Raw genomic sequence first — 51,845 nt, forward strand, 5'->3', positions numbered from 1 at the left:
TTTTAGTTCCAATTGATAGTTGTTTGTTTATGGAAAATATAAAAAAAATTTTTAAATCTTTTGAATTGGTGTATGCTATTTATAAAAACCCACAATGACTATTATTATTAATAACAGTTTAAATCAAAAATGAAAACACATTATTTTAGATCTAATGGGGAAAATATTTTAATGGGTTTCTTACACAAATAATTTTAAAAATATTACATCATCTTAACTGTTTTGAAAATGTTGTGGGGAAACGAGATATTTAGCAAAATCTATCACCAAAATAAAATTTGATCATAGTGTAAAATAAATATTGCTTTTTCAACAGGTGTAATTAAGAAAGAACTAACAGCAAACAGCTCAACTTATTATGCTTTGTGGCAAAATAAGTCTAATTTAGAAATTAGTAGTAAAATGAAAATTCAGGATGATGACGAGATAACCTACCAAAATCCAAAAGCTCAGCAAATTTTACAGACTGCACAGCTTGCATAGATATTTTGTTGATGCAATATTTTACTACTGGCCTGGGTCTTAATGTGTTAAAAAATTGTGACATAATGGCTTTTTACAAGGATTTAGTTAAATAATTTGACTGGTCTATTTATTGGTCAGTACGTTTTATAAGCGTTTTTACAGCACATACATGGATACTGTACAACTTCATATTGAAACAGGATGTCCTAATATTATTTTCCTACACCATGCAACAGTTATAATAACATAATTCATAACTTAGGAAGTCATGTCAGGCCATAGAGATGGCACAACTATTATATATGTTTAAAACATATATTTACAGTCATAGCTTACCTAAATTCAATTCACATTTGAAATCCGTTCTTCTACAACCTTGTCTAAGAATTCTTACAAAAATACTAATAATGGCAACATCTTTATTAAATTTATGAAAATCCAGTAAATTGTAAAGATATTTAATAAACTATTATTTATAGTAACACATGAAATTATTTAAATTGAAAATAATCTTAATAGTATTAATAAATTCAAAATGTAAAATAATCAAGGCTAGAAAATTATTTGAAACAATAATTTACAATTGACAAAATAAACCATTCCACAATCCAAGGAAACATTGTTAAAGGAAAATATCACAAGCCATAGTTTCAGTCATTGACTCATTGAAGGAATAACTTTGTCAGTGAATTAGCTCATGTCACCTTTACTTCTAGTATGGAACTTCTCCTGATCTTCTAGCTCTTTCCATGTACAGGTTATAGAGCAGCCTGTTGTTCTCATAGTAGAATGGATTTTCTGCTGGACCCAGATCTGGGGAGTAGTTTGGGTGTTGTGTCTGAGTAACCAGCTGCCGTAGGACAGCAGTCCCTTCTCCCTGCAATAAAAGTTTGTAGAACTTCTTTTAATAAAAAACAGATTCTCTGCTGATCCTATTTCTGGGTAGTAGTTCGGGGGTCAGAGTAACCAATTGCTGCAGGACAGCACACGGCAATCTTGGCAACTTATTTATCTGGATCTCTGGGTTATCTAAATTAATTTTAGTAAGTGGACAGGGTCCAATTTTTTTTTAACAACAAACGATTTTTGTAGAATTTACACGTGATTTATTTTTCATTGACATATATTCAGAGGTTATTTAGGTATTTAATAATACATAATGTGATTTATTCAGTGAAGACGTACAAGACACTGTTTTGTAAGCAACATAATTTTTATTGGCTGAGCTTTAGCAAAGCCTATCACTCAGGGGGCTAAAAAATGCCTATCCACATAATGTATTTAAACTATTCTATAGATTATTTTGTATGAAGCTTCATTTCTGTATAAGTAACTTTGAGTTTGATGATGGTACATGCACTCCATAGGATTTGGCTGAGCTTAGTGAACTTTGTTACATTAGTCTTATGGATAACTACGATGGCAACGTGAATATTGAAGAATACATAAATTTGTACATAAACTGAGTTTGCAATCATATGATGTTTGAATATGTGACGGTTACACATATAACCTATATGACCTGAAATTTTGCATGCAACATCAGTGAAGTCTATTATATGACTTGTGATGTGACGTACTCCTATCTTGTATCTTGTACATAAAGGGCAATACTCTGATTGATTGACTCTCTCATAATGAGTTACCCTACTTGGCCACTAAACAGATAAAGTTAGGTATTACAATTTTTAATAATTCTGTTTAGGTGTTTAAAAACCAAATCTAGGTTTTAAACAAAGATTTTATTAGTTACTAAATAGACTATGAAATAATAAATTAAGGACACCTAATAACCGTTTGACTGATGGGTTTTTTTACAGTAGTTGTCCACAAAAAGTATTGTGTGTTAAATTGTTATAACCGTTTACTAAAGTAGATACCTATAGTTTAGAAAGGAAAATGCAGTTTTTTTACACTATATTTTTTTTATCAAACAAATTAAAAAATGTACAAACAATAATGTTCAGAAGCAAGATTACAAGTTAGAGTGAATAAGTTAGTAATTATAACTCAAAAGGAACAGAGAAAATAAGCCACTGCAATCTATATTAGGTAGAACCGACACTGTATGAAAGCGTTTCTACACTTGTCTGTGTCTGCTAGATCGCATGGGTTCAGGTAATAGGTAAAACAATAACTGTATGAAAGCATTTCTATATTTGTCTGTGTCTGCTAGATTGCATGGGTTCAGGTTAACAATTATAACTCACAAAATATTACAGGAAATATTGTTTGGTGATGTAGCAGATCCCACAATACTACTGAATGGCATAAGTCCAACATAACAGATGGACTATTGGTTAAAAGGCTATTATCCTAGTAATTGTTGGAGTAGACAAATACAATATTTACAATTATGTAAGTAACAGCCGACAAGAAAGAGTTGTGACAATTAATTATATAAACAGTAGTATATTTTTCATAAATAATTAAAGCAAGTGCCTAATCTAAAGTATCAAACAGATTACAGATTTGTAATAAACCAATGTAGAGTCACAGTATGGTTTTGAGAAGTTCATCTAGAATGAACCAATAATAAAAAAGGTCCACTGCCATTTCTCCCTTTTTTGTCACCTTCTTGTTTCTGTTGTGACAATCGTCATTTACTATTGTTTTTTACTAAACTGCCTCTGGTCAGCTGGCTTCGCACAAATAAATGACTGGCTTCGTTTTTAGGATGATAAAACGGACACAGATAGTGACGTAGTAAAATACTTAGGGAATGACTTAGTGGATAATATAATAAAATTTGAAAAGATACTAAAAATATATTTTTTGCATAATGTGTGTGTTTAAACTCTAAAAACCTGCCTCTGTAAAAATACAGCTAAAACATTCAGCATAACAATATAATTTTAGACACAAAAGTAAAACCATTCAGGGGTTAAATTATTGAAATGGACAAAAAACATATACATATAAAAATACATATTGTAATAATAGTCAACACTGACACTTTAAGCAGTTTTATACAGTTGACTCGCCTTCGGCTCGCTGGGGGCTACGCCCCCCAGGCCCCCAAAGTAAACGCTTGCAAATTCGGGGATAAGCGGAATTCGGTGACTGGTTAAGTCCGGACATTAAGTAAATGACAAGGGATTTTTAAAAATTGACCTTTTTCATAGATTTTTTTCCGGATTCGTAAAAACTTTTGACTTTGAGGGCATTTTGCGGTTAAAAAACCGTTAGAGATACGACAAAAAGTGACTGGACCTTTCTTGTTGGAAATTTAATTTTGTTGGAAATTCGATTGTGCCCTCAGATCTGATCTACGACCTATGGGTTTAGCCAGAAATGAGCTCGGGAGAAAAGTCTGCACGGGTCAGCTATCTTGAATTGTTTAGTATAAAACATAATAAAAACCGACCTCAAGGCAGTATTTTAAGTCGAACAGGGGGTTTAATATCACCAGGAGACTATCTAGTCAAGGCGAGAAATTCCCTGGGTGGGTGATTAATGTTAAGGAGGTTAAGACAAGAGGGGGTTTAATTTCGTCAGGATATTGTCTGGTCATATGAACAAATTCCCAGGGGGGGTTAACGTTACCCGGGGGATAAGTCTCCAGGGGGTTATCTGGTCATACCAGGATCTTCCCAGGGGGGGGGGGGGTTAAGAGATTTGGTGACTGGTAAAATTCGGACATGAGGTCATGGCAGGAAATTCCCTGGGGGGGTTTAATGTTTACCAGGGGGGTTAACACATCAGGGGGTTGAATGTACAGGAGGTTATCAGGTCATACCAGGAAATCCCCGGGGGGGGGGGTTAATATTACCGGGGGTTAATGACACACTTGGGCCTTTTTTAGAGGGTATTGTGTCTGTGAACATAATAAATATTCCTCTGTCCCCTATCTACTATTGACGCTTAGCTAACGCTCAGCCAACTCCCGAAGTCACTGAACCTTTTCTGTAGATCACGTGATTTCCTAAATCCCGTTTAAAATTTGTTTTGAGTTACGACCAACCGTTTAGCCGCTATCAAGCCCGGAATGTAAATTTTTAGGCGAAAATGTCCAATATTTTCACTTAATCGCGTTTTGCGGTCAAACTAAAGGAAATATAGTAAAAAGTCACTGGACCTTTTTTGTAGGTCATCTTATTTCCTAAATAAAACGTTAGTCTTATTTTGACCTCCGACCAATGGTTTCGCCGCTATCGACCCCAAAAAACAAAAGTTTCGCGTAAAAGTTACAACAAAATTGTACATAATCACGTTTTTTCGGCCAAACCAATCGAGATAGGGCAAAAGATTACTGGACCTTTTCTGTAGATCGCGCAATTTGCTAATTTGATGGGTCAATCAGATTTGAGCTACGACCAACGGTTCGGCCGCTATCGGGCTTGAAAACATTATTTTTATCGAAAAAATCTCTGGAATTTCAAATGTTCGAGCGTTTTGTCGCTTAACCATGGAAGATAGAGCAAAAGTCATTAGACCTTTTTTGTAGTTCACTTCATTCCTGACCATGAATTTTCCGTCAGATCCGAGCTAGCTCCAACGGTTCGCCCGCTATCGGGCTTACAAAAAATGCCTGCAGGGGTGAAGAATGCGCGGATTTTTTGGGAATTTTTTTGAGGGGTTGAAAATGAAAAATTCTCACTTTTTGGGATTTTCCTGGTGGTTACACGTGGAAAGCTATCTGTGTACCAAATTTCAAGTCTCTAACTCATCTGGAAGTAGGTTAGAATTAGTATACGTGAGTCAGTCAGTCAGTCAGTTACACATGCGGTTGTATATATATTAGATACACATGCGGTTGTATATATATTAGGATACCATGGCACTCAAATGGTTAGAATGGTAAGAGAATGATTAAAGAGCAACGTTTTGGATCAAACCCTTATATGGCTTGTGGTTTTACACGATGCTAATACGATTGGTAAAGTTATCAAATAGAAGATAAAGTTTTGTGTATGTTACCTGTCTAACATATTTCAACACGCCATTATTGATGTGGAGGTTGTTTATCCTTTTGGACAGTGGAGTAAACTCGCTGCCCTCATCTTCTGTGCTACTGCGACTCCTCTTCCTGTAATATAAGTTTGCTGCATCATACAGATATATAGGAATGAAAAAAAAAATCTCCCTCTGTCATCTACCTTATTTCTTCCATAATAATTTTAAAACTTAAGTTAACCAAATTTTTTGAAGGTATGATTCTGGAAATAACGTGACTATAAGGCATACAAAACCTCTTTAAACTACAATAAAAGCACTTCTATTTTTATTTCCAGTGATATTTTAAAACGTACTTCTAGTTTTATATAGTGAACACTGTTTATAACTGCGAATTTATACATGTGCCTCCAGAAAAATGTTATCCAGCTGTCTATTAAAAATGTAATTGCTTTGGACACACACACACACGCACGCACACACACACATGCACACACGCACGCGCGCACGCACACACAACATTACACACTATATCCACACACACAAATATATATATATATATATATACACAGAGTGTACCGTAACACACAGAGGTGTACCATGTTATTGCTCAGGTAAAGATAAAAATATTTTGCCATAATATTTTCAACATGGATCTCCAAAGGTTATTTTTCCCATCTATCTGTCTGTTTGTGTTTTTTATTAAAACATTAAAACCTCAAAAACCCATAAATTAAATTACACCAAATTTGGCTGAAATGTTTATGATAACAAGGCCAGCTACTAAAATAAAAACATGAAATTATCTTTAGTATTTTCAAAATGGCGGCCATAAGAACTTTTAAATATGAATATATTAAAAACCAGCAGTTTTTCTCAAGAACTATGAGAATAATAATTTTTAAAGGATATTATCACAAATCTAATGACACCAAAATTATTTAAATTGAATAATAAATCATTGATTTAGAGTAGATTTACTATGACAAGATATGGCCCACATTGAGAGCTGCTGTTTGTTCAGTTTTAGTATTGTTGGCTATTCGCCAAGAACCTCAAAAAATTGTGATTCAAAAATTCTACAATCAATAGCTTTAAAATCCCAATATATTCCTATTAATAAAAAATAAAACAATGGTGGAAAATTTCAGAATTAGTCTGACAAGCTAAAAATTATAAATTTTAAGACTTGAAGTGGAAAACATATCTTGGATTCACTTTTCAACAAAACTAAATACTAAATTGGATTGTTTACAAATAGGCTACTAGTAAAATGTTTAAAAGATTTAAATTTGGGGTTAGAACAATAAGATCTCTTATTATGAAAGGTCTTGATTAAGGATATTCTGCAAATGCTGTTGGGGAAAAATTGGAGTGTTTTTGATCTTGTAAAATCCATTTGAGAATGATTTGAAGAATTACATTCAATATGATTTAAAAGTGAACTAAGGATGTATTTTAAACTGGATTACAGAGCTTCACAATATTCAACTGTTCATATTCCTACAGGATGATTCACAAAGATATCCAGAAACAGTGGGAGCTCATTCTAACTAACAGTTCTGGGATCTGTTTTAATCAATTTATCAGGTCAAAATCACAAGAAATAATGGAATTTGTCCCTTAGTATACCCTACCAGAATTTCAGGAAGACCTCGGGGTAGGGTACGATTAGCAGACCCTTTTTTTATATTGAAATTGGCAAACGATATTACTTAATCATAATTATTGATATAACCAATCGATACTGATTAATTATTTTGTACAATTAACTTAATCTATATCAACAGCTGAAAACACTTTCAAATAGTAACCGCATTATTATTATTATATATATAAAACAATAATAATTATTATTATACATACACGTAATAATATATAATTATGTGTGTATAATTATAAAAAATTCAATAATTATGACTTAACCCATATGAATTGTGGCTCATAATTATTTATGAGTTTTCCTGTTTGACCAATCTCGTTCTGGTTAGTTTATTATTTATGTAATTTATTAATTATTTATGAGTTTTCCTATATTCCTATATACTCATATTTTAATTTAAAACATGTGATTATTATTTAGGACTATTGATACTTTTATATCAATTGATAGTCTAGGGTTCGAAATGTGAATATTATCGACGGTTATATTCTTCAATATAAAAAAAAACGGGTCCGCTTATCGTACCCTACCCAGACCTCTACCCTACCCAGACCTCGTTTTACATGGTGAGATCAAACCCATGAGAAATATTTCACTAGCCGTATCTCGCTAACAAAGCATTTCTGGTCCTATATTTATATAAACTTTATCATTATTTTTACATGTAGAATGAGCTCCCACATTTTCTGCACATCTTATTTCTATGTTATAGGTATTTAAAATTACAGTAAACTATAATGTACAACTATCTTTATATAAAAAAAGAAATAACTTGATGATGAATAAATAACTATCTAGGCTTTTTGTATTAAAAATATAAAAAAACAGTGGGTACTTTGGGATTATACCGACCACACCAGTATGAAGAACACAAAAATAGAAATTTATAGAAACAAACATGATAGAACGAAAAAACAACTCTTCAATTACAAAATTACAAACTTACAAGCATTTCCAGGTATTGTGATCGGTATTGTTGTCGCTGTTATCTTATTATCTTTCTCGAGAATCCTGATTACGGCAGGCCGCGCGGCATCACGTGATTTGCACGGTACATCATTGCCTTTCCATTACAATTCAATTTATATTTCTGATTAGCCCCTCTAGAATTTGATATTTTACTGATAGGTACTATCTCGAGGGATGTTTTTCTTTCGTCGACATCAGCGCGGGGCAGCACCGAAGGTGCTGCCGAAGCCCGCGCTGATGGCCGGAGGCACTCGCATTTTGGGTGGCGGAATGTGATCAAGAATAAAAACAAGTTTTGAGTGTTTTTTTAATATAAAAAGTTTAGTTTGGTAAATGTTTGTTTTTGTTGAATTTTTGTGTTTGGAGAAATGTAGAGGTAAAACACGGAAGTACAACAAAGCGATGCACCAGCTGAACGGGCGGCGAGACTCTGCAATCACGTTATCTACTAGACGCTCGACTTTGACCTCTGTCTGAGGATGGGGAGGTGTTTGCGATAAGACAATTCCTGTTTTATATTGACGAAATATTGTTCTACGCTAATCTAGTAATCAGTAGTAGAAACGAAATGTGAAATAACGATTCATGTCTGGGTGTGGTCGGTATAATCCCAAAGTACCAAACAGTGTAACATTTAGTTACTTTGTACTATTTTGAAGGGTAAACGTGGCTGATAGTTTGTAACACATATACATCACAATTGTATTTGTGGCCATTGCTCAAATACTAATATAACTGTTTTTACTTTGTTTGAATTAATTTAGAACAATATTGTTATTCAATACATTAAAAAGAGCTGGCAATAATTGATTGTACAAAACTATAGTTAGAATGTTTTGGTATTCAATAGTTTATGTATTTCTAATTGATAATTTGATACCCTGTTCGATTTCATTTGAGGCTGCTTACTTCACTAGAGCCAAAAGAAGAAATATGATTACTTTAAGCTTACTCTATGCTATATTCAATACTATAAAATGTAAAGTAAAAATTATATTTAACCTCCAAGTGCTACTATCGCACTGAGCGATATGTTCGAACCACTTTAAAGTGCTACTATTGCACTGAGCAATATGTTCGTGTTTGTTAAATTGCCCTAAAACGGTTTATTTAATTATTCCGTGATTTTCATAGTACAACGTAGGAGAGATTTCTCTACGCACTGGCTGTGTGTAGTTTTTGTTCAAAAGGCTTTGAAGTGACATTTTTATTGTTCACAATGAAATTTGAAACAATTTGTATATTTTGAAATATTTATAACCATGTTTTAAAACGCACTTATAACCTCACCATGTAAAACAAACAAAAAGAAAAAGGTTTTACTATTCATCAAGACTTTTTTTTAAGAGAAAAGTGGTAATTGTTTTGAATTATTTTTATTTCCTAAAGTATGTTTTTCTTAAAAGAATTATATATAGCACATGATCTTTGAATGTATATTTGTATCTAAAAAGTGGCTTTTAAGAAACCATGTATTTTGCTTCAAAACAGTCCAGCACTTTAAAGTGATTTAGTTACCACTTGGAGGGTTAAATGAATTAGGCCTAACCATATGATTGTGTTGTCAAATCATAGCCTAATATTTAGGCTAGTTGATCATAAAAACACATTTGCTACCACCTGGTTAAGCAAAAAACCAGTAGGGCATAGCCCTGAGAAATTTAAGAACCCTGGGAATTTGTATGAAAAAATTCAATACAATTAGTCAAGTAGTTTTTATGTGATTGAGCAATACACACGTGAATACACCGACAGACACCATTAATATTTATATATTAGTATTGATGACACAAAATTTACAACTAGGCTACTGTAAAAGTAGTATTCTAAACTTGGGACTGTTTACTTATAGGCTAGGTTTACTTACCTGTTGTAGAACATTAGGTTATTGGTACTGGCCATTTCGTAATGAGGTTATAGCCTATATCTTCACTTATATGACCACATCAAAAATTTGAAAGTAGTTTATGAGAAACAGGCTTTAGCAAGCCCGATGTAAACATAGTGATAAAAGAATTTAATGAGAAGTTTTGCTTCTGATCCCATCCAATCAATAGCAATATCAACAGAATTGACAATACATTTTTATTTTTGGTTTTTTTTTAATTACCATCACCAGGATAAATCAGCTGAGAGTTTGAAAAGATTTCTATATATAATATTTTTGGAGTACAAAATGTTCCCCCAAAGAGTAAAAAATACGAAATGGTGTGATGTTGTCTACCACCACTAAACTATGAGAAAATATGATATCCAATGCTAAAATCTGTTCCACTTCAAACGTTGTGATTGTGCGATACCTGGTGGCAAACGAGTGAAAACAGCAGTATTAAAAAACTATTAAAATATTCATACTGAGTAAATTTGGACAATAAAAAAGAAATACTCAAAATGTTAATTTTAATTGATAAAAAATAGGTAATTAGTATAAGATTGAAATTGATTAAATCTCTGAAAAGATTGGTATAGTACTGCTATGTATGTTTATGAATAAAACTAGTTTTACTTAACAAACCTTTTGCCACGCAATCCCCATATTGATCAAGGTCTATTTTTCTGGAAAGTTAAAGATAATACCAAGTACTAATAAAGCTTTAGAAAATAAAAGTAGTTTGGGATGGAAAATTTCAATTTATTGCTTTGTGCATGTATGGCTCTCTAATATACGCACATCTTAACTTCGATAGAAAGATTAAAAATAAATATCTGCATATGTGCGCTTGAGATATTTGTTTTATTAAGTTCAAAATTCAGACATAATTATAATTACTATAATGGGGTTTCCATAAACAAGGAAAACATGCGAAACTATTTTCAATGTTCCAGTGAGTCGTCGTTATTGTACCGCCCCTGGAACTATACCCTAAGAGGCTGCGACTGGTTACATTTTAGGGCCATATGTAGCTAATGTCAGCAAGTGTAGGCTGGAACTACACCTTCTGGAAGCATTAGTCAGGATTTGTACGAGTGCAATTATACTGGAACTACATTCTTCAAGGTTAGTTATAATACTTGTACATAGCCAGGCTTTGACATTTATCCCCTGGGGAGCTTAGTTCCAGCCTGATGGTTCTTCAGTGAATCGCGAATGGTATTTCACGAATGCTCAGTAAAAATTGTACCCTTGACACCACTGTTGTATTGCAAATAAGCAGAGCATTTGGGTAGATATATGGATAAAGGCCTGTCGTAAGGTATATTTGCTTTAGTACTTCTTAGCTGTAAAACCCATATATTGTATATGAGTCAATTTAGTATTGCAAAATATTACCAAACACCAAATTTTATTCCGATTCTGCAATATTTCCATGAGCAATGGTTTAGCGAATTTTAATTCTTAGCCCGATGTAGGTACTAACCAATTTCATAAAAATAATTTGTATCCCTGCTCTGAGAGAGCTGGAAAATACTTGCGTAAAGCAATTTTCTATAAGCATTTATCATGTTATTAAATTAAATCGTAATTTAAAAATCGTTCAGGCATGTACTACTATAGTTTAATACAATTCGATTTCATGTATGATTATACATAAGAAGTTGAATGTTCCTTTAAAAGCTTTAACATTACTTCCTCAGCTCAAGTAAAAAGATTTAAATATGTTCAAGAAACGTCAAAATTGTCGGGCTGGCATGTTGTTTCGCTTGACTAATTTACTGGAGAAAAAAATACCGCAATAAATTTTTATCCTAAGCACAAATTAGTATAGAGTAGGGGGACTTTAATAGAGTAGGTGGTCTTTGAAATCTCTCTTTTTTATCTATTTATGCACTCCCTTTATAAAAAAAAAAAAACACACCAGCAAAATCTATATAGCTCCGATTACCAGCTGTTGTTAGTGTCTTAGGTCATTTCCAAACCAAAGTAAGCTCAACTATGATTTCTGCATTTTATTTGATAACAAAGTTAGTTTGTCACAGTACGGGCTATTTACTTTTTGAACAAACAAATGGCTTTAGTTGATGGGAGTAATGTCACTGTGTTATAATGTGCTCTCTTTCAAATCCTTATTGTTTATAAGCTGCAACTTTGTGAACATTCGGTTGCAATGATATTCTACTCCTTCAAAAGTGATCACTGCGTATTGGCAGCCTATAGAGACCACTGTAGATCAAGTTCGTTTCTGGATTGCGGTCATTACCATCCTTTATTACTGCGTTCTTTGTAGCCGACTCTATATTAGGGAAAACTTGGCAACGTTCAACACAAGAATGAATCAGTTCTGTTACATTACAACATTAATATACCACATATTCCATTCTGTTAGTTGAGCAACACGTTTCCTCTTTCCTCCATCCTCATGTTCAAAATCTTTATCTTTCTACTATTGAAAGTGAGGAATTTAGAGATCAGGGTACTCTAAAGCAAAGTGAAGGCCCTTTAATTCGACAGTGGTGTTCGTTGAGGCTGACGTATATTATTGCCTGGCCCACCACGAAGTTTTGTAAAGTAGCTTTGATTGTAATTGTTCACATATTTATGAGAAGATTGAGTGAATATCTAGAAAAGAGCCTTGTAACTCAGATGAATCATGGAAAAGATTTATTTTGGCGATAAGGGTCAAATAAGGATAAGGAATTTTATAAGCAAACAAAAAATACAGCCGATTTATAAAAAGAATAAAACTTTATTCAAATATACAAAAGGTAACGTGAAATGCTTGTTTTATAATAACCGGTGTTTCAATCACCGGTAAGCTGATGAGGTGAACCGTCAACCAATATAACTAGCCGGCAGCTGTTTTATATGTTGAAATTTACAAAAAAAGATATACTCCTACATTGTTTTGAGTGTGTTATGATTATGTTCATTATATTATTTTTATTGCTAAACTCTTAATTAAAGCTTCTGGTAAATCTGTGTGATGCATTGTCAAAAAATTATTTACTGTGTAGTTATTGTATCTATTTAGGTAATTTACTATGCCCATATACCATTGGTTTGTTTAATTTTGAATTTATAACAGTAGAATAGGCTTATAATATTTTGTAAACAACATAGTTATAAAGCCGACGTGAAACTGGCCATAGATTCCATCCATAAAAAGAACGAGTACCAGGAATTAGTTCCTAAATGAATCCTAACCTAGTTCATAAACTCAAACCATACAAAATATATATTTAATTAATAACGTGAAGATAAATACTACAAATAAAGATTTTAAATGAACAAACAGTACTTTTATGATAATAATCCCCTTTTATAGACTATACTCAATTTTCAAGACTATACTCAATTAAAAGGCAAGTTTTGAGAAACCCTATAAAAGGGCCCATACCTTAAAAACGTACAAACCAATTTTGATAAAACTTTCTGTACACATTCACTACATGGTCTACTATATTAAAATACTAATTAAACTAAAATAAAATATTAATTAAATATATATTTTGATTGGTTTGAGTTGATGAACTAGGTTAGGATTCATTTAGGAACTAGTTCCCGGTACTCGTTCTTTTTATGGATGGAATCTATGGCCAGTTTCACGTCGGCGGCGCGGCCTAAGAATGAGGCTTGTATTTTAGTATAGTTGACCATGTAGTGAATGTATACAGAAAGTTTTATCAAAATTGGCTCGTACGTTTTTGAGATATGGCTGTCCATAGATTGGTTTTTGTCAGCACTTGGCCTATAAAGTTATTGTGGCTCCGGAAATAGGCGTGGCCTAAGAATGAGGCTTGTATTTTAGTATAGTAGACCATGTAGTGAATGTGTACAGAAAGTTTTATCAAAATTTGCTCGTACGTTTTTGAGATATGGCTGTCCATAGATTGGTTTTTGTCAGCACTTGGCCTATAAAGTTATTGTGGCTCCGGAAATAGGCGTGGGCCTAAGAATGAGGCTTGAATTTTATTATAGTAGACCATGTAGTGAATGTGTACAGAAAGTTTTATCAAAATTGGCTCGTACGTTTTTGAGATATGGCTGTCCATAGATTGGTTTTTGTCAGCACTTGGCCTATAAAGTTATTGTGGCTCCGGAAATAGGCGTGGCCTAAGAATGAGGCTTGTATTTTAGTATAGTAGATCATGTAGTGAATGTGTACAGAAACTTTTATCAAAATTGGCTCGTACGTTTTTGAGATATGGCTGTCCATAGATTGGTTTTTGTCAGCACTTGGCCTGTAAAGTTATTGTGGCTCCGGAAATAGGCGTGGCCTAAGAATGAGGCTTGTATTTTAGTATAGTAGACCATGTAGTGAATGTGTATAGAAAGTTTTATCAAAATTGGCTCGTACGTTTTTGAGATATGGCCATCTATAGATTGGTATTTGTCCAAAAATAGGAGAGGTCTAAAATGAGTATAGTAATATAATACAGTAGACCATGTATTCAAAGTAATGTATTAAGTATAATCTATAGATATTTTTGTATTTGTTCTTTTTTTTAATTATAAAATTTAATTTTAATAATATAATTTAATCCTGAATTGATTGAACTGGTTCAGGAATTAGGTCAGGAGTACTTCTTGAACCAGGTTAGGATTCAAGTCAGCGGATTAGTTCTTTTTATGGATGGAATCTATGGCCAGTTTCACACTGCAGTTATAAACTTCTGCATTATAGCATTGGGTTATTTTTTATTGTCTTACTATGACATTGACAGTTAACATATTGTATTTTACATATTTTCTTGCATCTCTGTATCATAAAGATCCACCTTATTTTTGACTCACTAATCAAGTACTAAAACAGAACATTAGAATAAGTAGGTAGGCTTATCTAATCAAACTGTCATAATTTGAATAACGTTTAACTTCAACCCTAGATTGGAAAGTCTCTAATTTCATAAGGCTTCATTAAGCTGGATTTTTACGAAGATTACTTCCTGAAACTGTCAGCACGTTACTTTTTAGTAACACCTAGATTAATTTTAACACTTTGTATTGTTTTAAGATTTCAAGGGTAGATTTTAATAAGTGGTCAATACTTGTTTTTTGGTTGTTTTGTGTAGGGTACAATACCATCTAGAACAGGACATATATTGTAAATGTTTCAAACTTTAAATGCACTAACTTCAGCCTCCAAAAGTCCACTTTCGTCAGCATCATACAGCTGGTCCGGACTAAGTTTCAAATCACTGGCAACTTTTAGAAAGTTTTGTTCATAAGGCTCAACTGCTGATTCATAAAAAAATAGTAATAAAATGCCAATTCAAATATCAGATAATATTTCAAACCACAAATAAAGTCACAATACAGTACAACCTCACTGTGTTGCTGTCATTAAATATACAATACAACATTTATCAACTTAACACACTACAAATATTAACCACCAATAAATTATGAACGATACAATAAGCAAAAAAATAAAATCACCAAAATATCTCACAAACCTTCTCTATTATATATATATATATATATATATATATATATATATATATATATATATATATATATATACCTAATCAAAAACAAAAACAATGCTGTTAAATGCACTGTCATTAAGAGCTGGGATTGCAAATTGACGGATATGATGACACCCTGCCTTTGTCTACTGGCTGGATTACTGGGGGATCTGGTGCAGGGCCGAACTGTAGAGGGACTACTGAATTTGACAGTTTCATTTTTTAAACATATGGTCGTCCAATAATACAAGATACATTTAAATTTATTGTTAAACCATTTTATTAACTTTTAAATAATTGATTTATAGTTCATAAAATATTAATAATTCGATGAGTAACCTTGATTTAAGAATACTCATTTTATAATGTTGGCCTACATGAAATCATTTTCAGTAACAATAATCTGTACCAATACTAACTTGTCGGTACAGTATCAGAATCATACTTCCTCCCATTAGTAATTATTTTAATTGACAGGTGATTAACAATAACCCAGCTGACTCAATTTATTCTCTAAGTTTTGATTATATAAGGATCAACATGCATCACTTTTTGACCCTGATTAATTCATTTAATTTATATCCTAAAATTTATCTTTCCTTTATTTTGCATATTTTAAAACTTTGTTAGAAATTGATTGAATTTTGCATAATTTAGTCAACTACCTATTTGTACTGTCCTTTTGTTCAAAAACTGACTAATTAAATTAAAATTATAATCGAACAGACCTTCCATGTCATTGTAGCAGATCCCAATTGACCCTTTGATCATCCCACTGTATCTACACAGCATTTTATACATCACACATTAATCCGTATTAGACACAACCATCTGAGGAATTGGATACATCATAGTCTTCCACATCATCAGCATTTGTGAGCTCATTCATTTAGTAATATTTAGTCTGTTAATGATTATTCCAAATTTAATAATATATGATTACTTTCCATTCTTTAAAATTAAATATTGGTTCTTCTGCCTAAAAGCCCAAAACCCACGTTTCTGATATTGGAGTCATACATTATTACACTTTGTTCTGTTTTGTTATATTTCCATTGTTAGACTAAATATAAATATAACTATATGCTAATACATTTCAACAGTTTGTTTATATATATTTTTTTATTTTGAAGATATTTAAAATATAGAAAGAAAGGTTACTCAGAGAAAGGACCAATGCTAATTTATTAAAAAAATGTTCATGGTTGCACAGCTAATTGTAAAAGAATAAATGTATATTTTCATACAAATCTGAGATAATAGCTGTTAAGATAACTTAGTTGTTGATTTTATTTTGAGCACAGTCGGTTCCCATAGGCATATCCGGTAGGGAGGGGTTTGGGGGTTGTATCAAGGTATATTTTAACTTGCGATAAACAAAATATACTTGTAGTCGAACAATGTAACATAGTTCAGTTTTGTTTGAACTATTACTATATTTTAACTATAACATGACCTGTGGGCGTTGAGAAACATAATACAAACTTCTGATAAATAACGATCATATGAGATTTTAACAAGTGCCACTTTTATTCGCAGAGTAACAGGACAATATAATAGACTGGAGTCAATGTTAAAAGTCTGGGACATTATTTGTCTGAAGTGTACTCTTACAATGTAGTACTCTTGCTAACTTACCGGAACTTTTAAATCAACATTGCTATTAAACATAACTTACTAAACAAAAATGTGAATCCATCATGTGGTAAGATATCTTAAAAAAGATTTCATCTGTACACTTTGAATTTTGCATGATATTTCTTTTCTATGTAGACAAGATTGAGTTCCATAACAGTGCATGTCCAACCATAGAATTAGACTGGGCGTCATTAATACCTATCACTTAGTAGGCTAACACAATTTTTTCCTTTGTCTGCCGGGAGATTCTAAACGTTTCTTTTCTGTATGGTTGTATGTCTGTTTGCATGACATCTAGAGAATCAAATGAACAATATAGATTTGAAATTTTCCACACAACCTTTATGATGCCTCTTATAGGATACATGGAGTGGCATACTCTTATCTTATTGTAATTTAAAGGGAATCAAGGCAAAAAATATTCTGAACCTTTTGGAATGGATTACCTTTGTATTCCAATCCAGTATTACATTAAAATTAATCCTTTGAGAATGATGGCTATTTTTTAAGGTGGACTATACTTTTTTATGTACTTAAAAAATAATTATGTTTATTTGATTTTTTATTTAATGTACTTGGAAGCATAAAATGTATAACTTTGGAAAGAAAATTATTTTTAGTAGCCTATTAATTCATTTTCTTAAACAATTTAAATACATTAATGAAATTGGAAAGATTTTTTTTGTTTTTATTCATTAGGCTTAGATCATAAGCAGTAATAAAGACATTTTATTTATCCTTCAGCATGTTACATACATGGCAATGGATATTGTCATGTTGTTTAACAGTCATTTTCAAAGTTTTTATCTTTAGATATATATTCAGATATATACACATATTAAACAAAAAAATACAAATACCAACTTTTCAGATTCAATTTTGCTGTATAAAACAATATCACATCTTTAATACATTTATAATATTCGTCCATTTTACAGAATGGATTTCTAGATAGTCAGTCGCATAACACTATCGTGTTGTGCTGGTTGAAGAAATATTCCCTGCTGCTTTGATAATGACGATACATGCAGCTTTACATTTGTTTGAAGAACTTTTAATTATTTCCTTATGTTTTACCCTCTTGGCTTCCTTCAAAGCTTATCTGTAATGGCTCCTCAAATTCTTCAACAGAGTTGATCATTCTCTTGTTTACGGTTCATATATTTACACAATAAAATAAGTTCTTCACAAAAGCAAGCTATGGTGTATACCAATTCAAAAGTGGCTTACCCTTTTTTTAAGCTCCATATTAGATGTACACACCTTTTTTTTAAAGATTTCTAAAAAAAAACAAAAAATCTATTTAATAATGTTTCCAAACAAATACTAGCTTACTCATTTTGTTCCAAAGTTGTCATAAAATCTTTATCAGCCCATTTTTTTGAACTTCACTATTTTAGTTTCTATTACATTGGCCTGAACAGATCCTGCATTTAATTTTTTAGCAAAGCATTAGTGGACATACATAAACTATCTAAATATATTTCCAAATATAGAGCATCATGATCAGATAAATCTGGTCTCAGAACCTCACTCTTATAATTTTGTTAATTTATATTGGTAATTATGTTGTCTAAACAGGATTCACCTGTGTGGCTTTGTTATTTGGGCAAGACATATTATATTGTCTCAGTATATTTAGAAAAAGTATTAACACTATTTTTTAGTTAATATATCAAATTCTGCATTTATATCTCAACCTATAACAGTTTTTACATTATAGGCCTGTTAAGTATCTCAAAAGCACTTCTAGGATTTGCAGAAAAATATCAGTCTTTCCCATTGGTGATCTATAAAGTGAAATTATTAATACATTTTTATTAAAGAGTTCTATACTAGTCAATTCAAAATGGACTTTTTGACAATAAATTTTGATCAACACTTCCATTTTGCTCTTAATTCCTTGTATATTTATAAATACCAACTTAATGTATGCAGAATTCTTTACAACAGTACGCTCCACAAAAGTATCTGTGTTATTAGACAACACTATTTTATTAGCTCTACTTTCTTGTCTTTCAAGTTTAAAGTAATTTCACTGTCTGTGGTTTCTTCTGCAGAATTACTAACTATTTGCCTATTTATCACATTGATAATCTACTGTACCAGCCATCTTTTACCCCTGATGTTAAAGTGCATGCCATGACGAGTTAGCAGATTATAGTGCCTACCACTGACATATTTTTATCTAGCCTATCTGAGTTGTTTGTTGAAGCTTAGACACACCAAAGATACTTGTTCTGGAACATTCAATTACTGTATATTATCATATGAGGGTTATTTGGAAAGTAAGTCCAATTTGTTATAAAAAATGTTCTGTAATTTGTAACTTTGCCACTGAGACATTCCTTTAATTAGTAAAACAAATAAAAATTGCTTGATGATGTAAAGAAGTCGTTGAAGACTGCTTATTTTCAAAGGCTACACACAGAATTATAAATCTTTAGCATACAAAACTTGTAGAATGTTATAATAAATATTTTTTTTAATAGGAACTCCGAAAGGGTCATTCAGTAAGTACGAGACAAATTATTAATTATGCCTCAAAAACGGTTTATTCAATCCATACAAAACTTTGGTTACTTTTCAGCATAGTTCTCAGTAACACTTAAACACGTTTCCCATCTTTCTGCTGATTTATAAATGCCCTTGGGTTGATATCAAGGCCACTTTTTCAACTGAATTTTGACCTCTTCTTAGGATTGAAAATATTTTTCTCGTAGACCCTTTTTTAGGGGTCCAAATGGATGGATGTTTGCTGGGGAGAAGTCAGGGTTGAAGGGGGATGTGGAAGGATCAAGGCTTTGTTGCTATAACTATGGCTCATAGTAGTGGATTCATGTTTCATCACGTGTAACAATTCTTTAAAAAAAAACTTTCTCCTTCAGTCGAATATGGATTTTTCAATTATTGAATGATTTGGAGCCGGGTTTCTTTGTGAGAGTCCGTGAGTTGTCTAGGCACCCAATCTAGCATAGGTTTTGTTGTACTACAGCTTGTTGTGAATAATTGTATGGACAGCTCCAACACTTCTGTTTATTTTTACACTTATCAGTTCAACAGTGATAAGCCTATTGTTCCGAATTAACACGTTAATCCAAGATTTGAGAGAGGACGTCCCAACTTCGACCTGTCATCCAATGCATTGCTCGTCAGAAACCTTTTACGGCCACTTACCTAACCATTTGTTTAAAAACTTTCTAACCATTGTTAAACATCCGATCAATTCAAAAAATTGTCTCCATACACTTTTAACACTTTCGTGAATTTGACAACTTTTCTCACTTCCCATGACTAAAAATCTGATCACAGCACTTTGCTCTTCCACAGTTCAGTTCTCGAGCAGACTCGCCATTGTTAACTGAGTAAATTTGAGACTATATTTACAAAATATGATTAAAAAGCTGATCAGATGTCATTGCAAGGGTGCCAAATTTATGTCCTAAAAGTTTCAAATGGATCAATTCAGGCGTTTTTGAGCATTATTAATTTGTCTCGTTACTTATTCAATGACCTTCATATATACAAAAATAGAGTAAGATGTACAGGAAATATTTCAATCAAAAAGTCTGTTATAGATTTTTAATTTATGAGTAGTTGGACATTACTCTCTGAATTAACCTCATTTAATCATATCAACTACTGGGATCACATAATTATTACTAATGTTATGATTTATTTAGTAGCTTACAACAAACAAGTCATGACTGGAAGGCTGTAAAACGACAAAACATTGCTGCCAAAAAGGATGCCTTTGTTTTCAAGCAATAAATTCTCCCCAAAGAAGATACCTCAGCGGAAGGCCAACAGTTTCTCCAGGCAAAAGCTAGTTGAAGAAGAAGGAGAGAGTAGATTGGACATTGGCAATGTGAAGTTAAATATTGGAGAGCAACAGTTTGTGTTTGAAGATGGAGAATGGACTCCTGGTGAGAAAAAATTTTGAACTGATCTAAAAGAACATGTTTTATGTTTAACTCTTCTGTTTCTAAAATATATAGTTTACTGCAAGTCAATTTTTAAGTATTTTTCAGACATGTTTGTATTCTATTATTTTCTTTTAGACTATAAACAGGACCTAATCATGTAGGCCTTCTAAAACTTGAATGTCAAAATAGCAAATGATCATAGTAAAATATTCGCAATAAAATTAATCAAGATCAAAATGTGAGCTGTAATATGGTACAATGTTTTGTTTACAAAGTCAATTTATTAGATGTTTCTAGCAAAACTCAAAATTCAGTTATACTTTTAAAGATATAGCTTATATAGGCCTAGCTATTCAATTTGTAAATGTTACTAAATTTAAAAATGCCAACCAAACTCACAAATACATTATCTGACTGGAAACAAAATTTAAAACTCTTATTAGAAACCCAAAATCAGTACTAATTTTGTATTATGAATTTTTACTAGAAGTATTTAGATACAAATCTATTTTTTCCTCTCAGAGAGTGGAGTAGTTGGAGATAAACATAAGGAGAACCAAAGGCTTCTGCAGCGAATAAAACAACTTGAATCAGAAAAAAACTTGTTGCAGCTGAAGACTGAGGTACTTTTAGACATGGTAAGTGGATGCAGAGCATATTATATAACTTCTTAAATATAAAATATACATATTCAAAAAGAGTATATTTCAACTTATTGAAAGAATATAACATAAAATTTAATGTAAATCACATTAACAGAAGAAAGAAGGGAGTTGTAAATAGCCATCGATCATATTTAATCAGATTCTATTGTCCTGAAATTGGTCTCTGACCAGCTTTCTTGGCTTAGTATAACATAAATAGAGAATGTGAGAGTTGCTCTCACCAACTTTGAGCTTTGACTATGATTTTTCCACAGTGAAACTCATCAGATTGAACAACTATGCCACAGCCCCTGTCATTTATAGTTATAGCATCACGATGTTAGCATGACCATCATGCATTGTGTGGTGGGTTTTGGATCAAATCAGCGACAGTCAGTACTTGGAATTATCACCAGAGGCAGTTGATTAGAACTGAACATAATCCCAAATGAGCAGAGTCTGACCTTTCTGTTGACATTAATTGGTGTAATTGCTCTGTTCCATCACTCTTCCTGCAGGTATTTTAATAAATAGTCAATTGTTATTAAGTGAGAGCTTTCTGATCATACTTGGATCAAGACACAGCTGTTACAGTTGATGGGCAAACCAGGAATGATAAAAGACATAGACAGATTTCTTAGTTCACTGTTGCAAATGATAGTTTAGAAAACACCAAGAGCCTAAACTGCTAAACTGTACTTCAAAATAATTGATAAATCGGCTCATTTTTCCTAAGCTGTTTTACCAATTAAAAACTATTTACTGGCAAGCCAGTACAGAATGATAGTTTTACCATTTTATTAAAACGGTATGTGTTAAAATCCATAAATTAATTTTCATACAAGAAGTTTGATTGAAAAGTGTCAAAAACCTGTACCTTTTTTTGCTATCAACATAAAAATTAGAAGTTATTGTTTGTAAATTATTTGCTTTATGTGTATAAACGCAGTAACAAACAAGCTAATTTCAAATTATTTAATTATAGCTTTACTACAAGGGCTATCCAGAAAGTAACATATGTTTTGAAATAAAAATTAATCAACTGAAATAGGAACATTTTATTATATACATTTAAAGGCTACACTCTTAGGCTACTTTTCAATGCAATCCTCGTTCAAATTGAGACATTTATCATAACGTGACACAAGTTTTTCAATTCCAGCTTTGTAGAAATCTGCCGTATGAAATCCTATCCACTGAGTAACGCCAGCATGAAGTTCAGCATCACTATCGAAGCGCTGCTTTGCGACCCAGGTCTTCATCACTGGAAAGTAGTGGTAGTTGCTTGATACCAGATCTGGGCTATATGGCGGTTGAACACTTCCGGATCAAAATCATCCAAGACTTGTCGTATACGATTGGCTGTATGTGAACGTGCATTGCCGTGAAAACCAAAATTTTTTAGCTCAATTTTCTTCTACACTTGTTTTGTATTGCTCGCTGTAGCTTCTGCAATGTTTCACAGCACCTCTCTGCGTTGATTGTTGATCCTCGTTCAAGGAAATCAATCAGAATCACACCCTTAGCATCTCAAAAAACAGTTGCCATAATCTTTCTCGCTGACAGAGTTTGGAGATATTTTCTTTTTTTTAATGTGTGTGCCCCCATTCCATAGATTGCATTTTTGTTTCACAATTGACATGCTTCACCCATGTTTCATCACCTGAACGATATGATCGAGAAGTTTGTTTCTATAGTTGTCATATTCATCAAGAAAAGCGAACTATGCAGCAAGTCTTTTGTTTTTTGTGATCTTCCATAAGGATTGTGGGAACCCACCTGGCACAAAATTTGTGGTATCCAAGCTTTCCTAAAACAATTTCATGAAGTAAACTTCATCTATAAAGCTTTATCATACTTTATAGATAGCCCTCGTAATTAGTCCGTGGTTAAACTGGTATAGTTTAAACTCAGGGTTTTATACTTTTTGATGGCATTTTGCCATCTAGGCAGTTATATCAGCAAGTTATGTGTGGTGATCCCCACTTTCAAACTCAATTTTCTCAAAAACAGTATATATTAGTAAAACAATGTTAGTTACTTTACCACGTAGCATGATGTGCACAACTGTTTATTTTTCTCTTACCTGGGCAGTATTACGTGGATACTTAATGTAGAATATTGTAGCAAAACAATTTTATATATATATATATACAGGGTGATTCATGAAGTTCTCCCCCCACTTCTACAGCACATTGTACTAGTAAAAATAATGAAAAAATGTTATATAAACATAGGTCCGAAAACGCTTCGTTAGCTAGTTACTGCTAGCGAAAGATTTCACCTGAATTCCTGGGTAAAGAGTAAAATAAAGCCATACTGAACTTTTGGAAAGGTTAATTAAGTAAGAAATATCGTGGATTCTTATGTATTTTTACCTGATAAAGCTAATAAAATAGGTTTCAGAACTGTACCTGTAGTAGTTTTTGAGGGATTCAGGGTTAAATGCAAAAATTTGGGACACGAAACAATGTTCTTTTAATTTTGATGTACAATAACTTTGTTAAATTGGTAATAAATACATAAAATCAACAAACATTAATTGTAGAGAATTTAATTCTGAGAAAATTGATATAATCAAAGTCTAAAATAAAACAGAAATAAGTACCAAAAAATCGATTTTATTCAGTATAATACATTACTAGCTGTAAAGAAATACCGTACGGTATTTAGTTAAAATAAAAAAAAAACAAAATGTTCCTTAATGATGAGATAAATTGAGAAAACAAGATTAACTGTTAAATAAATTTGTTTGTAAATAAAAATATCATGTTTTATTACGTTGTATTTTTTTAATAAAAATTTACATCAAATGTTCGAAAATAAATGAAGCAAACATTTTCCCATTATTGTTTACTAATCATCGAAATGCAGTTTTTTGTTTTATTAATTTCTAAGTTGGTAACGCACGAATAACAGCTGATCAACAATGGTATTCTGTACTGTTACGTTAGAACTGTGTATTAGTGGTGTTTTGCAAGCTACAGCAGGAGATCGGGTTCTGTGAATCGTGTTATTAAATGCAATTTTTCTGTGAGTTATAATTCGATTGTTTATTCAGCGAAAAAATGCCTTACTTATTTTACATCAGAGGAATACGCTGATATGGTTTTTTATTTTGTGTTACTGTAATGGTAATGCTAGAGCTGCTGTAGAAGAATATGAACTACGTTACCCTAATAGGAGGATTCCAGATACCAAAACAATTTCAGGAACTTTTCGTACTCTTCGGGAAACAGGATCACTACCAAGTACTAGAACCAATTATGAACGAGCTGTCCAACTTGATGATGATGATATTGTTATTAATGCTGTTCATCGCAGTCCAGGTGTAAGTACACGACGTATTTCTAGGCGGATAGGAGTTTCGCAGTCAACGGTGTGGAGGTCACTTAATCGAAACAAATTTTATCCGTTTCATAAACAAAAGGTTCAACATCTACAGTTAGGGGATGGTCCGCTTCGCTTGGAGTTTTGCAACTTTTTGAATATTAATAATCAACTCTACAAGCGTATTTTGTTTACGGATGAGGCACGATTCACTCGGGATGGTGTCAATAACTTGCACAATGAGCACTCATGGGCAGAAGAAAATCCACATGAGGTAGTGGATCAGAACTTTCAACACCGATTTAGCGTCAATGTCTGGTGTGGCCTTTTGCACAATCGGCTGATTGGACCTTTCATATTACCTGGACGCCTAAATGCTGAGTTCTATTTGCATTTCCTTCAAGAAGAGTTGCCGCAGCTGTTAGAGAATGTTCCTTTACATCTCAGACAAAATTTGTACTTCCAGCATGACGGAGCACCTCCCCACTTTTCACGTGCCGTTTCTGCTTACTTAAATCATCAATTTCCTGGACACTGGATTGGTCGTGGAGGGCCTCACCCTTGGCCACCAAGATCACCAAATCTATCTCCATTGGATTATTGCATCTGGGGATGGATGAAAGACATTGTATACAAGACAAAAGTGAATTCTCGTGATGAATTAATTGCCCGTATTATGGATTCGGCTGTGCAGATACAGGGAAGTCCTGAAAAATTAAGAAACGCAACAAAAGCAATACACAAACGTGCTGCAAAATGTATTGATAATGATGGCCTCATTTTCGAACATCTATTATAAAGAGGTGCGTACGGTTGGCCCAACCTGATTAATTTTGCTTAAAACTAGTAATGTATTATACTGAATAAAATCGATTTTTGGTACTTATTTCTGTTTTATTTTAGACTTTGATTATATCAATTTTCTCAGAATTAAATTCTCTACAATTAATGTTTGTTGATTTTATGTATTTATTACCAATTTAACAAAGTTATTGTACATCAAACTTAAAAAAACATTGTTTCGTGCCCCAATATTTTGCATTTAACCCTGAATCCCTCAAAAGCTACTACAGGTACAGTTCTGAAACCTATTTTATTAGCTTTATCAGGTAAAAATACATAAGAATCCACGATATTTCTTACTTAATTAACCTTTCCAAAAGTTCAGTATGGCTTTATTTTACTCTTTACCCAGGAATTCAAGCGAAATCTTTCGCTAGCTGTAACTCGCTAACGAAGCGTTTTCGGACCTATGTTTATATAACATTTTTTCATTATTTTTACTAGTACAATGTGCTGTAGAAGTGGGGGAGAACTTCATGAATCACCCTGTGTATATATATATATATATATATATATATATATATATATATGAAGGAATAATTTTATCTCCTTTATATATATATTTATATATATATATATATATATATATATATATATATATATATTTATATATATATATATATATATATATATATAATATATAAAGTGATTATATAGATAGATAATAAGATTATTTACATTTTTTGTTAGTAAAGCACAGTCAACTTTTGAAAACCCTCATCTTTTGTTCCATTTCTCTGGATTATTTATACGTGTTTAGTTGTTAATAAATTGTGTACATGTATCTACAGTAACTATCGACATTATGTTAGTCTTTTAATGTAGAAACATGCTTGTAAATTTAAGGTATTTATTGTGAAGTATTAAGTATATTTTTTTAATTATATTGTAACATTAAGCCTTCTTTAAGTTGACAATAAGGTGTCTTGTAAAAATATATTTTGTATTGTGTAACATAATGTGTTCTTTTATTCATTGTTTTATTTCTAAATATAAAGTTAATTTCAGTTTCAAAAATATTGCATATGTAGCTATTTGCCAAAAATAATATTTAATTTTCAAACTTGTAGGGTTGTACATTTTTATTGATTCTTTCATTAAAAAACTCTTTTTACTTTTAGAATACGCCTTAGAAGTTTTCTATTGATTGAACATTGTCTCTTAATAGCTTGAATAAGCATTAAAACAAGGATGGATAACTGAATTTGTGATAGACTACTAATGCATCATGTCCTGTACTTCTCGTCTACCCTGAAAGTGACATGTCACAGCCATCAATATATAAAACGTATGGATTGCTTGCAGAATGAGAGTGCCACCTCACTAACCCACATGTGTAATAAAGAATATTATGTTTGTAATAAGAATGTTGATCATTTGTTAACATGTTTCTTATATCTAATATTTCTTCCTTATCGTTTTCTAGCGTATTTTTGTGTTGTAGCCTTCTATTCACTAAAACCCATTATAGCATTTTGTATTGTAGAGTCCATATTTAAACAGTTGATTTTTTCCGAGGATTGCACTCTCTTCCTGAACATAAGATTTCTCAAAGGCAGTTGAAACTGTTTTACATAATTTGGGTTGTTATTGTGTCCTCCCCAAGACCTTATGCATGAAAACAACAGTTCCAAATGGTCTTGAAAAAACTTACATGTTAAAATTTATTTAAATTGTAAATCGTCTAACAGGTATTTTTGTTAAGATTCTTATTGAGCAACTGTTTTTTCTAACTATTGTATATATGATACTTACCAATTAAATGTTAACTCACTTCCTTTCAGTCTTATATTCGTACAGTTGAAAGCTGAAAATCTGTCCAGCATTATATTTAACCTCCAAAATCAAGGATGGGTGTAAACAAACCAACTCTCGTCAGTTACAGCATGAATCAAAAAGCGTAAACAGTGTGTAACAGAGCACCAGGCAGGGCGTGCGCCCATTGAGTGGGGTGGGAAGCGGACCCATATTGAGGCATTGCTCTAGTACTGGTGCGAGCAATCCATATCGTTTATATTGATGGTCACAGATGGTTAATGCTGCTTTCTGTTTATATGTGTAGTTGGGGTTTTAAATCGAAATTAAGACTCAGTGATTTTAATTTTTTATGAATTTATAAACATAATTACTACAATCAGCCATTGAATCACATGATTTAACATTATAATTTTAACACATAACTATTTGACAGAGAATTGAGTTTCTAAATGATTAATTCAACTGTTTTGCAGCTGACAGAAACAACAGCTGAAGCCCACATCCAAGACAAGGAGATTACAAGGTTACGCCATGAACTAACAAAGGCAACTTTATAAGGCTGAAATATTCAATATACTCATCCAATATTTAATATTTAATTTCTTTGATTAAATATACTAAAAGATTTCAATGTTGTATAATTTTCCCTTATAAATCTATGTCTATTAATTTTAGTAGCAGGTGAGAGGAAACTTCCTTTTAAAAGTTAGTAAAACTATTTGGGCTTTTTGAAGTTATTTTCAAATATTTGTTGTTAAGAGACATTTGTTTAATTTATAAAGAAGAAACGTGATTTCAGTCACAGAACCATGGGATTGTGTGTGGTATTCATTGTACCATCTAGTTGTTTACTTTGTAAAAGTAGGTAGTAACATTCATGTGGTCATATGGAAAAAGACAGAGAAATCATGCACTACAGACAGACATTTAAAGAAACCATTTTTACTCAGATAGTTCAAAAAACCTAATTCAATTCTTTGAGCAAAAGCAAGAGTTTTTCCTTCGTTGAGCAATTCGTTGAAACGCCCCCCTCCCTTTGATACAAATATTCAATGTATAGTTGAACTTATGTTAAACTGAAAGTATACTCATAGTCAAACTATGTATCATTGTTCAGTTTTGTTTTGATTAATTATGATATTTTAACCATAACTGACATATACTAAAACACAAGACTTGTGCAGTAATTTCTCAGAATGACGAGTCTGTCTGTAACCCACAGGGGTTGACAAATATAATACAACCACTGTTGCTTCCACACTTCCCGCGCTTCGGGGCGAGAGAGACAGCAAGTGTTGACCATGAACGCCTACCGATCATCTCTTTAATGGATAACTTGTAATAGTCTTAAAATTCTCGTTGCTTTTGTTCTTGGTGCTAGTCATGTATTAGTGACTTTTGTTAATATTGAATACCATTAATGGTAGTAGTAAAAAAACTACAAGAATACAAAATCTTTAGCTTGTTTATTTTACTATTTTAAAATACTTTATTAATTAAAAGTGATTAAATTTCATTCACTGATATTATTACACACATTTCAGTATTGTTTCAATCAAAATTGATTAAGACACACAAAATCAGATGCACAACATAACATTTTACGTTTTACAGTTGACCTACCTATGAAAGTAAAATAATGAACTTTCAATCCTCTGGCGGTGAACTCCTGACATATTGGAAGTTATTCAATAGCCCATTTAGTTTATTTTCACAAAAATTGTAAGTCCTCAACCAAAGTAAAAAAACATTAATTTTAAATAATATTTTACTAACAGTTTGTATTTTTTAAGTGTTTTATATAAACACTAGAACATGTTTTGTTCATATGCATTCCATGAATAAGTAAATAAAACAAAATATTTAGAAAGTAAATGTTAAGCTCAAATTAAAATAAACTCGAGAACTGCAAACAGTTAAATGCCTTTCCGACTAGGTAACAACTTATCTCTGAAGAGTTTAGACTAAAGTAAAGAATTGAATTTTCATAAGTGCATTTCTTATATTTCTCTATATTTTAATTAATTTTAGTTTCTGTTGCTGGAGTTATGTTCCGGAGTATTCCAGCACGAACTCTAGAGTACATATGAATTTGAACTATCAGAAATATTTATCTTGGCGAAGAAGATTGTCACTTTGGGTTCTTCTTAGTGTTGTGTAGTTTGAACACATTTGGTCAACCAAATCAACGCCACCCTTTGTTCTATTATAATCTGCAGTCATTTGAGGTTTTATCGATAAGTTATCTATAGAAGTATTCTATATATTTTTTGAAGTAACTCTTCTTGCAGTGTTTCCTCCACTAACAATTTCCAAATCTCGATCAAATCCTTGAGATGTAGCTTGTAGAAAATGTCTCGCTGGAGGCCGATTAATTCTTCTTGTGTTAGTAGGTACATTTCATAATCCTGGCTTCGCATCCATGACACAAACATTAAAATAATCTCAATAAATATATATCAGTAATAAATAAAATAGAAAATTACACCATTATCATTTGAAAAATAACAAAACGGTTACTAAAAAAGTCTGTTAGACCACTATGTTTTGTAACGCAACTACTACATTACGTCTGGGAGACTGCTATATCACCAGTGTTAGAACTACGCACAATGCATCAAGATCAACTCTGTCCTCAAACTGATGTGCAGCAGAATCTAGGAAGGACTGAGTTAAAACGATGTACAGCTAGGGAGGAAACAATTCTGAATTTTTCTCACAGTCTTTCAAACTAATTGTTCAGTGTTAAATAATTTGTTGAATTATTGAGAGTATGAATATGTACAGAAGTTGAATAGGTAAATATGTGACTGTAAAAATTCCCCTTTTATTGTGATGGAAGATTATCAGCATATATATGTTGGCCAACCATCACACCCTCTTCTATCAGAATTACTAGTGCCTTGCAAACATAGTTTATCCTTTTTCATGGGATACAGTGACCTTTGATGATGCTCTTGTCACTTAGACCCATCTTTTTTCTGCTCCTGGAATATATTGTGTTTGTCTATATGCAGTTCCAGCATTATTGTAGTCTTATAGCAGGTAATAAGTATAAAGTTGAAGGTTTATTTGATTTATGGCTTGCTGTCATGTGGATTTTAAAACTGAGCTGGCTCTTTTCAGCTGTTGTCAAAGTCTTCTTGTTTGCTGAGGCAAAGTGGATCTGTTTGCATGAGTTCATCAATGCTCTCTTACTGGAAGTGATCAGATGAATAATTGATAAATTTGTCATATTGTAGTTAATGAGTATCGCTAATATGTAATTTTTGGTCTAACAATCTTTTATTACTTGTACACACAGTTCAAGCGGCACAGTATGCAATATTGTGAGCAGTTCCACAACTTGTTACTCTCAGCTATCAACACTATTATATAGTATGAAATGTGAAACTCCAGAAGGATTCGTTCCTGACAGATTTATAACTATCTATCCTGTTGACTATCTGGGAATCCCATTTTTATATTTTTTCGTCAAAAGTAAACTTAAAAAAAAAAAAAAAAACAAAAAAAACAAAGTAACTCATTTTGAAATGCTTCCATTTACTACCCTTTAGTTTTATGGATCTTGTGGTAAAATAAAACTTCATTAGAATAAATATGAAAATATATATTATCTTCCGAACTACAAGACTTCTTGGTAAAAGAACATTAGAATAAAGGAAAAATACTTTTATCAATATTTTTAAATATACTAATACTGTTTAAATTTAAAACTAATTTATGTATTTTCTAACAAATTTCAAATATGAATATTGGAATCTAATTATGTAATTAAATTAATATATATTTTTTTGACTGTAGCTATAACTTATAATTTATTACTAAATTACAACACTTTCAGATTTCTTAATACTTTTGATAGTTTGTGTTGTACTGTAACAAATAATTGTTAATAGAATATACTATTAGTTTATAAAGCAGTAAACAAATTTAATAGTTTAACGTGGGTATTTGCTCAAAATCATTCACCACACAAACTAACAACTAAATTAACATCAAAAGAATACAACTAATATTTATAAAGAAATTAAGTACTGTACCAATAAATAATATTGTATATTCATGCATATATAGATCTGTTTTAGGTAGAAGGTATAGAAGGACGGATAAGTAAGCTCATCTATTCCTCCTACACTTGCCTACTAAATATATTGTGAAGTCCTATTAAATATACTGCCTAAGCAAATTATGTTTATTTCACACACTGAGATTTATCTTTGAAAGTCTGTAGTGTATTGAGTGCAGGTGTGCTGGCACCACTGAAAACTGACGCAATGGAGTGTACCTACCAGATATTGTCTGACCCTAAAAGGTTAAGGAAATGAAGTCGTCCAATTTTTGCTATTTCTTAAATTTAGTTTTTATTTAATACATAATAACTGTTAATATCAACAATTTTACCAAGAAAGTCCCAATTAGTATCCTTTTTTCGTATGATAAAAATTACTTTTTATGAATAAATTCAGGAGAAAACCCTGTGAAAATAGGAAGTCATACAGTCCATTGAAATGTCCCTAGAAATTGGCACCATTCAGTAACAGGTGCTTGCTTACAATTTTCACGTACCAAGAATAGTTGCAACTTCTATGGATAGAATGATACAAGCACCTCAAATTTTACACGAAAAGTCGACTATGACATGTCAGTCAGCATGCCTACACTCTTTTGGGGTCACTTCCCAATACTCATCAACAGGTATAATCAATATTTTTAATGATCCTTGTCCTTCTGTTTTTGTAAACTTGAAATTAAACAAAAAGGGGTTTTACTGAGAGGCATAGTTAGATTATAATGATTAAAATTAACTGTTAATATCACTTTCCTTCACATATAGCTCAACAAAAGTGGAAAATAGTTTTGTATATTCAGCTTATTTGCATGCTTGTAATACACTGCAATGTTTCTATTACCAACAAGAAATTATACTTGTGGCATAGTTTAAATTGACCATGCAATGTTTTATTAACATTATGTACAGATTCCCTCATTTAGAATGTAAGAGTAAACCAGTTATGTGTACTGCAATTATTGTTTATTAAAGTTTTATCTTCTTTCCTCTTTCAAATTGTTTAGTAATTTATAAAAAAATTAATTAACTTGTAAATCACCACATGCTGATAAAGTAAAAATTAATAATATAAACGCATGGCTATAAAAGATAAATTTTTTTAAAGGATTATGAGTTACTACTGCAACTCAAGTTTTGTCATATAAAACGCATGTACATTCCTACCGGAGAAGTTTTCAATGCATTATTCGTTTTATTAACCAGTATTGCTGAACTAATCAATCTTTCCAACAAAAATGTCATATGCACTGAACTGGGCTATAATCATGCAAAATAATGCTAGTATCCCCCCAACTCTTCACTTTCTGACCAAATAGTAGTATATTATTTGGTAAACAACTTTTGTTTATGACTTCATGCGTTCAATCTATATGAAATATATTTAAAATTTTACACATAATGCAGCTATGCCGGGAAGGGTTGATTCAATAATGTGAATATTGAGTTTAGCTCCAATTTACGTTCCTCTTATGTGCAGCATCTGAAATCTGAGGTGAATTGTGCACTGATGAGACAATGAGAATATCTGTTCTCCTAGATTGCACTATATTTTGTAGACTAGGTGTGTATGATGTTGAAACAGTACAGAGCCCGTTTTGAGCTTCTTTGTTCTTCATTGCCAACTATTTTTTTATACTTTTAGACAAACATGACTCCAGATTTCATGAGTAAAGTCTGCAACAGATGTAAGAGAAAGGTGGACTGCAGCTAAACATTTACATTTCAATTTTTTTAAACAATAATAAAAAGGTGAACATATTGTAAACAAACTTTGTTACAGTATGTAGGCTACTATTAAACTTAAACGATTAAGAAATAGATAATTAAGCAAAAATAATAAATAGGTACATATAAAAAAATGAAATACTAAATGGTATGCTTCTCTTAATTGTTTTAAAATTTCGTAGAAGTATTAAATACTTTGACTTGATTTTTAATGTGATTATGATTATGACATGAGTGAAACCCATTACATACAGTGCATTGTAAAAATACGTAAAATATTTGCCATATATTTTGTCAAAAAGGCATGCACATTTAAGGGTGTAATAAATTTGCATGAAGAGTGTAAGAAAATTTCTTACTAAAATAAATCCTTCTGATAACTTCAAACATTCAGTTAAAGAACTAACATAATAAAATAAGGATGAATTTTAATTATTGCTGGCATCTTCATATTCAAGCTCAGATTAAGTGGTATTGGGAGTGCCAATGGCCAAGCGGACTAAGACATTGGACTTTGGGTCTGAGTTGGAGATAGCGCAGGTTCAGATCCTGTCTGTGACTGAAGCACTTTTTTATCAGTACAATCGATATTGACTCTCCCCCTTATTCCGTTAATCGATATTGACTCTCCCCCTTATTCCGTTTGAAAAGATCCTCGCACAGGCCAGTGGCCCATGAGGATGGACAGAATAAGGCTTAAAAGGGGGATCGGCCTCTCCTTTAAAAAAAAAGAAAAAAGTAGTTACTTAAAAGTATCACAAGGTAACATTACTAAAGAAAGTAACTAAATTACTTATATAACTGTCAGGTACACATTTTACAACCTATTGATTAAAACCAAGGCAGTAAACAAAGATCACAACATAACTATCTATTAATGTATCACTAACTGGTCTTGCTTGTTGATTTCTCCAAGGCTTTTAATTCCATGAGCAAGAAAGCCCTCATATTAGGATCAGTAACTTTGGATAATACAATTTCTTTGGATTTTTCACCTCCATCATCAAATATTTTGCATAATTGGTTGGCGTATTCAATCCAGACACAGTTGGCACAACCAGACATGCAGCAGGTGGTCGGTTCCTCTGGTATCTGTGTGGTATGACTGGTTGGTGGGCTTTGAGTTGTATCATTAGAACTATAGGTCATTCGGCAGAGAGGAGTTGTGCTTCGAAGAATTCGATTTGGCCCATAGACTTTCAACAGAGGGCAGTTCATTGTTTGTTACGACGCAACACTTAAACAGAAAGAAAACAATTTATTTGCCACTTTCTTTTCTTCTTTCGGTATCGATAAATGTACAGAATATTTTACTAAAAAAAAAATACTTTGTTACATCTATGCCATTTCAATTTTTAATGTACCGGGCATTTCTGCCATTAAAAAAAATTAAACATGTATTTTTAACAATATACACATGAAATTAAGAATATTTAGTACTTGAATTAGATACTGGACCACTGATTGAAGCATTATAAAAAGTAAAGATAGAAACTCCATTTCAACTGAATCCCCTATTTTGTAGCCAAAGAATTCTGTAAAATTTATTTTGAACCCTCCAAAGAATCTGTAAGGGGCATTTTTGGAGGATAGGGCGTTGTTTTTAGAAATTTAAATGCAAAGATAAGGCATGTGGTATCTCATTTAGAGGTCTCTTAAAAACACGTTTTCAATGTATCTTGCCGTAAATGTACACTGTTAAAAATATTAAAACACAGCTTTATCAGGTTTGTTATTGTTACTTTATTACTCATGAAACTCCAAATGTAACCCAAAATTATAGTTGAGAGCCTATCCTTCCAAAAAATAACTAAGATAGTTTCAGTTCCCAAAAAGGTTTGACATTTAGAAATGATTTACATTTGGAAAATGAAACAATGTTTATAACTAAAAAATATTAAATACAACTGTATGGTGTGCTTTAACATCAAATTAAAAAATAACTAAACATTTTTGTATTTAAAATTTGCAGTTACCATACCATCAAGACCTTTTAAAATAAAGTACCATACAACCCACTTTTATATTAAAAAAATTCCCAAAACAACCCCCATACCCCAAAAATGACCCTTACAAATTTTTTGGGGAGTTCAAAGTAATTTTATCAAATTCTTTGGGTACAAATAGGAGGGTTCAGTTGAAACAGTTTCTATCTCTATTTTTTATACTGCTACAATCAGTGACCCCAGTGGTCTGGTTCACCCTGTATATATATATCCAGTTTCTTTATTATGTTTCCTTAGCAAAAGCATACAATATAAAAATTTGTAAAAATGGCCAGTTGTAAAAAAAACACCATATAGCCAGTAATGAAAATATTTATGCTACCAACAAATTAACACAATTTAAATGTTTCTGTTTAATTTTCAAACATTTTCCTTTTTAAACATTATTTTATCCATAATTTGTAAAATAAGTAAACACATAACATAATACAATAATCATGTTTTATAGATATTTCTGTTTAATGTCAAACGCCCCACATTTAGGAAATGAATATAGTCTGGTTTGTGTAAAAAATACCTTTTTTATGTATATGACTTACAGATGGAGAGGTGGGTGTGCTTTCTGAAAATTTGAATTGGAGTGCTTCTCTTTTCTTAAGGCATTCTCTCAAAATAGTAAATATATTAAAAATAGAAACTACCAAAATTAATTAAAGTTTCATTATTCTACCTAAAATCATTTAAAAATTAGCAGGGGGTACAGACCTATTAAATTTCATTGATTAACAGGGATGTTATAATCACTTTTTATGTGTGTATATAGTGTATATATATAGTACATATATTTTATATATATATATATATATATATATATATGGTACATATATTATATATATAGTACATATTATATATATATGGTACATATATTATATATATAGTACATACATATAGATTTCTATTAATTAAGAAAAGAGTAGTAGATTGATTATCTCACCAGTTACGTAACATGTGAGACATCACTAGTGTAACGTTTATTCCCATTATGTACGAATACTATAAAACTATACTGATATGCTGCCAATCACGTTTGCAGTTTAAAACGAACTTACAGGAACATATTAACAAGGATCTGTGATACCTACAACAGAAACTAACAGGTGGGTGCATTTTACAATTTATTAATAACAATTTATAAAAGGTGTTTCAAAACCTAAGAAAATCCCTCTTACATTGTACAATTAAAATAAGAGACTTTTCCTTCTTATGGATCTATAAATATCTCTTTTTTGTAGGAGTTACTAATCTCCAAAGCTGGCCTCAAGAAATAATATTTATTACAACGGCCTAAATAATGAAAATAAAGTTGGTAAGTTTTCAAAGTTACTATATAGGGGTATTTTTATGACAAATTTGATTTTGGAATAAACATCTGTGATTCCTCTATTGAGGATTGCTTTTCAGAGGGGAAAACATGTTGAAATTAAAAAATACTGTTTTGACAATTATTCATAAGAAAAGTAAAAAACACATTTTAGTTATTTGCTGCAATTAACTATTATTGTGAAATTTGAGACTGAAGTTGAACGTCCGTTCTCGGTGGAGTTGTGATAAACCAAATGAGAGAATGATTGTTGTAGACACTTGTAACTTGGATACCTGTAACTTCAAAAGAAATCACTTGGGAGCCATATTTAGTTTGACCAACAACTAAAATGTCATTGACATCAGAAATACAATATTAAATAATAGAATGGACAGAGGATTTTGACAAAGAATGTCATTTCATGCCTTATAAAATTATCACAACAAAACAATTATTTAAAATATAAATCCACACCATCACCATATCAAATGCAGCAGAACTATTGACTCAAAACTTACCTAACTATACTCCCTGATTCTATTTATAGAAAGTTACTGATTAACATTAACTAAATACTTGATATTTCTACACATTATAGATGTGAAATTTATGGTAGTGATGCGATTTTCCTCTTAATATAGATGCTACACTTACTTCATCAATCCATCTATGATTCAGTTTTATGATAAACCTATAAACTCTGCTAGATAAAACATCAAAATATGTAATGAATTAAATGAAAGATTTACAAGTTTTTGATACTTTATCTGGCATAGTTTAGAAACTTTTTGCAGTAGTAGAAACTTGAACTAATTGTAGAAACTGCACACATAGCAATAGTTTTACTACAGACTGGGTAAGCCTTTGAATATGGTTAATTTTCTTCAAATTTAAGGGTACGTCCACCTGGACGTCGAACTGTTAGCAAACATTTTATTGTTCACTGATAAACTTTTGGTGTCCGTTCAGTGTAGATGCCATGACAGACATTTTTTGAAGCCAGAAGAAATGGGGGTAGTGAACTTTTATTTTTGTTCGTAATTCAGTTAAGCACTTTAATTTGTGTAAAACTTAAACTTAGAAAGAATTGTTCAGTGATAAAAAAAAATGTGAGAAACATACAGTACATATGAGAATACAAATATAATTAAATGCAAATATACAATAAAACATAACTAAAATTGCTTGAAATACATAAAATATTGAGATAAACATAGAAAATGTGTTTATAAGTATTGGTTTTAGTTATACTTATTTTGCTATGGAATACTTCCATTTCTGATACAAAGAAATTATGATACTCTTCCATAATGGCTAGCGCATATTCACTTAATCTTCACCCTAGTTGAGGAAGAGTGTAAAATGATGCAAGTTCCTCCTGCTCCATTCTTCGTGCCTCAGGGACAATATTTCCATCCAGTAAGTAACAACTTGTCCACTGCTCCATGGGGAGCATACACTCTTGAGGAAGACTTGCATCAATGCAAAAAGTTAAAAATACAACTACAGACACTAGCTACATTTGTGGCATTGTCAGGACCCAGAAGCTTAAGTTTCCTTAAAATTCTTAAAACTGAACTTAAATCCAAAAAGCGTTTTCAATACATTTATGGGCTCTGGATGCTCGGTAATTAAATATTCTCTTCTTACTGCCCTTTTTTTCTGTGTCCAGGGCAGGGTTTACCTTATTTGATTCAATGCAATACTCATTGACATTAGAGTGCTAACGTGATATGAACTTGAAAATTGTGGGTACTATCTCAAGGAATGGTCTTTTTTTTTCTTTAGAATTGAGGGGCAAAAGGCACCATAGAAGCCCACACTGATGACCAGGGACATTTCTGATGGGTTCTTTCCCGACCTCAAATCACATCCCAGATCGTCCAGCGTGATCTGACATCTGCAAAGTTTGATAATCTGACATGATTTGAGGTCAGGAAAGAACCTTCAGAGTACCTATTATTGTTGCAGCCAATTAAAATTGATATCTGATTTGGATAGTGTTTATATTAGCCACATTAGCTATAATGATCTAAAACCACTTTTATTAATTTATTATAGTAGTAAGAATTCATTTACGGAAAGAAGTTAAGTTGTAAGCGGTTGCGATCTATGATTGCACAACAACTGATAATAGGTTTGAAATTTTTAATTATTAATTTGTTATTTGCTTTTAATCAGCTTAGTGGGGTATTGACTGGGATCACTGTAGGTCAGTTTATTTTGCCCACGTGCAGTTAGTTCTGCAGTATGGTACTCTCATGTGGAGAGGAGTGTCATCTGCTATACTAGAAAGCTTGCAGTCACACAGAGAGGTGTAATAAGGATAATATTTAGAAGCCTCAGATATCCTTCTAATCTTTATTTTCACGAGTTCCTGTTTGAAGTGTAAGGCAATCTTTATTTCATGAGTTCCTGTTTTAAGTGTAAGGCAACTGTTAATAAAATCTCTTTTACTGCATATACATAAATACATAGAATATATCTTTATAGCACTTCACCACTACTGTACAACTAGATATTGAATACAGTTTAAATATCAGATATTTAGAAAAATTTAACTCTTTAAAAAACTCATGTGCTTTATAAAAATCTACCAGAGCACATATAGGCTAAGGTCGGAAGTGTTGCAGAGTATAAGCTAAGGGTGGGTCCGTGGTTGCCTCAACATCGGGTGATGCTGCAGAACCACTGATTCGTTTCGTGGTACTAATAAATTATGTAGAAGCCTGCTAACATAACATTTGGAAATATTGTTTATATGAGATTTGTTTCTATTGTATTGGTTTAGTGGTTTTGTTGTGATTGTGTTTTTATCCATTTAACAGTAAAATATGGTGGATAAGTGGTGCCTAAAATAAATATACCTATATATATATATATATATATATATATATATATATACTCTGTATTCATAATAATGTACTTTGTACAATCTTAAACCAACCTTCTGTAAATTTTAATGAAAGCCATACTACAGAAAATTTAATTCAAGAAAAATCTGATACACTATGTGGATTCTTTCCCTTGCACAGACCTGTAGTTAACAGGGGAAATTTTTCATTTGAAATTACGGAAGTGTACTGTATATGTTAATTTTTGTGTGTGTGTGTGAACAAATAACCCAAACATATCCCAAACAGTGCATCAATCTAGGGAATAAGGGTTTCTGGGTCTAGGTGATAACGATCTATGGAGGGGATAATTGGAGTACCATCAAACTTAATCATCAAACAACATCACAAAAGTTAATACTTTTTTCTATGTTCATCGCCATTGTTCTTGTCGTTGTTACTAACCTTCTCCTACATAAAGAAAATAACAACAGCTGTTGATGATACTAGTAACAGCTGGTAATGACGTCACTAGTCTAATGACTAGTCAGTCCAGCTAAAGGTCAAATGTCGTATTTGATAGTAATGAAATTTAAAATCGATAATTATCATCTAATTGTGTTGGTGGTTGCTTATTATACTCTTGTTCTCATTTTAATTTGGTACCCTGGTTCGATTGTGGTGGTGACCACTTACTATACTGCAGCTTTTATTTTAATACTTAAGCATTTTCTCCTATTGATAAAACAAAAATATTGTGATGTGAAAAATATACTAAAGTAAACAATCACCTCTGATTTTCATAATATAGTTTGGTTACTCTTTTATATGTCGACATTAAACTATGTGCATATAACAAGTGTAGCACATTAAATCATAATTTTAACCTATGCATATTTTATGAAAAACTGAAAAACTTTAAAGGGCATACGTCCATACATTATATATATTCTCTGAAGATTTCTAAAATAAGAACTATACTTATCTGATAATCTTACTTACAAAAATTAATGCAATATAAATGATGTATTTCATACTAAGTCAATCGGTAAAATAAAATAATAGGAATACACTGACAAGATTTTGGTTATTTCAAACATTTCATATTTGACGGCCGTTTTGTTTTTTCATCACCTGAAGAAAATTAGGTGTTTCAGATTCCCTCTCTTAATCACTTTCCAGATGTTATAGATTAACTATCAACGAATCAGTGACTGATGAGAAAATGATTGTCATCAGTCTTTGAGAAAATGTTGCATCCAATCCAATGCTAAAATCTGTCCTACTTGAAACGTGATTGTGCGCTGTCTAGCGGCAAACGAAAAGAAGCAAAGATTATAAATATAGTACATAAAACTATTAAATATATTACATCGAGTAAACTCTCACCAGTAGCGTGCAGTTCCTTCTTAAAGTCAAATACTATCCTGATTGTGATCAATTTGCTAACGCGTGTGTTGTCGTATTTTCCCCATTAGTAATTTGTTCATATGCGTGGTGTTGAGTAATTCCTTTTTAAATTAAATACTATTGTATATAGTATGGTTCAGAAATCTTTTGTTGTGCGCATCTTATTTTCAACATATTTCGTTTGTTTCAAGAAAGTAAAATATCCTCACATTAATACAAAAAATTGTAGATAGATGCAGTAAGTTCCTAACGATGCGTACCGCGATTCGTACGATGTTGCATGTTTTGGGATAAAATTTACAAAATTAAGGTTATATATCAAACAATGCTTGAAAATATAAAAAAGGAATAATATTATATGATTATTCCTTATAATCTAACAAGATGTGACCAAATTGCCGCAATGCGTGCCATTGCTGAAATAAATACGAGCGCGTGTTAATAATTTGGAACAGGATCCGGTATTTGGCATTGCATTCATCAATTGGAATTAATACATTATTGAAAAATACCTCATAAATCATTCACCAAAATGCTGTTAGGTTTTCATAATCATAAACAGCAAAGGAGTGTAGTGACAATTTCTGGTAAAACGAACATTTCCCTATATTCACGAGGGAGCATTATTCAGAGTGTATACATGCACAACACTGGCACTAAATTCGTTGAGGAGTCTTGTCATTTCCAATAACTGGAACTATACTCTGGGAATGTAGTTTCAACTCTGATTAAGTTCTGGCATTATAGCTCCTAATACTACGGGGGCGTCATTATTATAGGGCGTCCTCGTACGTGAAAGACGTATGTCTGCTTCAGGGAAAGGTTTAGTTTCCAGGGGGCATTAGCAGCAATCCTCTGAGTAGTTTGTACTATACGAATGTTAAGTTTAACTTCATTTCACCTTCAATACAAAATCGTTTCGACGTCAAAGACACATAAGACTACAAAATCGAGTGTAATCTAAATAAAGTGTTGTTCTCCACTGTCTCATAAGGTGCACAATTATTGAGTGCACTACAATGTGTTAGACACGACCCCAATGCACGGCGAAGCGCGCTAGTTTTTCTACTCATAACGTTGCTATGGTGGGAAGGATTGGTTCAATACAAATGTTGTGTTCAGCTCCAAAAAGTCGATAATGAAGAAGGTCATAACGAACTCTTTGCACTCATCCCTTTTCATGTTGTCTGGCAAGAAGTTTTAACCCCTCTAAAAATAAACTAGTAGAAGTTCTTGGACCCCAACACCCCTTGTCACGTTGTTTAATGGGATATTCTGACCACCTAAAAGTAAATTGGTGGGGGGTGAAAAGCGTTTGTTTGGTGGTTTTCCTATAAAATAGGCATTAATAAACATTTTCTAGAGATACTTGGTCAACATTGGGCAACTTTTTATAAAAAGTGGTCATGGTAGGTACCCACTTTAACGAGGGAGAGTCGGTGTGTAAAATGTACATATTATATTTACTATTGGCCAAACGAAGATACCCGCAAAATTTCAAAACAAAATTGGTACATGGGAAAGAGCAACGCTAGGGGTCTGGGACCACCTAAATTTTAAATAGTAAAACATATTTGTATAAAAAACAATGCATAATGAGACTTTAGTCTAGTAAATTCTCAAATTATTAAAGTTGTATCTGTTGTTTCAATATTTTGAAAATGTTCTTTCTTGAATACTGGAACATAGAGAAATTGCCCTATAATGTACAAGTCTATGGATCCAGTAAATAATATGAGTATGTTAACAATTATAGCTTTATTGGTTCACAAAAAGGCGCCAGAAATGAAATAAGTGTAAAGTGTAGTTTTGAACTTGTGAATTTACTTCCCACCTGTGTTATTTAAAATTACTATTTGTTTTTGCCTTCAACTTTACATAATACATATTTATAACCTATTTTCAAAATCTCTGTATTTAATAGTATTGGTTTTAATGTAGTTTACAAATAGTACAAATGTTATAGCTGGATTAAGGGGTTTGTACATTTGTTTCCAAGATATTCAGGGCATGTACTCTTGTATGATACTGTTGTAAGTTATTGTTTTATTAAGTAATTGTAAATATTACCATAGATAAAACGACCTATGTTACTATAGGTAGGCTAACCTAACCTTGAGACTGGCAGTGGCAGGATTTTATTTTGATGACTTGCAACAATTTAAAACTTTGACTCCTGATATTAATTTCTATAATTATATAATATATTGTATGTTCAAAGCCAGTGGCGTAACTAGACAGAGTCGCGCCCCCCCGCAGCGTACTGAAATGCGCCCCTCCTGTCGGCTCCTAACACCCCCCCCCCCTTCCTCCTACTGACCTACACGCATCGTTATAATTAATAGCCTACTTCCCCTGGTCTATACCTTTATTCTCATGATGTTCACTCTACTTACGGTAAATTGTAATAGAAAACAAACCTTTACTTTTTAAGAGTGGCTTTAAATTTGTGTAAATAGTTGATAGTCCCGTGCTGTGCAATGTTTATTTTTATACATTTTGTAAAAAGATCAAAAAGGAAAAGAAAACTTTAAAATGAATTATTCATCATAATTATTTATTAATGAAACTATCTCAAACATTAAAATAAAAATAGAAAAAATTGTAGACATGTTAATTATTTCCATTTATTTAAACCCTCTCCTCTTCTTAAAACTGAAATATTTTTCAGCTAACATCTTCAAGTTGATCCTACGAGCCCGTTCATGTTTCTATGCTCAAGACTCCCAAAGCGCTCAGCCTGGTATTGGTCATAGTGTTTCTCAAATAATTCTTTATGAGCTTGAGTTTAGAAAATGACCTGAAAATTTATATAAGATTAAAAAACTATGTTGTTAACATATATGCCATTTTCAGGTTATAATACAAGTATATAATTAAAGGGTATAATAACTCTTCTTAACACAAAAATTAATTTTAGTTAGTACGGGTTTTTATGATATTTTGGTGATTACGAACCTTTCCGCTGACGCTGACGTAACTGGGAGAGTCAAGAACATCATCATCGCTGTGCAGACATCAGGAAGGCTGCTTGACAAAGTCACGTTTTCTATCATTAAATATGAGGCTAAATCCTTAACTTTTTTCAATCCTCTTGTTTTTATTTCATCCGAAACAATGTTTTCTGAAACACACTATTTGTGTCTCCAACCCGTGTGAAACATCTTTCCTCATACTTCTCACAAAACTTCCTGGCTGAAAAAATTAGTTCATCATCACTTTTCTCTGTGAGGTACTTTGGAGTTAAAAAGATGAACTGATCGTTAATCCTGACCATGCTCTCAAAACGTCTGGAGATTTGAGCAATAACTATATCCAAGCTCCTGTAAAATACTTTTAACTTTGAATTCTTGCAATGGATTAGAAAATTCAAACATCGTTGGTCAGTTCGTCAAAAAAGTTTTTTTACTTTTTTACATCGTTTAGTCGGCAGAGAAGACTCAATATTCCATCCCCTGGCTAGCGTTTCAGCTTCTTTAACAACACCTTCAAACTCATTTTCTTGCTCTCTTTAGTTTCAGTCATACTCTTTCCAAGAAAGGGCTGTAGCTTCGTCAATTGATTACATCCTCTTTTTGTAGTGTTTTAGATGTAATATTAATTTCTCTCTAAAAACCTTACTTTGGAAAGTAAGCATCAATACAAATTGAAAAACACGTCATTTGTTTTTTTGAGTCCAGTTGCCTCTAAAACCTCTTTATTCTTTTTAGAAGTCAGAATAATATTCGTCAAACAGCTTAAGACAGAAACAAAGTTACACTTTATGGCCAGTAAACAATCGTACCTAGATGACCAACGGGTCGGACACAATCTTTTGAGTGTCTTGCTAAGTATAGACCCCCTTTGCTCCAATAGATTTCTCTCTCTCAAAGCTTGCCATCTTGGCAGGCTTTCGCCGAAAAACACGTAAAATTTGATTGACCAAATCGTAAAATAAAATCATTTCTGTTATGTCAGTAACTGAGTCATTGAGTACCAAATTTAAATTATGCGAGGCACAATGCACGTACTCTGGCAATTTGGCGACTTTTGCTTTATTCTAGATTGGATTCCAGAATAGTTTCCACTCATTACGGCTGCCCCCGTCATAACCCTGGGCCTCTACACTTTTCAATTTTTAATGTTGTTTTCTTCTTCCAAAAAATTACAAACCTCGTTAGTAATTTTTTTCCGAATTTTGGCCTGTAAAGAGCTATGAACCCTAAGAATGATTCTTTAATTTCAAGTTTTTCGTAGTTTTGGACTGCCACATGTCGTATTACTATCGATAGTTGATCAGTTTTTGAGACGTCTTGAGTGGTGTCTAATACCAGAGAGAAGAAAGGAGCTGCTTGGATTTCACTTACAAACTTCATCCAGAACATGCTGTTGACGCAAACATGATCATTTCATTTTGGATTTTGGGAGACAAATACTTAACTTTGCTTTGATCGTTTTTCTAAGTGACTTTTTAGAAGAGGATCGTATCGTGACAACAAATCTATAATATTCAAAAAGTTTCCAGAAGTAGTGTCCACTGTTTCAATATTTTCATTCCGATGCCCTCTGAACGCTAAGTTACAAGTAGCCATAGTTATTACTACATCTAAAAGTCTTTTGAGAATCTCACAATACTCAGGTTCATACTTTTGAATAAGTGATTTTGCATCTTGGCTATTTTTTACGGTACTATATGCTAAACATGAATTTAAGTGTATACGAGATGTTTCATGTTCTTTAATTTTTTTTGCTTAAAACCTTGCCAATCATTTATTAGACCTTTTACACCAAGCATCTTTAAATTTAGGGTCAGTTTCTGTCAGCGAACAACCAACAAGGTTCACAGTATAACGCCATTTAATAAAGGTGAATAACAAAGCCCAAAACCGTTTCTAGTTTTTGGCCCGTTTTGGCAATTTTGTAATAAAAATCACTGCTAAAAGATCTATTGTTTTGTTCGAGTCTTTAGGAAAAGGCCCTGTGGGCCTACATGGTTCAGAATTCAAAATGAAAGTTTTATCTTTCTTCTTTTAAAGAGGGATACTCCCGTCATTAGTGTAGAGCCCCAATGTCAGTTTTAAAAAACACCACGTTGTTTGACTGATTTCATTAGTATCAATATGCAAAAACACAGTTTTTATCAATGTCCTACGGTACAGCTACAGCTATCATTATTTATCTTAACGTCTAGAACTCACGTCTGGTTTCGTTATTTTGTGAATTCAGGTGGGGTCTGAGTAGATGTTCCATTTTCTGTCTCGATGGTAGGTAGGTCAGAACTTATTTCACTACACTCACAAATTAAAACCGGAAGTTTATTTGTTTCCTTACACTGTCATTGTTTTTACTAAGAGATATGTCAGATTTAAAAAAATAGATCAATTTTTTGGTGTTTTTTTGCTTTTTCTTCCTTCCTCCTTCTTCCGCTTTCGGTATTCTGCACCACTAGGTTTTTTAGACATTTTTTGTTTAATTATTGATTTAGTTTTCTAGTACATCGTCCCATAATATAAGTTTCCTGTAAGAGGTGTAGTTTGCAAACACTTTTCAACCGCCACCACAGTTGTAGGCTACTGAATTAAATCACACAACTTTCGAAAATGCAGTAAACGTAACGAGTAATGAATATATGACTGAGTGACAAGGAACCACAGTATACTGTGAAGGAACTACCTAACATAATTGGTACTTGGTAGTGTGGAGGGAGGGAGGGGGAGTATTCAAGTCGCAACATGAAACAAGGCAGTACACGCACGCACACCCCCACGCTCTCACACACGGTCCTAAAGCGCCTTAAAATACACTTCCGTGGCGGTTTCAGCAAATAGTTTGCCTGCTTTAGTTTTGAAGGCGTTTAACTAAAACAAGAAATGATAATAGGCCTAACGATATTCCTCGCTAGCTCATTTATACAAAAAAAATTATAAGGAATTACAATGAAAAATAGTGATATTCAACCTTAAGAAATTTGGTAAAATCGGTATATAATTTTTTTTTATTTTTTTCATTCCTTCGTGTGGCGCCCCTTGACACGCCCGCGCGCCCCCCGCATTGCGGGGTTGCGGGGGTATGTATTACGCCACTGTTCAAAGCTACATTTTTGTGCTAATTAAACCAGAATACTAGTATATTTGTATAAAATATATACTGGGTTTAAAATGTAGAATTACATGACAGTCAAAAGATGGCAAAAATTGTCTAGGTCTAGTTCTAAAGGAAGTATAATCTTATGGCATCTCTTTTATTTTTTATACAGTGAGGCATGTAAAACTATATATATATTTGGTGGGTTTTAAATAAATTCGACTATAGGACTCTCCCTTCTCTGTCATTTAGAGTTTTAATGTTAATATTTTTGCTCACTTAAACATTTATTAATTTTATGTAACATTCAATACATTTGTATAAAAATTTATTAATGATGATCTGCATGATTTGAAAGAACTGGTACATCTGTCTTCTTTTTCAAGTATAAAATCCTAAAACAAGCATCTAAAAAAGACCAATGACCTCAGTTTTATGGAATTCAAACCATATCTATTGACCTAATATTTTTCGGATTTTCAATATTTTGTTCCTGATGTGAACTAGAATACAAGTACCACACATCAAATAGCACTCCGTATACCCCTCCCTACAAGAGACCAAGTTAAAAATGTACTGTTGTTTTAAAAAATGTCGCCTAACATTGATAAAATGATTTAAAAGATCCCATTTTCACTCCTTAGGTTTGTATGAAGGCAAATTATACAAAGAGATAGGAACATTAATTAATGATTGTACTACCTCACCCAAAATTGTATATTTGAGGGGAATATTTACTCCTCATAAAAATGTAAGATGTTGAACATATTTTTCCAAACATAGTCCTATATAGATCCTTCTGATTGTGTTAGTTACACTAGTAACAATAAAATATAATACTGTACTTTCAGTCAATAACAAAAATCAATGAACCAGTTTTAAAGAAATACATTTAATTTTTTAACTCCTATCAGAGGAGCTAGCTAAGAATTTGGAAAGAAACAGAATAAAAAGATTCAACAAGCAGTAATTTTTTGTATTAAGTTAACATTACTTTGGATTTAACTGTGATTGCTAATTAGTTGTTAATGATAAATAATTTTTTAACATTGTGTTATGTATTATAGGTTATTTATAAAACTTAAATATAACATAATATGTTATGAGTTAATACCTATATTTTTAGAAAGAAAAAGTGCACAGAGCTTATGAAAATGTCTTTGCGGTAGCTATTTAATTTATATACTCCAACATAGTTATGTTAATAATAACAATAAGTCCAAAAATTATGTTAGAAATTACAGCATATTTAGGCTACTCAACAGTTTCAAAATAACTTTGTTTATGTCACTAATCTGTCAATATATCTAGTAATTATTATAACCAAGAAACATTTCTAATTTATTAAATTAAAAATATAATTTTTTGATTCTTTAATTTAAAATTAAATGGTAAACATGTATAATCTTCCATCTACTAAGATAACACAATATGTCCTCAATTAAAATATTTTTATTGCCATAGAGTGTGTTTAAAAGTGTGTCTGTTTTCTTATCTAGAGCTGTAATTAATGAAACCAATATGCCATAAAAATTTAAAGATAGATTACCAATCAAATTTTTTTTTTAATTTTTAGAGATAACCTATTCATTATTCATATTTTTTGAATAAAAAAGTAATTTATAAAATAATGATTTACTATACAGAAAAAAATATATTAATAAAATAAGTATTTTAGTATGGCTTATAAATCCTGATAATATATCATTAGCTTGACCATATTGACATCATATTCTGCTGTAGGCATGCTCTGCAAGTTGGTGGTAGCAGTAACATTTTTGCTGGTTTGGACAGCAGCTGCCGAACTTCCAGCGTATAGGCTCCCCACAGATGTCATACCACATCACTACAACCTCATTCTCTCGTACAGACCTGGACCGGTTTTTATCTTCAATGGTTCAGTGGATATCAAGGTCAGGGTTTGATGATTTCCCACCATCAACATAAAATATTACTTTTGTTAACCAGTTTTGTATAAACATTTTTTAAACATTCTATACATTTTGGAATTTTTTTAGCCATTAGTTAAGGAGAAAAGCTTTCATTAAGTGGAACATACACTCTATGGTTCAGTGACCTTGTGAAACTAGTCAAGATAAAGTCTTGGTAATTGGAAGTATACAATGACTAGAATCGAGTGCTTACTTTTGTCTAAACAAAGGGGTATATTGCAGAGTGTTCAAGACCGGGTTTTTCAGATAATAGTACCCGGGGCCCGAGCCAGCCCCGCCACACTTGTACGAGGTCGGGCTGGGGAACATGACGGGGCCCAGCCCAATATCTTTTCCAGGACCCTCCAAAGCTGAGTACAGCCCCGGGATGAACACATTGGTTTAGATGGAGGTGGGAGTCAGAACCTCAGAATTAGCCAACAGAGCACACTGATCAATTCTGCTTAGTATGTTCTAAAATGTCAGACCACCTTATAAATGATCACCTGTGATTTTTAATAAGTAGAATTTCTTAAATTTTGGGTTGTAGATATATAATTTATTGTTTTTGTTCACATTTAAGCATAAAAATTGTCTTTTTTCATTATTTAAAAACTCCGTGTTAATCTACATATGAAGTCCAAAAGTTCAAAATTTTACTCAGAATATTTAGAGGTTTTGAATATTTAGTGATACCATTAAAGTTTTTTTTTTATATAACTATAAGGAGAAAATACATTTTTTACTCATAGAAGAACACAACAAAATATCTTCAACAAAGTCTCTTGCATGGTGTAACACATTCTTTTACTTCAATTTGAAAGCTTGAAGATCACTTCTTCGGAGTAACTTTAATGTTAAGTTGTCAACCAATTGTGCATTTGTTACTCAATCTCTTGACTGCCACAAATCGTTTCCATTACACTGTTCTTTCAAAGGGTCCAAAGAAGGAATACTCACATGAGGATAAAATTGAAAACTGTAATAAGGGTTTTTAAATGGTTTCCTAATGATAGCAATCCATTTTATTGCTCTTGAAGACTGTTGTTTGAGGCAAGGTATTGTCTTTGAAAAGGAACACATCTTTAATGTTTACACCATACGGTATCTTTCTTTCTGTAGGAAGCTCTGATGGTTTTTATGGGTACACCAATGGCTGATTCCCACTTTTGAAGTGAATTTTATCAACAGTGAGTCAATAATGCCAATAAGGTAACCTTCAATACGGTAAACTGGCTGTATGTATTGTCAGAGAAATTGGACCGTATATGTCAATCATAACTTAAATTTTCGTGTTTAAAAACTATTGTCCACCCCTAAAATTGCATGTCAAATCAATCGCGAGCCTAAGACAGAGTACTGTTTCCAAACAATGACTTTGAGTGAGGCAGTTTTCTATGATATAACATATATATTGTGTTTTTTAAATACTTTATAACAGTAAATTGTGCAACAAACAATTTAACACTTGCTTACTCATGTTTGCACTGATGAGAATACTGAGAGAAACACACCAATGACTTGGTCCAAAAATCCCTACTCTACCAGCCTGCTCATGATTGACTGAAGAAAGTAAATTTAAAAGTCCAGTTTGTATTAGACTCACCCTTATAACTTAACTTTTCAATAATAAATGTTAAAACATTCAACATTAAAGGTATTTTAGTACCTTTGAATTTAGTAATGTTTTGTTTTTAGTTTGAAGACTAGTTTATAGGACAATGTATATAGTTCTGGTTGATTTTATTTTTAAGAGATTCTAATTTTTATTTGTAACTTAGTATAGAAGAGTTTAGATTTTAATTTTACTCTTTTAAAAAATGATTTTTTGGTTCACCTGTTTATACCATATGAGGCATACCACCCGTGCAGTATGTATAGCAGGAAAACGATTTGGGTGTGTTGACATTAAACTAGTGTTTTACCCATGAAACATCCTTGGGGAGTCCATTGAATATATGTTCTCCAAAATCTATGTACAGTGTTCCAAAATTAAGAGTCAAGTTTTCGAATCTCAAAATTTTTTAAATGTAAGCATAGGTCAAATCATACATAATTTTAAAAGTCTTGTTAAAAAGAGCTCATTGGCTAAAACAAAATTCGCTTTTTCAATCCGTTTTCAAAATGGTGGCAATTTTTTTTAATGTTGAAATTTACAAGACTCCTTGAATTGTTTGAGTTTTGTTTATTCTGATTTCAATTTCTTGCTTACGAGAAACTCAGCTTTTATTCTGATATGCCACATGACTAACTTTTAAGAGTATTTGCTGTTGACCTCCCAACTCAAATTTTTAAAATTAAGAATTCATATAAATCAAAATTTTTAAATAGCAACATGCATAATTTTGCACATTATTTTAAAGGCTTCATTAAGGTGGACAAAGTGTGTATTAAAATATTTTTTCGTTTCTCTACTAGTTTTTGAAAAATAAGCAAAAATCTGTTTTTTCACTTAATTATTCCAAAGTATTTAAGTGACTCTTTGGCCACTGACTTCCAAAATTAAAGGCACTAAGTTTGGATCTAAATTTATTGTCTTTTTATAAATAAAAAATGTAAGTAAAAGAAAAAAATGTTTTTAAAAATGGAGAGCACAAAATTTGTTTAAACATATTACTAAGGTAGTTTGTAAAAAAATATCAGGCAGGGCCCTTTTGATTGTTTTTTTCCAGATTTTTAAATACTCAGAAAGTAAATGACCTTTAAGACAAAAAAAACCAATATTTTATTTTTCAATGTGGTTTATTATTTTTATTGTAATTTTTATACTCATATGTAGGTCACAATAGTAGATCATTTCTCAATACCAATACACATGGTTAGTCAACATTTTTAAATAGCAGCATGCATAATGTTGTACATCATTAAAGGTCTCAGTTCAGACAAACAGTGTGTATTTAAACTTTTTTCTTATTTTTAATGGCTTTTTAAAAATAAGCAGAAATACGTTTTCACATAATTTTTCAATGTTTTTATGGTGATACCTTAGTTCATTCATTATTTATACTATTTGAAAAATTTT

At 32.0% G+C, this 51,845-nt stretch overlaps 3 protein-coding genes across 6 annotated transcripts; 1 reads left to right on the top strand and 2 right to left on the bottom strand.

Annotated features, from left to right (window-relative positions):
- Nucleotides 1–575: 575 nt before the first annotated feature.
- Nucleotides 576–10,102, bottom strand: LOC124372846. Its single transcript, XM_046831250.1, has 3 exons — nt 9,861–10,102; nt 5,386–5,494; nt 576–1,342 (listed from the first exon to the last, which is right to left on the bottom strand). Exons 1-3 carry the CDS (start codon nt 9,893–9,895, stop codon nt 1,178–1,180), a joined length of 309 nt encoding a protein of 102 aa, XP_046687206.1. The 5' UTR covers nt 9,896–10,102; the 3' UTR covers nt 576–1,177.
- A 2,635-nt stretch (nt 10,103–12,737) lies between these two features.
- Nucleotides 12,738–28,110, top strand: LOC124372847 (protein chibby homolog 1-like). Of its 4 annotated transcripts, none has more exons than XM_046831254.1 (4): nt 12,738–12,930; nt 20,662–20,904; nt 21,427–21,542; nt 27,953–28,110. In XM_046831254.1, the coding sequence occupies exons 2-4, from the start codon at nt 20,727–20,729 to the stop codon at nt 28,034–28,036; spliced, it is 378 nt and encodes a 125-aa protein (XP_046687210.1). In that variant the 5' UTR covers nt 12,738–12,930; nt 20,662–20,726; the 3' UTR covers nt 28,037–28,110. The 4 variants fall into 4 exon arrangements, with proteins under 4 accessions (XP_046687210.1, XP_046687208.1, XP_046687209.1 ...); XM_046831252.1 differs by having other exon boundaries at nt 12,738–12,903; XM_046831253.1 differs by having other exon boundaries at nt 12,738–12,903; nt 20,665–20,904.
- A 5,873-nt stretch (nt 28,111–33,983) lies between these two features.
- On the bottom strand, nt 33,984–40,482 carry LOC124372848 (oxidoreductase-like domain-containing protein 1). The gene is made up of 2 exons (XM_046831256.1): nt 40,422–40,482; nt 33,984–34,513 (listed from the first exon to the last, which is right to left on the bottom strand). Exon 2 carries the CDS (start codon nt 34,492–34,494, stop codon nt 34,162–34,164), a length of 333 nt encoding a protein of 110 aa, XP_046687212.1. The 5' UTR covers nt 34,495–34,513; nt 40,422–40,482; the 3' UTR covers nt 33,984–34,161.
- Between the last annotated feature and the right edge of the window lie 11,363 nt (nt 40,483–51,845).

The sequence above is a fragment of the Homalodisca vitripennis genome, unplaced genomic scaffold, assembly GCF_021130785.1.
Source record: "Homalodisca vitripennis isolate AUS2020 unplaced genomic scaffold, UT_GWSS_2.1 ScUCBcl_4186;HRSCAF=10214, whole genome shotgun sequence".
In the NCBI taxonomy this organism is placed as follows: domain Eukaryota; kingdom Metazoa; phylum Arthropoda; class Insecta; order Hemiptera; family Cicadellidae; genus Homalodisca; species Homalodisca vitripennis.

Coding starts and splice junctions, on each gene's coding strand:
- LOC124372846 (XM_046831250.1), bottom strand. CDS start 9,895: ATGGCCAGTACCAATAACCTAATGTTCTACAACAG. Junction 5,495..9,860: donor AACCTAATGTTCTACAACAG/GTAAGTAAACCT, acceptor CTTATATTACAG/GAAGAGGAGTCGCAGTAGCA. Junction 1,343..5,385: donor TGTTGAAATATGTTAGACAG/GTAACATACACA, acceptor CTTTTATTGCAG/GGAGAAGGGACTGCTGTCCT.
- LOC124372847 (XM_046831254.1), top strand. CDS start 20,727: ATGCCTTTGTTTTCAAGCAATAAATTCTCCCCAAAGAAGATACCTCAG. Junction 20,905..21,426: donor AGATGGAGAATGGACTCCTG/GTGAGAAAAAAT, acceptor TTTTCCTCTCAG/AGAGTGGAGTAGTTGGAGAT. Junction 21,543..27,952: donor CTGAGGTACTTTTAGACATG/GTAAGTGGATGC, acceptor ACTGTTTTGCAG/CTGACAGAAACAACAGCTGA.
- LOC124372848 (XM_046831256.1), bottom strand. CDS start 34,494: ATGAACTGCCCTCTGTTGAAAGTCTATGGGCCAAATCGAATTCTTCGA.